This window comes from Microtus oregoni, unplaced genomic scaffold, assembly GCF_018167655.1.
Source record: "Microtus oregoni isolate MIOR12 unplaced genomic scaffold, Mior012 000005F_ref0000423, whole genome shotgun sequence".
Taxonomy (NCBI): Eukaryota; Metazoa; Chordata; class Mammalia; order Rodentia; family Cricetidae; genus Microtus; species Microtus oregoni.
This window is the reverse complement of record NW_024543064.1, coordinates 41279197-41343004: the sequence shown is the minus strand read 5'-3', so window position 1 is coordinate 41343004 and position 63808 is coordinate 41279197. Positions and strand designations below refer to the sequence as shown.

The 63808-nt window shown below is 48.1% G+C and overlaps 2 protein-coding genes across 2 annotated transcripts; both read right to left on the bottom strand.

Annotated features, from left to right (window-relative positions):
• Positions 1–10709: 10709 nt before the first annotated feature.
• On the bottom strand, positions 10710–19286 carry Dmrtb1 (DMRT like family B with proline rich C-terminal 1). The gene is made up of 4 exons (XM_041653039.1): positions 18716–19286; positions 15042–15247; positions 13773–13980; positions 10710–11514 (listed from the first exon to the last, which is right to left on the bottom strand). Exons 1-4 carry the CDS (start codon positions 19278–19280, stop codon positions 11444–11446), a joined length of 1050 nt encoding a protein of 349 aa, XP_041508973.1. The 5' UTR covers positions 19281–19286; the 3' UTR covers positions 10710–11443.
• A 7821-nt stretch (positions 19287–27107) lies between these two features.
• On the bottom strand, positions 27108–27417 carry LOC121448721 (60S ribosomal protein L38). The gene has a single exon (XM_041652899.1). The coding sequence runs from the start codon at positions 27357–27359 to the stop codon at positions 27147–27149; it is 213 nt and encodes a 70-aa protein (XP_041508833.1). The 5' UTR covers positions 27360–27417; the 3' UTR covers positions 27108–27146.
• Positions 27418–63808: the final 36391 nt, after the last annotated feature.

Below are 63808 nucleotides of genomic sequence, written 5' to 3'. Positions count from 1 at the left end.
GCACGGATCTCTGAGGCTCTGGAGCCCAGCCTGGGCTCTTCTGCCTTGAAAAACTACCCAGCTGGCCACTTGGCGGTGCCACAGACTAATATCTGTCTAGAGAACCTAAACGGCCGTGTGACCCAGGTGGCTGGCTCGATGAGTTCCTGTTGCTTACCTACCCCATGACCATGTCCAGGGACTCCTTAGGCCCCGGTTGCCAGGGAGGCTCAGCATGCAGAGCCATTGCTAGAGACTGGAGGTGGCGGGGACAGCATCTCTTCCTCCAACCTCCTTCCTGCAAAGTCGCTGCCGCGTAGCTACCTCTGTATAACCAGCCTGCTGGGGCTCTGGACACTGTGCTCTTCCTGTGAGTTTTCTCCTCCCTGCTAGGTCTTTTTATTAGTTCTTTGACTAACCTCCATGCAAGTGGCTTAATTTGACTGTATTCCACAGCTCCTGCTGGGACCTAGCAGGACGTAAACAGAGGACCAAAGTGGTTCCCAGTACATGGCCCCAGTGTGCTCCTCCCCTAGAGCCTTGAGTCCCAGGGTAATGGAACACCCACTTCAATAATTTTGTCAGACTGTCATGGCAGGCGAGAGAGAGATCATCTGGATGGCTGGCTTTGAAGACACAGCTGCTGTGAGGAGGCCACCAGGCAAGGACCAGACAGTAGCCTCTAGGAGCTGGGAAAGACTCCCAGCTGGCTGCCAGCAGGAAATCAACTGGGACTTCCTGCTAGGCTATGAGGATTAGCCATCAACAATGGATTTGGAAAAGGATGCCCATCCTTACTGAGACAGATGCTTAGCTGACATCTTGGTTTTGGCTAAGTTAAGACCCAGGACAATGAATCGAGGCCGACTTTCACCCAGTTTCTGATAATAAAAAGAGACTGAGCTAATACAGCATTGGTTTAAGTCACCATGCTGGTAGTAATTTGTTAAGCAGCAACAGTGGTAATACACTGGGTTTAATCTGCTCCTCCAAATCTCAGCATCCACCCTGCCAACTGCTGTCGGTACCCTATCTACTACCAAGTCAGTGGACGCCATCTCCTGCATTTAAAATGAGACCAAAAGGCACAGGCCAACTGTGAGGCTGCTCAGCCTGGACTCCCCTGGAGCTGCTTTCCGATCTCTTCCAAGGAGTTTCCTTCAGCCAGTTAACAGAAGAAAATCCACTGGAAGACTGGCTACTGTGGATCTGGATGCAATGCCAGAACTTGCCAAGAGGGCTCCCCTCAGGGCCTCAGGGTCAGAAAGAGGAAGAAGAGTGCAGCTCCTTCCATGAGCAGAGCTTCAGCTGAAGGTCCACTTCATGGTACTTGGGAAAGATGAGATTGGAAAGCTGGCGGCAGATGGTAGGCTATGGGTTGACCTTCCCACGGGGCACAGTTCAAGAGGATCCTCAGGTCTCAAGTCCCCTTTTAGAGGAAACTATTGGAAACTAATTGGCAATTAAGAACAACAATTCTGCTGGATGTCAGTCAACCCCTCCCTGCTAGTCCTCTCCACTTCTGGACTCAAGGGTACACTTGACAGCAAGTGAGGGGGCTCCTTCTTCATAGGTTGCTGTAACAAAATGCTACACATTGGATGACGTAACGTGTCAGCCTCATTCAAAAGTTCCTTGGTGGCCTCTGTCTTACTGTGGATTCTCATGACATCTTTGTTTTTGTTTTTTATTTTTTGAGACAGGGTCTCACTATGTAGTCCTGACTGGCCTGGAACTCACTATGTAGCTCAGGATGGCCTTGAACTCAGAGATCCACCTGCCTGTTTCCTAAGTGCTGGGATTTAAGGTGCGTTCCACCATGCCTGGTTCTCATGACCCCTTTGTGCATGACGGAGGGGGACACAAAGAAAGGGGCCACAGGGAGAGGAAATGAGGAAGAATAGTGGAAGGAGAAAGGTCCCTTCTAGTGTCTTGTTTTATAAAGGCATTGATTCTGCTAGATTCGGGCCTGCTGTTATGACCTCGAATAGCTTTAGGCACTTACTTAGCTTCTACCTGACCCCATCTCTGAGTATATCCACTGAGAACCAGAGCTTTCGCACACAATCTTAGGGGACACCAGCATTTGGTCTGAATTTCCAAGACCGAGACTTCCCACAGGCTCAATGACATTGACTTGCTCTCGCCAACAGCTGATTTGCCTACTGCTGCCGATGCCCTTGTACCAATCACACAGGCCAATGCTGCTGAGGGCTCTCAGGAAACCATAGTGACAGCCAGTTGATTACACCACGAGCTTCCCATCACAAGGGGGCAGCAATTAGCTCTCTTGGACTCTGGACAGAGATTCCCCTGGGCCTGAGAGTTCTGCCAATGTGGCCATCTGGAGCCCTGCAGGATACCTTGTCTATCATTCAACTGTAAGGCCTCCAACCCAGAACTCAATTAATAGTGAGCAAAGTGGGGCTGCACCTGGCGATGAGCCAAGGAGGATGGCGGCATGCTGTTGAAAGTGACTCTAGCCACTAGCTGGGGGACAGCTCCTGTGCCATAGGGGACTTCCTGGTAAGACAGGCAGGTGATCAGAACAGAAGTCCAGTACCGTGTGGCCCACACTATTTTCTCACAACCCCAGGCACTAACTCACCTCGTATATATAATCCCTACGTAATCCCGTGCTCTTGGTGCGGTCACACAGTTGGGTAGCCGTCACCACAGCCCAGCCTTTCTTTTTCTAGTAATCTACGTACGGATTCCGTTTCCCCATTCTGCGGCATGGCAGGTTTCGCTGGAACCCGGCCCAGATATCCCAGTGCCGTCTTTGGAGCGCGCCTGCATTTTGTGTTTTTGCTTCCCACAGTCCTATCTGAACACGCTTCAGATAGCGCCCCTTGGACTTCCAGAGCCTGCCGGGCCGTGGGCTCAGCAGGTGCAGAATTTCCTCTGTTCACTCAGGCAGAGACCAAGACCTCCTGACTTCTTGCCCTTCCCTGCTCCTGCCACAACCATATCCTCAACATATCACTTGTACATGAGACCTCACCTCGGGGTTGCTTTTGAGGACCAACCTAAGGCAATAATAACCTTGGGTTCAGTAGGTGTGGGTTGAAAGAAAATGGTCCCCACAGAGGGTGGCACTATTAGAAGGTGTGGCCTTGCTGGAGGCGGTGTGTGTCACCGTAGGGATGGGCTTTTAGGTCTCCTGTGCTCAAGCTATGCCCACTGTCAGTTTCTTCTGCTGCCTGTGGTTCAAGATGCAGCACTCTCAGCTCCTTCTCCAGCACCATGTCTGCCTGCATGCCACCATGATGAAAATGGACTGAACCTCTGAACTGTAAGCCAGGTCTAAGGAAGTGTTTCCCTTTATAAGACTCGCCGTGGCCAGGATATCTCTTCACAGCAATAGAAACTCTCACTGGGTGAGCAGTAGGTTTGGAGGGCTTAGTCCTAAAAGGCTTGCATGGAAGAACAGCTGCGGTTCCACTGAATCAGGACTGAAGGCTACATTCCACCTGTGCTCAGCTCCTCAGGCTACTTACTGATGGGCAAGGAGCAGCCCCGGGGGCTAGGTGAATGACCCTGGTCACTAGGGAAGGAAGAACTCTTCATGAAGCTGGGCTCTGTGAGGTCAGGGAGCGGGGTTCTCACACCAGATAATAGTACCCAATGAAGACCGTAGCGAGCAGCAAAGATGGGGTGCTCTCGGGCCTGGCACCTGTGAGCACAGAACTACCCCAGCTGAGGGGCTCGGAGACTTCCAGAAGACGAAAGTAATGGTAACTAACTCCTTCCTACGTGGTGACCATATGTAGCCAATATACCTGCTCCCAGGTGAATCCATCTCTCTCCAACCCCTGCCATCTGATCAGGCTCTAGATTAGGCTCCAAGCAGGGAAAAAAATCACAGAAGGGATATCGCCCTAAAATGACACCATGCATATGGGCTTTGTGGCCCGATATCTGAACATTTGGGAGATGCCTGGATGTCTTTCAGGCATGCAGTTAGAGAGGCCGAACTGACGAAAGCAACACAGGGTACAGTCCAGGCTCGTTCTCCTGTGCTAGGTGCGGACGGGTCTGGTTTCCTTTCTACTGCTGTGTTGATGCACTCTGGCCAAAAGCAGCCCTGGGAGGAAAGGGCCTGTCTAGCTTAACATTTCCAGGTCAGAACCCACTGCTGAGGGAAGTCAGGACCGGAACTTAGGCAAGAACTGAAGCAGACACCATGGAGGATACAGCTCACTGGCTCGCTCACAGCTCATACTCAGCTTTCTTAAACAACCCAGACCCACCAGTATTGTCCACAGTACCGGGAAAATACCCTACAGACAGATATGCCCAAAGGCCCTCCTGATAGAGGCAGTTCTTCAACTGAGGTTCCCCCTCTTCCTGCTGACCCTAGATTGTGTTGACTGACAGCTGACACTGTCTTATCATTGCTGTGATGAAACAACACGATCAAAAGCAAGCTGGGGAGGAAAGGGTTTGTTTGACTTACACTTCCACATCATAGCCCATCACTGAAGGAAGTCAGGCCGGGAACTCAAAGCAGGGCTGGAACCTGGAGGCAGGAGCGACGCGGAGGCCATGGAGGAGAGCAGCTTACTGACTTGCTCAGCCTGCTTTCTTTTAGAACCCTGGATCACCTGCTCAGGGACGGCACCACCCACCACGGGCTGGGCCCAGCCCTCCCTCATCAATCACTCATTAAGAAAATGCCCTACAGCTAGATCTTGGAAAGGCATTTTCCCAACTGAGATGCCCTCTGTTCAGGTGCCTCTAGCTTATATCAAGTTGACATAAAACTAGCCAGGACACTAAGACAAGAAATAAAGACATGGATCTGAATGAGCTGCCCAGAGAATGAACATCAGCTACAAGGAGGAGTCTAGAATCCAATGTGATGCCCACACCCAAGGGAAGGCAGAGCAGGCCCAAGGGAGAAATCACTGAGAACTGTGTCAGCTGGAGGCCTAGATCAGTGCTTCTCGATCTTCCTAATGCTGCAACCCTTTCATACAGTTCCTCACGTGGTGACCCCCAAACATGAAATTATTTCTGTTGCTACTTCATAGCTGTAGTCTTGCTACTGTTATGAATCATAACATAAATATCTATATTTTCCGATAGTCTTAGGTGACCCCTGTGAAAGAGTCATTCGACCTTCCCCCCAAAACGGGGTTGCGATCCACAGACTAAGAACCGCTGGCCTAGATAAATGTGTACAAACGAGAAAACACAAGACGCAGAACGAGTTGTCGGTAACCATAAAGTGCACAGGGGAGGTGTAACCTTTACCTGCCCGGAGCCCAAGGCGAGGCACAAACATGTCTTGGGGAGAGACATTCAAGGTAGCCTGACAGCAGGAGAGAGAGGCTGGGTCCTGAGAAGAGGCAGAGGGGAGGGCCATGGGTCTATGAGCTAGGCCTGGGGGCATCTCAGGAAGTGCTAGTACCACACAGGCCAAGTGGCAGAGGACACCTGGAGCGGTCAGCTAGACAGGCTAAGAGGCTTTGCAGGCAGCATGGGAGTAGAGAAAGGGAAAATGTTTTATGCGGGGCGGGGGGGGGAGGGGATAGCTCAGTCCTAGGTAACAGGAAGCTGGCGTGGGTGAGAAGCATCCATCTTGTCTTGAGAGTCCAGCACAAGGCCTGACACATTGTAGACGCCCAATAAATGTACTGACGTTGTAGATGGAACAGAGGCCCTGTCTGATGTTGCAGATGGTGGCTGACTTCACTCCATGACTGATGTGAATATGCCACGGTAGTAAAAACTTCACTCCGAATTGGTGCGGGAAAAAAAAATGTCTAAGAGCCAGATGTAGAAAAACACTGACTTAATTAGTGGCTGGCAACTGGAGTAGCAAGTTCCGAAGCCAGGTACACTTCACACATCAGAACGAGGTGCCATGATCTCTCTTTTCCTTGAGGGCAGCGGTGGCAGGAAGTGCTGGACAGCACTGGAAGACAAGTCAGCACTTGCCGGGTGACCAGACTGTACCTGAACATGATGGTCAGTGAGTGTGGGGAAAACAGCCGGGTCCACACTGAGTGTCCCATCGATGGATCTGCTACCAAGACGAAATAAAGAGAGAGAGAAGACAGAAAGAGATTGAAGTGGAGGCTAAATGAATGGAGGGGTGGAGAAGGAGGAGAGAAAGGAGGGAGGAAAAGAGAGAGAGAAGCAGCAAACGGATTTTCTGATTCTCATTTTTAAAGGAAAAAGATGAAGAAAACGCATCACCCAGCAGTTAATTGTTCGCAGGCCGTGCCTGCGCTAGCTCAAATGCAAAAGCTGACATGATAAAATGTTCGCATCCTGTGATCTGCTGTTAATAAAGTGTAGCACAAAGGCGCAGAGGAGTTTGCCATCTGCTAGCAGGATGCTGCACAGCTTGGGGAAGCCGCTGCAGGCCACCTACCCCACGGCTGGCTCCACAGTGCAGCCCTGGAACCCAGGGCTGGGCCCGGTCAGGCTGTGGGAAGGGCGTGGGAGGTCCCAAGAAGGAAAGCTGGGCCTGGGGCTTGCCAGAATCCCTCTGTGGACCAGACTGGCTGGCTACCCAGCACGGGCCAGGGGTTACTGGAGGCAAAGGGGTCAGCACAGTGGCCCTTCCAGGAGAAAACTTTAGGAGATTAAGTTATCAGCAAAACCGAAAGATTAGAAACAAGTAGACTGGTTGTATACACTAAGAAACTTCCGTTCTATAAAACACTACACAGATGATAAGAATGAGGAAACTATGCAGTTCCCTGTGCTCTGATACAGACGGTAAGGGCTGGGATCCAGGAGAGAAGCTTGTCTTGGCTGCCGCCAACTTCTACCCGCAATCTGCTGCTTCCCTCAATGATGCAAGGAGGTCATAAGTGCAAGATGAATCAAGTGTGACCTGGTCACGGACAGAAGTCATAGACGGTCTCAGATTACCTTACACTGCTGCAAGTATCGGAAGAGACCAGTTGCAGTCAAATACTTTTAAGCTATTGACAGCGAGCCACGGCTAAATCTTGCTACTTCGTATGTAATTCAGAAGTACATGTAGGCATGTCTCTATTGTGACCAGTGATTGAATATCATTGGTTTCCTCTGTAACTTCATGGGTGACTTTTTCCCCACAAGGGCTGCTGCGAGAGGGGCTTTGTCGATGGCTTCACCAACTGACAGAGGTCCATGACACAGAAACACAGCAGCAGGCAAGATCAGTGTCAATCATTCACTGCCATGCACGATTAAGAAGCAGGTCCCAGCTGGGCGTGGTGCTAGACACTTGCAACCCCAGAACTATGGAGATGGAGGCGGGGGGGGGACCAGGAATCCAAGGTCATCTTTGGTTAGAGACTTTGAGGTCTCAAAAGTGAGCGAGAAAGAGAGGAGAGTGGAGTTAGAGGGCTATTACGGATAAATATGCCTGGGACAGAACACAGAACCCCAGACAGGCTCTCTGAAATATACCGCAAAGGTGTGAAATGCCATGGAAGAAACTAATTAGACATCCATACACCCCGAACTGAACCTTTCGCTTCAGCTAAATGAGCTGGAACATGAAGTGTGAAGCTGCCCGTGAGCACACTGGCCCATGCACACCAGTGTCGGTGTGGTATTGCTCCACGATACTGTGGGTGGGAAGCTGATCGGCTTAAGGGAGGAAGACAACCACGGTGCATTCTGGGTCTCTATGTAGTTCCCTGTAAGGGAGGTCTAAATCTCTAGTCCATCAAAACAGTATTTAGGAGTGCAGGAAGCTATGTCTCCTGCTCAGGACTGCTCCATCCTAGCCACAAGAACACGGACAGTCAGACAACAGGAGATGCTGACACCTTCTGACTAGTGGGCATTCACCTGGAACCCCGAGGTTTCTTCCTGCATTGCTTTCCCCAGGATGCTTACTTTAGGATACCTATTCTAGGATTCTCTCAGGCCCTCTGTCGTGGTGAGTGGTGTGGGCAGTGAACCATGGAGGCAGATGTTCTTAGGTCACTCTGTTAGAGGGGACAGGGTGCAAGCATGTGTTCTGTGCCCAACGTTTTCAAGGCAACAAACAGGACAACACGGGCATTCAACTCTACAGCTGGTACCTGGAGATGTGTGCTCCAACTTCTGCTTGGGGCTCTGCCTCTAACAAACCGTGACGTGGGTAAATGGCTCTCTCTTCGCTTACCTTTCCACAGTAGGGATAACGCCACGGCTGTGGTGAGGGTGCAGCGTGGGAAGGAGTGCAATTTCTTGACTCGGTGTGGAGTTTTAAGGAGAACGGACTCTCCTCCTCTGACCCCTGAGAGGCTCCAGCAGAGCAAAAATGTAGGACAGCGGACGACCAAAGCAGGGTGATTCACCTCCTCTCCACCCCGGAGTCCACAGGAAGCCCTGGAATTCACTCACTCATTCACAACAGGCCCACAACTGCTGGCCTAACCAGTGCCGCACAGGGACTAATGAGGTCTCGTCCCGGCTGGCGAGGGAAGTCACTGGTCCTCCAGAGCCCCCTAATGGGGCTCAGAGGTTCTAGGCCCGGGCTGCAGGCCCTGTCTTCGAGAATACCAATAGAGGATGGCTGGGTGACTCGCATGCGCAAAAGCGTAGAAGACGCGGAACACCGCGGGAACACGAAGGGAGGTATTTGAAGACAAAGGATGAATGGCTGGGAGGCTAGAGATCGCATAGATCACAGGGGCTCATAGCTTGATTTTTCAGTGAAATCGCTTATCTCCGAGGGCTGCTTCAGCAGTCGCGCCCCAGGATATCCCAATTCTTTGGGCTACCACAGTGAAACCGCTGTGAGCTGCACCACCATGTCAGAGGCGGTCGCTAGGCAACAAGCCCTCCTCAATTTCGACCCGTCTCGCCCTCTCGTGGCAGCATCCCGCCGCTGCATCCGACGCCCGGGAAGTCGGGTGGGCGGGCATATATTCTTGTAGTTTAGAGTTAAAACTAGAGTTAAAACTGGTTGGCAGTCCTGCCGCCAGACCCAGCTCTCTTTCCACTCTTCTCTGGTTAAGTCTGGCCTGTTCTACTCATTCCAGCACCCGTGCTGGCTGGGTAGGAAGGAGGGGAAAGCTAGCCAGGTGGGCAGCAGGTCCGAGTGAGACATCAGTTCTTACTCAGAGTGGTTGGGAGCCAGGCTAGCTCTTGAGGAAGACAGCTACACGGACTGTAGAGGGACATACATTGTACCGCCCAGAAGGCTGCAGGGTGCATGCATCCCCCACTTCAAGAGAGCCATGACCGTGACAGGCCTCACAGAACAATAGAGGGCAGTTTCAGACTGACAACTTGGGGCCGTCACACGGGAGGAAGGCAAGTCTCCTATCTGAAACCAGTGAGGGGGTAGCATCGCAACAGGTTGCCCACCTCACTTGGTACCCCCAAACCAAAAGATGTTGAGCCCTCTCTGGATCATAGAGTAACAGACCCAGTTAACTGAGAAACCCTCCCAAATTCCTGGGCCCCTGTGGGCTGGAATCCCTCCAGAAGGGGCTTTCGAAGAAAGCTAATCCCTTCCCCCACAAACTCCACCATCTAAGCCAGTGTCTTGTCCTCGCAGTAATCTGAATGTGGGTCCAGGTGCAGTTCAGGTGTTCTGTCTCGTACATTTGTGCTGGCCAGTCATGAGAAACAATGTAATAAAAGGGGCACCGACTGAAGTCCATGTTGCTGTACTGACAGCCGGAGGTCCTGTGGAGGCAGGGTAAATAGGGCTAAGGGGAGAAGCAGGTCTTCTCTGTAGCCCCAGGTCCTGTAACGCTGTGGCCTGGGAGAGTAGGGCCAGCACAGGGTAGGGAACCTGACAGTTTGGTTCATGGGCCAGCCTGGTACAGACTCATTGCAGCACTGGGTCAGGCTGAAGTCAGTCCTGAGGCCTCAGACTGCTTTTACACTGTCTGCTTTGCCCCAGAGAACACTTTGTAAAGCAGTAACTGAATGACTCATCAAAAAGTGCCTGCTCTAGAACCTTCGACCAAGACAGACCCTGGCTCTCAGCTCTCACCATTGTACTTGTTGGAAGAACTGGGCATCATTTCTCATGGACCCTGCTGTTCCTGACCTTGGTCCTGGAAAATGTTTGGACTCTTGTGGATTTTTGGATGCAGATAAAACAGTATGTGGTTTGTGAATGTGGGTAGGTAGATCACAGCCTCGTGGTGATGCATAGACTAATAGAAATGGGCTAATTTAAGATGTAAGAGCTAGCTGGAAATATGCCTGAGTCATCGGCCAAACAGTGTTGTAATTAATGTAGTTTCTGTGTGATTATTTGGGTCTGGGCGGCCGGGAAGCCTCCATCTACAACCAAGTTTTATCTTCAGTCTGCAACAGGGTTGCTTTGTGATGAAGGAACAAGAGTCGAGCGAGGAAGACGGCTCAGGATCCTTAAGCAGCAGAATAGGATCAAGTTCTGTTTTTAAAAACCGTGTTCCTCTGCAGAGACCGTAAAAGGAGGTAGAGTTGGGGAAGACACCATGACATTTCAAAAGCATTTACGTCTACTCCTTAAGCTCTCCCTGCTTAAAATCATGACAGCAGTGGGGAGCCCGAGGCTGGAGGATCCCAGGTTTGAGGCTGTGCTGGGGCACGTAGTGAGACTAGAGAAAGGTAGCCTGCCTCAGACCATCTCGCTTGACTCCTAAGGTCAAGGGCAAGAAAGCCAGGCCAGGGAGATTTGCCTCAGCACTAGCAAACCCGGAACCCAGGTATCCCAAGCTCCCCAGCCAGGCTCATGCCGACAAGCCTTCTGTGAGAATTAAACAGAGAAGCCTTCCACAAGATTTGTAATGCTCACTTTATTCAATGCTCAACTGTCCTCAGAGAACGAGCTACAAATTTATGCTCTGAGAACCGCTTAAGTGCCTATGAGTTCCCTACCATGAAAACATCCAACGCTAAAACCTAAATTTTTCAGTGAGAAAGAATGCCTATTGTTGCTTAAGCTTCACAGAGACGTGAAGTGGCCCAGTTGTCAGGATGTTCACTAGCTGGATAAAGACAAGGGGCGCTGGCTGAGCAAAGGTCCGGGATGCTGCAGAACCTGCTGTCAACATCCCAGTCCCTGACACCCGCCGTGCATGTCTGTGGTACCCAGCCCCGGGGATCAGGCAAAGTGGGCAGAAGGCTGAAATGGATGGTGCCTTCTGCCCTGCGTGAGGCCTGGGGAAATCAGAGGCCACCTGTAGAGGTGAATTTCATAAGTGGCATGGCCCAGGATGGTTAAATTCATTCCTAAACTTGTGTTTCACCAGCCCCCACTCTTCAAAGGTCCTGCTCCACCCGGACACTCTCTCCCCTCGTACACCACTTCAACATCCACACAGGAGCCAGAGAACCTTGGAAACCGCACGCATCCTCCCACCTTGGAATCAGAATTAGCTGCTGCCATTTTACACCTATCCATACCCTTCCTCGCTATATAACACGAACGCAAGTGAAAAAAAAATAATCGCTGCCATACATGCCCCTCCCCGCCCAAGTGGCCCTTGAGGTGGCCTGTGGTTTAGCTGGACTGCTCCTAGGAAGAGTGCTCCTGGGAGGAGTGCTGGCTGGACTGGCTGGGCACGTCTGCCTCTGCGTCCTGGTTATCTGGAAAGGACAAGGAAAGCGGGGAGTTTAGAATGAAGCTGAGTCACCAGTTGCCAGATGCAGATTTTCTACAAGGCCCCTGAGGACAGTGGCTCTATCCTTTGCTGTCTGTCGTATAGACTGACTGCTAGCCTTGGCCACACGAACAGCCTTGAGTCCTCCATCCAGCCTGGCTCCTCATTGCTGCTGAATCCCAGCTACGAACCTCCACTTGCCCTTCTATGACGAGACAATGGGCAAGCAGCAGGGGGGCGACGAGTTTCATGAGCGCCTCGCTGCCTGCCTTCTGCCTGTGGTTTACCCTCATAAGAGTCTCACGAGGCAGAGGCCACTACCTGTCCTCTTTGGCAGGTGCTGGACCTGAAGAGCCACAGAAGAGTTTGTCTAAGGTCCCATAAACAGTACACGCCAGAACAAAGTGGATGCTCAGGCCACCAGCCAGCGAGCTTCGAGCCATCCTATACCAGCCACAAGGCAAGTGTGCCATGGGCCTCAGCTTCCTTTTCAGTAAAACTGCATAGCACCAGGCTCACCCAGCTCATTGGACAGTTTTGATATTTATATTAAAGAGCTCTTTGAATCTGGCAACTTTTTTCCCAAAGCACAGGAGGCCTCATTCCTCCTGTGTGAGGAATAGGATCCCAAAACCCAACAAAAGATTCAGAGACCACCCCTGCATCCTTTCATTTCAGAAAGGAACGAAGCCTTAGAGAGTTTGAAGCTGGGCTGGAGAGGTGGCTCAGGGGTTAAGAGCGTTTGCTGCTCTCGGGGAGGATCTGAGTTCAGTGCCCAGCATGCGACTCCAGCTCCAGGGGACCTGACGCCCTCTGCTGGCCACTACAGGCATCTGCACACATGCCGCAAACACATTCATACACACAAATTTAAAAAAATCTAAAAAGAAAATAAAAAGAAGCATTAAAGCCAACCCCCCCCCCCCAACAAAAACAAAGCCAGAAACAAAATAAAGTGCGTTGGTGAGAGGACTCAGGAGCAGGGGCTCGGAGTTGTCCCCGGACCTTCATGTCCACCTGCAGTCACAAATTCACAAGAAATAAGCTTTTAAAGCTGAATTTTTAAATGGAAGAAAAACTATGCAGGGCTGGGGAGATGGCTCAGTCGCTGAAGTGCCTGCCTCCCAGCAAGAGAACTCGAGCCTGCTCCCTGGAAGCCCTGAGAAGCACATGGCCAGGAATCTCCCAGCTCCCTGCAGCCGCTCTAACCTCATTGCTGAGCTCCAGGACAGTGACAATGAGACACCCCGTCTCAAAGGAGATGGACTGTTCCTGAAGGTAGTGGCCAAGGTTCTTTTCTGCTCATGTATGTGGATGCTCACCCCCCCCCCATATACAAACATACAGGTTCATGTGCAAAAAAAAAATATCAATTTTCTAAAAAAAAATTAAAAAGAAATTAAAAAGTACTCCTAAATCCCGAAGGCCTGCTGACCCTGAGGGTGGGCAGTGCTATGGGGGGTTCTGTGCCTGAGGTTCTGTGCTCAGGTCTCCCAGGCAGCAATGGCAGACTCTCTAGCTCCCATTGTCCCACTGGGGGATGACAGCAGTGGTGTCTCCAGAGTGGCTCCTGCTATGGCTGTCAGTCCCTCCTTGATCAAAAGTCTGGAGGCCTCTGATCTACTGAGCACATCGGGAGCACACTTCTTCCACACCTCACCTCACTGTTGAGGGGAAAGAGTTAGTCCTACCTGATGTGGGATTCCCCTCTGTGTGCTGTGATTACCACTGATTAATAAAGAACTTCTTTGAGCCTATTACCATAGGGCAGAACAGAACTAGGCGGGGAAAGCTAGGCTGTGTGCTGTGAGAAAGAAGGCAGAGTCAGAGAGAAGTCATGGAGCCTCTGCCAGAAACAGACATGCCAAAACTTTGCCAGTAAGCCATAGCCATATGGCAATACACAGATTGATGGAGATGGGTTAGTTTAGGATATAAGAGGTAGCCAGAAATACACTTAAGCTACTGACCAAACAGTATTGCAAATAATATCATTTCTGTGTGGTTATTTCGGGTCTGAGCAGCCAGGAACAAACAAGCCACCTCCATACAACACCTACACATGAGGTCAGACGGAAGCCCCTTCTAATCACTCAAACCTCCCTGTGTGCATGCTTGCAGACTACCAGAGGGCTATGGGAAAGAGCTCAGCTCAAGACCTCTGTTCTCTACCCCCACTTCAGGCGACCTCTTCTCCACAATGTCTTCCCAGCTCATCTGGAGGCAGGAATATTGGTCTCTTACTGGTATTCTCCTTGTCTGTGTCATACAGGATGGTCAGTGAGAAGGACGGTGGAGAAGGCGGCGGCGGTGGCGGCGGCAGGAAGTGGAGAGCAGAGAGGTAGTTACGTGGGAGGATCAGGGGCTGCTCTGGCTGCGATGGTGCAGGTGGGAGCGGCGGTGGCGGCGGTGAGCAGTAGGTTGGCTGGAGGTCTCGGGCTGGTTCCGACACCTGCATGGACACACAGGAGGGGCAGAGAGGGAGGCAGTGAGCCAGGCCGGCTGGGCAGCACATCTTTTGTTTCTCTAATGCAGGCAAGCAGGAATGCGGCCACATCTTAGCTGTGCCTGGGGGCTTTCCCTAAGGGATTTTGGAGAGCATAACTCCCCAGGGTGCAGGACTTGCTCCCTAGGCTTGTCCAACTCCAGTGGCTAGGATCACTTGGGAAGAGGGGGCATGGCTGCAGTGTGCAGGCAAGGGCAAAGGAATGTCCCTGGGATGTGTCAAGGGTGACAGCACATGAGTGGAAATAACCTACTGGTTCTTAGGTTTGACCCAGACGTGACAAGGGTGGGAAGAGAATTGTCAGCACTCTAATTCCAATCTCTCTGCCAAGCCTCCCTTTGGAACACAGCTTCTGCCTGGGGCCAGTGGAACAGCTCAGCCCCAAATACAGACTGGAATAGCACACTTAACAAAAGTGTCCAGTCAGAACCCTGCCCTGGATGCCAAGTTGAGGCTTCCTTGTGAGCAGACGGTGTTCTCTAGGCTCCCCTTGGTCACTCGCAGCCTCTCTTTGTCTGTAAGCTGGTGGGCACCTGCTCTCCTGGATTGTAACAGGGGGCAAAGGGAGCACCCACACCTTTCAGGCTGGGCAGTAAATGTGCCATCAGAGTCAAGAGCCAGGTTTTTCTCTACCTCTGGGACACACTTGGGATAGTAGAAAATACCTGGGCTTGAAGCTGGGCATCTCTGAGGCCATACCGACCAGCTAAGGGTCCTGAATCCCCAAGTCTCATTCACAAGATCTGTGGCACTGATGCTCAGCAGAACAAAGGTCTTTCTAGCAGCTGGACCGCGTGAGCTAAAGTTCATGGTTACCCCTGGGATCCCAGTGCCTTTTGGCCTCCAGCTCTGAGAAGCAGACACCACAGCCCCCAGCCTCGTGGTGCAGGTCCACCTGTGTGAGCCCTCCCTTATGACAACTGGCTCTCTGGAACTGAGGACCAGTGAAAGTGGCGAGGGCACCTGGGATAAGGGTGAACTTGGAAAGGATTTGGGCTCCGATTTACCAAGCTGCCTCCGTGGTAGGGGCTACAGGAGACATGACGGAAGCTTCTATGCTGCGGGATCCCCACAGCTGAGGATGCATCCTGGCCATCCAGCGGGAAGGGCTGGTAGGATGGCATGGGGACACAGGCAGGGCACTGGTTGAAAGGCTCTCTCTCAGGATACCCGGTTCCCACCACGTGATCAGGGCTGAATCTCAGAGGATGCCCTAAGAAGACAAAGAGAGACATGTTAACACAAATCCGAGGAACCAAGCAGTGCATTGCTGTCTCCAGGGTAATCGCAAGATGGGCGTCACCAACTAAAGGCATCTCGCGTTACCCACCACACTGGCCTTCATTATACCTTTATACATGTGTATATGACGTATTTGGGTCATGCTCATCCCCACGTCCTCTCATTCCCTGTCATTCTCATGGATCCTTTTGCCATCTGTCCCCTTTCTACTTCAATGTCTCTTTACTGCGTGCAAACCAGTAAGATTAACTAGGGTGACTTACAGGAGCATGGGAGGCCACACCACTGAATTAAAAAGTGTCTCTCCCTTGCTGAGCAATGAGCACTTGCCCAGAGATCCTCAGAAGAGCAGGGTGAGAGGTTCGCATGAACCTCATCTTGTAAAGTAGGCTGCCTTACATTAGTGAGAACTAAGCCAAGTGATGCCCTCCGTGCCCACCTCTTCCCCAGGCTCGCGGTTCCAGCTCCTCTTCACGATATCCCCTGGGATCTGGTGGAGGTGACAGAGGGGTCCCATCTAGAACTGAGCCCTCAGCCGTCACCTGTGCTCGGCACGTTGAGTCTACAGTATCTGCCACCCAGCACTAACAGTGACACTCATCTTCCAGAGGAGATCCGGACACCTGTGCTGGGAGGAGCAGTGGAATCCTCCATTCTCTCCTTGGTTTGACATTGTGGGGGGGGAGGGGCATCTGGCTTTGGTCTGGCTTTGGCAGTGGTCCCGGTGTCCCACAGTGCTACTGCACCACTGGGCCGGCCCGAGTCATTGTGTGGTGGTTCCCACTCATCACTGGACTCTGCTTCAATTTCTGCTCCTGTAGTACGGGTGTGAACAGCACACCCCAGGAGCTCCCACCGCGGACACTGCCTCTCTCCTATTCGTTTTTTTCCCAAAAGATTTATTTATTCAGTATATAGTGCTCTGTCTGCATTTATGCCTGCACGCCAGAAGAGGGCACCAGATCTCAGTAGGCCTGCACGCCAGAAGAGGGCACCAGATCTCAGTAGGCCTGCATGCCAGAAGAGGGCACCAGATCTCAGTATGCCTGCATGCCAGAAGAGGGCACCAGATCTCAGTAGGCCTGCATGCCAGAAGAGGGCACCAGATTTCAGTATGCCTGTACACCAGAAGAGGGCACCAGATCTCAGTATGCCTGCACGCCAGAAGAGGGCACCAGATCTCAGTAGGCCTGCATGCCAGAAGAGGGCACCAGATTTCAGTATGCCTGTACACCAGAAGAGGGCACCAGATCTCAGTATGCCTGTACACCAGAAGAGGGCACCAGATCTCATTACAGACGGTTGAGCCACCATGTGGTTGCTGGGAATTGAATTCAGGACCTCAGGAAGAGCAGCCAGTGCTCTTAACCTCTGAGCCATCTCTCCAGCCCTCTCCTATTCCTTTTTAACCCCACTGTCCTTGACTACTCTTCCACACTCCTATCACCCATCTACAGACCTTGGTTGGATCCAGCTGACCCACCAGCTACTAGAGCTCCCTACACTGACCAATAGGATCCTTCAGAGAGCATTATCCTTTCCCCAGGACAGGATTTCAGGAGGCAAGGAAGGGGTCCTAGTCAGCATGCCAGATACCCAGGGCAGTTTAAAGAAGGGGTGGCTGGTTTCGACTCACAGTCCGGGGCTGTTGGCACCACCATCTGTGACTCCCCATGAGGCAGGACATCCTGGTACGAGGCTGTGGTGAAGCCACTGCTGCCCAGCTCACTTCACCCAGGAAGCATCAAGAAGGAGAAGGACCGCTAACATTCTTTCTCTTGACCATCTCTCACCCTATCAGAGACCTAGGCTATGAGATGCTGGCACCCACATTCAGGACCCACCTCTGCCACTTGGTAAAGCCTCTCTGGAAATGCCTCCCAGATGCACCCAGAGGTGCTCCTCCCCCATCCCCGGGGCCAGCAAGAGGGCTCAGCAGGTAAAGTCACCTGCCACCAACCCTGACAACCTGAGCTCCATCCCAGTTCATCAAAGCTGCCTCTGACTTCTCCACACGTGCTGGGATTAGCCACAAGGGCCTGCCTTCTCCCCACCTCTTCGGACCGCTTGTGTTCAGCACACTTTAAATTTCCGTTTGTTGAGAGGCGGAACAAAGGTATGCTCTTGTAGGATTGCTGCTTTGGGCCTCTCCTTCCTCATCAAACAGCTAGTTCCCGGGGAGACAGATTTCTTACAAAGTCCCAGAAAGAGGAAATGATAGCAGAACATTGGTGTCCATTTCTGAGAATCTGGCACTGAAGGAAGAACGGTGTCCACGGGTTACACCCGAGCAACCGGTTGACTCGCACTTTGAGCCCTTTCTACTGTCATACAGGAAGTGCCAAAACCACACCTGCATCCTAAAGGACCATTTCCCAAGCGCTTCAAAAGCTCCATTACTTGAAACTTTAGGAGCTGGAGAGACTACAGCTCAGCCGTTAAGAGCATTGGCTGCTCTTCCAGAGGACCAGGGCTCGATTCCCGGGCAGCTTACAACTATTTGTAATTCTAGGGGATCCGACACCCTCACACAGGCATACATGCGGGCAAAACACCAATGCATTACAAATAAATTATTTTTAAAAAGAAGAAAAAAATCGTACTTTAACTGTGAAAGCAACATGGCAAAGAAAGGTGAGGAAAAAAAGCCGCAACCTCTTTTCTTTTTTTTTCTTTCTTTTTTTTTTTTTTTTGGATTTTCGAGACAGGGTTTCTCCGTAGCTTTTGGTTCCTGTCCTGGAACTAGCTCTTGTAGACCAGGCTGGCCTCGAATTCACAGAGATCTGCCTGCCTCTACCTCCCGAGTGCTGGGATTAAAGGCGTGCGCCACCACCGTCCGGCTAAGCCACAACCTCTTAAGGTCCAACCTTTCCCTCTTGCCATTTGCAAAAAATGCTTAATGCTCAAGCATATCTGGTGAAACAGAAAAAGTGGGTGCAGGTGCATTAGGTTAGGAGAAACTTTGAGGCTCCGCCAGGCGAGAGGAGGGGCGCAAGCGCAGTCCAGAAACAAGTACAAAAAGAGTCTACAGTAGGAGAAAATGGCAGGCGGGCGGGGGTGGGGGGGGGACACGCACGCAGGTGCAAGAGGGCTAGGCTTGGGAGGGGGAGGGGATGACATGCAAGCGCGGGAGGCCCTGTCTTCCCCAGAGGGGACAGAGAAAGGCGCCACAGCCTACGCTGCCCAGCTGCCATCTTTACTTGTAAAAGCACAAAGGGCAGAAAACTGCATCTCGACATAACCACCGTCTACTCTTTCCCACCAGCCTTTCCCCGTTGCCATCAGAAGCCACCCACCCAGATCCTTGTCCTCAAAGCGGGCTTACCTGGGGAAGGCGCCCTCCCCACCCCGGCATCAGTCTGGGACGCCAGCTTAGACCCAGAGGCTGCAGACCTGAAGCAGGCCCGAGGAACCGTCGGCTGCACGAGGCCAGGCTTACCGTAGTCGGTGAACGGCAGTCGGGGCACGGGCCGCAGTGGCAGGCGCTGCTCGGGGCCATAGGGCTCGGGCCTGGGCACCTGCGGGCTGCCCTGGGGCAGACACGCCGAGGGACGATCGTGCGGTCCCCCGGGAACCCCCAGGCCAGACTGGAAGGTGCTGGGGCCCGGGCGGCCGCCTGGGACCCGCTGGAAGGCGCTCAGACCCGGGCTGCGGACCGGCGGAGGCCTCTCAAGGAAGCAGGTGACCACGGGGCCTGGCCGGGAGCCTCCCGGAGCCACCCTGGGCAGTGGGCAAATGCTCGAGCTCGAGGAGGCGGCCGCCGTGGCCGCCGCCACCGGAGCCCCGGGAGGCAGCTGGGCCCCCTGGGTGCCCGTGGTCACCTCCTGCTCCTCGGCAGCTTGGGTCTTGAGCACCTTGTGGGCAGCCATGATCTTCTGGCGCTCGGTGATCAGGTAGCACTTATCGCAGATGCACTGCTTCCAGCGACACTTGCCCGCATGGCCCTTGACTGGCACCAGATAGCCATGGTTCCGGCACCGTGAGCACTTGGGGGTACGAAACATCTTGTCGTCCAGCCTGGCGAACTCAGCTTCCAAACACGGCCACCACCTCCGAAAGCTGCAGAGCGAGTGAAGCGGCAGTGAGCAGTGTCCCACAAGTCCCTGGTGCTGGGGACATTGGATACACTTGTAACAAAACAGCTCGCAGAGTGTCCCCGGAACTGCAATAGGACTCTTGCATTTTCCCCTCTTTTGGAGGGGTGCAAAAGTCCAATATTTCTGTGTATTTATGTATTTATCGGGTAGTGGGGTACTGAATAAATTAAAAATGGAATACTTACTGCATGTATGTCGTGTGCGTTATTTGAAGTCTTTGGCGCTTGAATTTTCAAACTTTCTGTTCCCGCCAAAATGTAACTGGACAATAGTTTGATTTTTTTTTTTTGAAAAAAGGCGGACTACTCAACGGTCCAGGCTTTTAAAACTCGCGAGAAACAGAGCTGTTATAGTGAACCCATTCCACATGAAATTCCAGGGGACGCTAGGTTTCTCTCCCTGAAGTGTCTGCTTCGGCTCTCGTCTCCTCTGCAGAAAAAGGAGCAGTCATGCTTTCAGAATATTCTTTTGAACTTAGTGCAGTGTGGTGGTTGCTTACAGGCATGGCCTTACAGAAATTCTGATGTTTTGAGTCCTGTTCATATGAAGCACCCGTATCTGAAATATGTGCGAAATAATGTTCTAGAATAGCGGGGCGTGGTGACGCAGCCTCACGACTTTAATTCCAGCACCCTGGAGGCAGAGGCAGGCAGATCTCTTTGAGTTCCTGGATAGCCATGGCTGTTACACAGAGAAATGCTGTCTTTGAAAAAAAAAAAGCAAAAAAAGGTCTAAAGTAAAAGAAACAAGATATTCTGGCGCTAGTTTGAATTTAGTGTGTGCCTGTGTACACGTATGTGTTTCCTGTTTCACATGGTACATACTTCTTTCGGAAAAAAATAAATAAACATCTTCAAGAACCTTCCTGAGATATCTGCTGATCTAGGGTGGTGCACACAGCAAGGTGTGCTCAGACCTAGCGAGGGGTGACTGGCACCTCCCAGATGGCATCTACACCCAGAAAATACAGATATTATGAGGAGCCGCAGATTGACAGTTTGCTGGGCTTGTGACAAAGAATGGACTCCAGTCCATTCAGTCTCAGCAAAGGGAAGTGCCAAACTTTTCAGAATAATCCCACCCAAAAGACAAAAACAGCAGCGTGCGCATGCATACACGCACGCGCACGCACACATATACACACACAATATTTCCATTTTAAAATCTTTAATAACCCAAACCCACACAAGCTGTCATTTAAAAAACAAAACAAACAAAAAGAACTTAGGGGTTTTTGTTTGTTTGCTTGAGAAAGCGTCTCGCTATATAGCTCTGGCTGTCCAGGAACTCACTATGTAGACCAGGTTGGTCTTGAACTCACATAGATCTGAAGACTCCGTCGACAGGACGCTGGGATTAAAGGCACCTGCCGTTACACCCTGGCTTTGGCTTTATTTATATTTTTTTAAAGAAATATCTATGGTGTCTTTCAAAAGGTTTTCAAAACCTAAAGACAGGCAGTGCTTTAAATGGTAATCAGGCCAACTCAGAGAGTCAGAAGCAGACTGACTGTGTTGACAAGATCAAAGATAAATGACCAAAACGTGGGAATATATGTCACTACACAGTGCAGATTTCCTAGAGCTTCCCCAAAGCCTTAAATTTTTTGAGCCATAATTTTTACTCCGTGTCCGAAGCATTGACTATAGGAAGTATCCCAACTGCGGTCCCGCAGTGGCCATCCTGACTCCGGCTGCTGTAGTCTGGAACCTCTGCACAAATCCCTCTGGGACTTGGGCAGCCTCTGCCCACTTGCCCTCTGGAGAACGCACCGCTGTGACCCTATGAACAAAAGCTCAGGCTCCTGGCAGAGGTCCCTTGGCCGTGGGATCGGTGGTTAGACAACTTGCCAGCGAGGGCGACTTCAATTTACTGCCGGTCTGCACACTTCCAGTGTTCCCCCCTCCCCCCAGTTACAGCGCGCTCAGCGTCGCCCACGTTCTGGAAGGTGCAAATACCAAAGCTGCAAGATAACTGTCTTTTTTTTACAACCACCACTTCAAAGACCTGTTGGCTTTAGAATATCTACCCCAGAGACCACCCACTGGTGTAGAAACTTAGCACGTCTCAGAAAAGGATGACTTTATCCAATGTGGTGGCCACGGCTGAGCCAGAGAATCTAACTAGACCCTGACCCAGGTAGAGAAAGACCTGGCACAAAGTGGCCAGAGCCTCCCGATGTGAAGTCTGGGCTGTTTTTACTTTAGGTTTGTTCATTTGGGTTTTTTGTTTGTTTGTTTGTTTTTTCCGAGACAGGGTTTCTCTGTATAGTCCTGATTCTTCTGGAACTTGCTCTGTAAACCAGGCTGGCCTCAAACTCATAGAGATCCGCCTGCTCTGCCTCCGAAGTGCTGGGACTAAAGGTGTGCGCCACCACCGCCGGGCGAGTCTGGACTGTTTTAACGCTCATGAATTCAGCTATCTCTGTAAAGCAATTCAGATCTTGGAAAGGCTGGCACAAACGCGAGAAATGGAAGCAGGGCTCCTGCACGCCTGGCAAAATTTCCAGCTATAGTCCCGTCTTTTCCTTTTCCTTTTTCTTCCTGTTTTCCCTGGCTCCCTCCTTCCTTCCTTCTTTCCTCGGGTAAACTCTAGAGAAATCACTCAGGCTGCCCTGGAGCTGGCTCAGTAGCCCAGCTAGGCCCTGAACTCCAATCCAGCTGACTTAAGCTCCACTGTAGTTTTGATTACAGCCAGGTCCAGCTACAAGCATCCATCAGAGACGCTAAATTATTCATAATTTGTTTTGGTAAAAATCTTGGGCACTCTTGCTGGGTGTCGTCTGGAGCTTTTGGTAGGATCATCTATCTCTATTTAAGGAGATATTTGTGCTTGCTAGTTAGCTAACTTCTATGTAATTTTCATTCCCCTGTTCTGAAATCTTTCTGGTAATGCAGACGGCCTAGATTTTCCTGAGTCTCAGATTGCAACACTATGTAGCATTTCTCCCCCCCCCCCCCCCCCCCCCCCCCCCCCCCCCCCCCCCCCCCCCCCCCGCCTGGGGGTAAAAAGTTGTTGCGGTTCTGTGCTCCTTGGACTCCAGAGAGCTGAATGGGGATTCAGAAAAATCTTTGCTCGTTCAGAAAAAAAAAAAAAAAAGCATTCTTCATCTTTGTAAGTCCACAAGAGCATGTTCCTTGGGTTATTAGTCACTCCAGGAATTTAGCAGGTAGTAGGCATCATTTAAAGAGTCTAGGTTTTAGCCGGGAGGAGGCAGCACACGCCTTTAATCCCAGCAGTTGGGAGGCAGCGGCAGGCGGATCTCTGAGTTCAAAGCCAACCTGGTCTGCAGCTTGAGTTCCAGGACAGCCAGAGCTACACAGAGAAACCCTGTCTCGAAAAGTCAAGGAAAAAAAAAAGGAGGAGTCATGGTCCAGATGCCTAGGTTTGTCTGCCCAGCCCTAACACTGTATTGATCTCAGATTTTTTTTTTTTTTTTTTTTTTTTGGAGCCTGTCCTGGAACTAACTCTTGTAGACTAGGCTGGCCTCGAACTCACAGAGATCCGCCTGCCTCTGCCTCCCAAGTGCTGGGATTAAAGGCGTGCGCCACCACCGCCCGGCTTTGATCTCAGATTTTAAACATATCCCTTAGACAAAGGGCAGCAACTCTTTCTTCCACACAATTTCAAACTGTCGAATTTTTTTTTCACTGATCTTGAGTGAAAAGGAAACCTAAAAAACCATCGCTTCAGGGACTCCGGTGTCAAGAACTGGAGAGGGCACTCTGAAGCTGGATGCCTGGGACCATGCATCCTTCACAGTGTAGAGGCACTAGTCCTGGGGGGGGGGCTCATCCTCACATACCAGACCAAAAAAAGAAAGGAAAAAAAAGCTTAGGGGAACACTCATGCTGGTGGCAGGCGTGATCCGTGGACTTCTTGTCCTAGGTTCAGTTGCTGGGGTAATTCAGATGCCTCCCACCCTAGCCAGACTATAGCAAGTTACAGCCTTCAGAGCTCTGTGTGATACTGGGCCCAGAGAGTCAGGTGGATTGTACTTTGAGGGAGATGACGTTATCTGTCTTCCTCATTCAAGTGATGGCAGCTGATGGAGGGGAGCTGCAAAGATGGGCCTCAGCTAATTCTGATTGGCGACACGGCTGAGCAGGCAGAATCCATTGAATACCAGCTGCAGGAGCTGCACAAGGCAGTTTGAGCTAGATGAGTGTTTGTTTGGACAACCCAGTGGGTGTGAATGGCGGTGACAAAGCCTGAAGCGCAGTTTTGTACTGGACTTGTGACGGTCAGCACAAAGACACAGTGGAAGCACTGTTTACAGAGCCAAACAGAGACCCAAACAAACAGAATGAGTGGGGAGATTTGGCTTTTCAGCCGATGCCCAGAGTGCTTGTCTAGGCATTGATGCTCCTGGCAAAAGGTGAGAGTAGACTTAAGAAATAGCAGGAGGAAGCTGGTCCCCACCATGGCCACTAATGCTGAATGTGCATGGCTTCTGGAAAGGGACAGGAAACAGGTTTGATTCTAATACTAGGCAATGCCTAGGGCTACTTTTTAAAAAATGTTTTTATTTATGTGTATGTGTACGTATGTACGTCTTTGTGTGTATGTGTTTGTGTGTGAATGTGTGCGTGTGTGTGGAAGACAGAGGTAGGGTAGGCATTGGGTATCTTCCTCGATCACTCACCACCTTATTTATTTTTTTTTTTTTTTGGTTTTTTGAGACAGGGTTTCTCTGTGGCTTTGGAGCCCGTCCTGAAACTAGCTCTGTAGACCAGGCTGGTCTCGAACTCACAGAGATCCGCCTGCCTCTGCCTCCCGAGTGCTGGGATTAAAGGCGTGCGCCACCATCGCCCGGCCTTCACCACCTTATTTTTTGAGACAGGGGCTTGTGCTGAACCTGGAGCTCACTAATTCAGCCAGACTCTCTGACCAACAAGCTCTGGGGGTCTTCCCATCTTTGTCTCCTGAGACTGGGATCAAGGCATGTGCCCTTGGATTTTTACATGGGTGCTGAGCATCCAAACTCAGGGCTCGTGCTTGCATGGCAAGCACTTTATTGACTGAATCACCTCCCCATCCCACCCCAGCAAGATTATCCTGATGGAGGAGATTTGGACCATTCCTTTTTGGAGTTGCTTTGGGACCTAACCTCTTTTGCTTTGTCTATTCCAAAACCTTGTTTCCCTGATGTGGGATGTCCTTCTGTATATGTGTTGCTTTATTGGCTGATGAATAAAGCTGTTTCAGCCGATAGCTTAGCAGAACAACGCCAGGCGGGAAATTGAACAGGGATATAGAGAAAAAGTAGGCGGAGTCAAGGAGATGCCATGTAGCTACCAAAGGAGAAAGATGCCCGAGGGAACCTTACCTTACCAGTAGGCCACTACCTCATGGTGATACACAGATGAATAGAAATGGGTTAGCTTAAGATATAAGAGCTAGCTAGAAAGACGCTTGAGCCATTGACCAAAGAGTGTTGTAATTAATATAGTTTCTGTGTGATTATTCAGGTCTGAGAAGCCAGGAAACAAAAGAGTGTGCCTGTCTATATTTCCTTCTACTAGAACACGGATAATATAATCTATGTGAGCATGGCAATGCCACACTGCCAGTGAACAGAACATGCAAATGAATAGCTCTCTTTCAGTTTGCCAAAAAGTGACAGGATAATTTTCTGTATAAAATAATTTGTGTGCACCAGAATAGACTGAGAAAAAAATTGTTTCTATTTATCATGTTATAGAATTATTTTTCCTGTTAAAAACATCAAACTTTTTCTTAAAGTTCTGCACCTCAAGGACTGGGATATTTTAAATAGACTTTTCAAGAGTGGAAACGCTTACTATAATAATAACCCAAAATATTTAACAGAAAATTGTTAGCTATCCTAACAAAAATAGAGATTTTAAGAGTCTTTTAAATATCATAATTTCAGTAGGGGTTTTCAAAAATTCTGGGGGAAAGGGCAGGGGTCAGTGGTACACCGGGTGCGTGTCTAGCACCTGTGAGGCTCCAGGCTCAGTTCCCACCACCAAAAAGAAAAATACATTTATGTATATGTGTGTATCGGTATATCGATAGATTTGTATTTTATTACATATATAATAATTTTATTTTATTGCATATGTATTAAAGTCCTTGTGTTGGGTGTAGTGGCAGATTATGAGGATTGCTGCAAGTTCAAGGCCAGCCTAATCTACATAGCAGTTTCCACGACAGCCCGAACTGCATGGAAAGACCTGACTCAAGCCCCACCACCACCAAAAAGAAAAAGCTGGGCATGATTGGAACATGCCTTCATTCCCAGCACTTGGAAGGCAGACCTCTGTGAGTTTGAGGACAGCCTGCTCTACAGAGTGAGTTCCAGTACAGCCAACGCTACACAGAGAAACCTTGTCATGAAAAACAAACAACAAAAATGTCTGAGCACAGGCTGCATTATTACACAGCTTAACAATACCATGGACTGCAAGGTTAAAGTCTGCATTATGAAATTTAAGTCTGACTGTCAGACGATGGTGACAATCAGGCCTAAACACCCGCGTTCACACCCGACCACCCAGGCATTCTTCGTGTTTTCATTAATAATTTAAAAGAAAATCCTATTCAAAGCAAGTTGTTTGAGTTAACATATTTTAGTCTTGTTAAATACAAAATGATTCTGTGTTCACTTCATAGACAGAAGGGCAAAATATACCCAAGGTGATAGGAATTTGCATAGTGCTTTGAAAATATCAATAAAGAACTGTATATCTTTTAAATCAGTGCTCACATGACACGATGCAGAAACCCTGGGGTTATAGAATAAACAGATCTCAGAAGTTTACTCCCACACACAAGTTTCAATTTGCGTAGGTAAATTTCAACGGTGATTTATTTATTCTCTTCTTGGAAATTCAGGCAAACTGATGGCTTTGTGTTTCTATGTTGAGAGCAGATTGGATCTCGGCCTTTTTAAAAGAGATATAGCACATTTCTTTAACTTGTTATTTAAAGAGACACCAACACGATATAAAAGAGGGAAACAGCGGGCGGTAGTGGTGGTGGTGCATGCCTTTAATCCCAGCACTCAGGAGGCAGAGGTAGGTGGATCTCTGTGAGTTCGAAGCTAGTCTGATCTACAGAGTGAGTTCTAGGATAGCCAGGGCTGTTACACAAAGAAACCCTGTCTCAAAAAACAAAAACAAAACAAACAAACAAACAAAAACAAGAAGAAGGAGGAGGAGGAGGAGGAGGAGGAGGAGGAGGAGGAGGAGGAAATGGAAATTGGCTGTCAAAAGGGATGGGTTGGGGGTTGGTAGCTACAAGGTGGGTCACTCTTCTCCCTATATTTAGACAGCATTTTTTCTTCTACTCTGATAGTTTCGTCTGTTTGTGAAAGTTTTAACTAGCATATATTCATTGTACGGAATGATGATGGTTTGTATTACAGCCTCATGCATGCACGTTGTACATGTAGTTCATTGTACGGAATGATGGGTTGTATTACAGCCTCATGCATGCACGTTGTACATGTAGCGCACATTCAGCTGCATTGCTGTCTCTTGTCTCACCCACCCCATCCCTTTGCTCCGTTCACAAACTCCTTCTCATACTTTCATACATACGTATTTTTAAGATAACTTTTGTTTTCTGAGGTTAGCATTTCTGCTCTTCCCTCCAAGTCCTTTGTATACCCCACAGCCTTGCTCTCTTTCAAATTCATGGCCTTATTTTTGTTTTGGTTTGTTTTCTTGGTTTTGTTTTTTTGTTTTTGTTTTTTTTTTTTACGATTTTTTTAGAGTTTTTAATAGTCGAACACAGAGGTCTGCTTCATTTCAGTTCCTTTACTGCCAAGCCAGGGGGCAGGGACTGTTTCAGTTTCTCGGCTTTCTCCTTGTCTGTGATGACCAGGGTGTAAAGGTACCTGCTGCAGCGAACCTTGAACTTCACATTATCCTTGTTCTTCTTGATCTTGACAGATTTGGCATCCTTCCGCCGGGCCGTCAGCAGGAAGTCCTTGATTTCCTCAATTTTCCGAGGCATGGCGACGGGCGCTCGGCGCTGGAGACCGTACAGCGGCCAGAACCGAAGGGAACGGAAAAAGAGCTGTTTTCTTGGTTTTGTTGTTGTTTTGTATTTTGCTTTTTTCGAGACGGCGTTTCTCTGCGTAGCCCTGGCTGTCCTGGAACTCACTCTGTAGACAGTGCCTCCCAAGTGCTGAGATTAAAGGTGTAAAGTGGTGACTCCTTTAATGGCCTGTCTTTAATTGTTGGTGTGTGTGTGTGTGTGTGTGTGGTGTTTACTTGGTCACTTGGTATTGGCTAACCAACTGACATTCTCCTCCCTAGGGAAGACTATTTTTCCTGTTTTCAGCATTCCTTAGTTGCCTGTAGTTCTCTGTCTAGTGTTGAGGCCTCGTGAATGTCATATATACATACATACATACATACATACATATATATATATATATTCTGAATATAAGAGAAATGTGATATTTGTCTGAATCTGTCTTATTTTGCTTAGTGACAATCTTTATCCATTTCTGTGATATGACAGTAAAAAGGGGTCTGTGCTAGTCAACATGCCCACTTAACAACTGAGAAAATGCCCAAACCAAACTGACCTGTGCAAGCCTGTGGTACATTTTCTTGGTTGCTGGTTGATGTGGAAGGGCCCGGCTCACTCTGGGTGGTACCATCCTGGAAAGGTGGTCTTGGTTGCTGACTGGTGTAAGGGAGCCCGGCTCACTGTGGGCGGTACCATCCTGGAAAGGTGCAATATGAAGGCAGAATGAACCAGCCATGAGGGCAAGCCAGGAAGCAGCTTCCTCCGTGGTCTCTGCCTCCAGGTTCCTACCGAGTTTCTGTCCTGACTTCCCTCAGCTATGGACTTATAATTTGTAAGGTGAAATAAACCCTTTCATCCCTAGTTGTTTTCGGTTTTGTTCCTGTGTGTGTGCTGGTTGCTTTTTTGTTTTTATTTTGCCACAAAGACAGCTGACCCAAGCTAATGGGAGCTCACAGACTATGGACTGACGGCTGAGGATCCTGCATGGGACCGAACTGGGTCCTCTGAATGTGGGTGACAATTATGGGGTTTGATTTGTTGGGGGGGGGGGAGGTACACCTGGCAATGGGACCAAGACTTATCCCGGGTACATGAACTGGCCTTTTGGAGCCATTCCCTGTGGTGGGATACCCTGTTCAGCCTTGATACAGCAGGGGAGGGACTTGGTCCCACCTCAACTTGGTATGCCAGACTTCATTGACTTTCATGGGAGGCTTTACCCCCTCTGAGGAGATGTGGGGAAGGTGGGAAGCAGGAGAAGGGGAGGGAGGGGGAACTGGGGTTAGTATGTAAAATAAAACAGCAAAAAAAGAAAGCCCAGGGGTGATCTGGGGAGAGGAAAGGGAGCAGGAGGAGGGGAGCGGGGGAGGGGGCAATGGGGTGAAGACAGACAAGCCCGAGTGCAATGGTATGCACACATGGACATGCCAGTGAAACCAATTGTTCTGGATGCTGACTCAACAAATTTAACTAGGAAATGGGGGAACTTCATTGTGTGCACTTGCACGCACATGTACACACGCGCGCACACACACACACACACACACACACACACACACACACACACTGAATTTTCTTTATCCACACGTCTGTTACCAGACAGCTAGGCTGGTTCCATCACCTGACTGTTATGGATAGTGTTGGAACAAACACTAACACACAGAGACCTCTGCTGAATGCTGACTTAGCTCCTGGGGGATTCTATCTGGGAGCAGCGTACCTTGATCATGTGGCTATTCTACTGTCAGCTCTGTAAAGAAACTTCCCCTCCATTCCCACAGTGACTGCACTCGGTTCCGTTCCTATCCGCAGAGTGCAGGGCTCTCCCACTCCTCGCCAACATTCTTTTTTTTTAATTAATTAAATAATTAATTTATTTATTTATTATGTATACAATATTCTGTCTGTGTGTATGCCTGTAGGTCAGAAGAGGGCACCAGACCCCATTACAGATGGTTGTGAGCCACCATGTGGTTGCCGGGAATTGAACTCAGGACCTTTGGAAGAGCAGGCAATGCTCTTAACCTCTGAGCCATCTCTCCAGCCCCTCGCCAACATTCTTTAGCCTTTTCCTTTCAAAACACTCCTTACGTTTTTGTATGCATGCGCATGCATGTGCGCACAAAAACAAACATGTGTCCACATATCGCTGCGCATATGGGCATATGGGGGGGTCAGATGACCATTTGTGGTAGTTCGTCCCTTCTATCACGTGGGCCAAATGGATAATCAGACTTTGCAGCAAATGCTTTTTCCTGCTGAGCCATCTGGGAAGCCCTGGTTTGTTTTCTGCATGAGAGCCCTTCTGACTGGGATCAAGTAAGGTCTCAATGTCTTTTTGACTTGCATTTTTCTGATAGATAAATATGTTGAACATTTTTTTTACATATTTATTATATTTTTTTGAGGACTGTCCAATTCGTTTGCCTGTTTACTGATTGGTTATTGGGGGAGGGATTGTTTTCATTCTTCTTCATATGCCGTAGCTATTCATCTTCTGCTTAGGACATTTTTGTTTAAGAAAATCTATCTTCTTGGGAAGCAGAAGCAGGCAGATCTCAGTGAGTTCGAGGTTTGCCTGGTCTACAAAGTGAGTTCCAGGACAGCTAGGACTGTTACACAGAGAAACCCTGTCTCGAAAAATCAAAGAAAAAAAAAAGCCATATCATCAGAGACAGTTATGAAATGACAGTTCCAGTTGCTGAAGCAACACCCCTAATTAAGCACAAAGGGGTTACCGAATCTGACTCCTGGCTTCAGATATGTTCCCCTTTTCTCCTAGGGTCCCTAGTTTCCTAGTGCTGCTTCTCGTGGGCTAATATGATTGCTCTTGGTACGACTTAACGCATATTCATTGTAAAGAACCTTGCATTATGAAGTACGCAGGGGCACCGTTTATAATCATTAAATGTTACATGTTCGGGAACGTCTCCTTCCAGGAAGCTTTTCACCCGTAGCATCCTTCCCCAGGTAGCCGTAACCCAGATACCGCTCTCCTCCCACTGCCAAGCTCTCTCTACTGAGCAATGGAGCTTTATTGAAGTTTTCATTGAGAAGGTGGAGGGAAGGGCTTACATCACTAGAAGATGCTTTAAAACCCTGCCTCAGCACTTCAGTGCCCTCAAAATCTCCCCTGCCAGGCCCCACTCACTGGATGTAACTGGATCTTCCTCTCCTACTCCAATTCCCAGCCTCTTCTGTTCCCTTCTTCCTTCTTGAGTGTTTTTCCTTGTCAGCCTCTTTGGGAAGGACTCTGGTTGTCTTTTCTTTATGTCCAGCAAATACTAGACACTCAGAGAATGGTTGTGAAATGCATGACTGAATCCTGCTTCCCTCTCCTACCAATGTCAAAGTTATCTGCTCCCTCGCTGGTGTACGAAATCCTGTTGGCTTCAGCAACTTTCCCCAAACATTAGCAAGTGTTCAGCAAAGTAGAAACCCCATTTTAGGAACACTCCTCTGACCAGGAGAATTTGGCATGAGATTTGGTGGGTTTTGTTTTGTCTTTAGTTGATTTCCTACCCCTAATAATTTAGTAATAGTAATGGCACTGCAAATACACACATGTACACACATATATCACACACCTGCACGCAACACACATGTTCACACACCTGCAAACACACACATGTACACACACATAGCACACACCTGCATGCACACACGTGTCTGGAGAGATGGCTCAGCAGTTAAGAGCACACACTGCTCTCGTAAGAGAGCCACATGAGTTCACTCCCAGCTGCCTGTAACTCCAGTAGCGGGACATGCAACAACATCTTCGGCCTCTGTGAACACCCGCACCTACGTATCATACCCGCACACAGACACACACATACCCATAATTTTATAAATAAGATAAATCTTGGAAAAAAGAGCTCTTCTCTCAAGACAGCGTGCCTTTGGTCCCCAGAACCCATGTAAAGGTGGGAGGAGAAAATAGCTCCACAGGGTCATTTGGCATCCACCGGTGAGCTGTGGCACAGCCCCTGCTGTCACATATACTCACACACTTGCCCAAGCTTGCACACACACAAACAAAAATAGTAACTATATAATCTTTAAAGTTTTGAATTTACCTCTCAAGCGTCCATTTCCTTTTATGTCACAGAGTTAACTCTGGATTGTCAAAGAAGACAAACAGAAAGAAATGTTAAAGACAATGGCTTGAGACGAGACCCCATCTGTCTGTGGGTGTGAACTGTGCTGCCTAGGCCAAGTCACTTCTCTGAGCTGCAGTATAGTCTTGCGTAATGTATACAAATCCTGCACTGCTCCACATTTATCCCACAGTGACATGAATGTTAATGAATGCTTGTCTCTTTGCATGGATGGTTCTGTGTATGTCATATCCTGTATCTTTATGGGAAGCGCCTCTTCTTGTCCATTTGACAATGAGCACTGGAGCAATCACTAAGACAATCCTCCCCAAGGTTTACAGGAGCAGTGTGAGTCACCTCCAAGTCTGTACTCTATCGTCCCATTTACTCATTTCATTTGCATGAACCATGAGCTGAGGTCCGTGGTTCTTACAATGCAGAGATAATGCCTTTGGAATGCCCACCATGGTATCTGGCACCTGGTGTGGGGTCAGCATTCCTTGCATGGTATCATAGAGGGGGGGTCGAGGGAAGGGAGGTGAGGAGGAAGTCATTGCTCTCACCTCCAGTCCTAGGACTGCAATGGGCCATACTGGTTTTCCAGGGGCCATCAGGATTCTGCCAAGTTGCCATCTGTGTCCCTATCCCCCCTTGGGACCTATGAGCTCTGTATAGGCTCATAGTTTAAACTGAGATGTGCTGAAAATATAAAATACATACCAGATTTCACAGACACTGTATGAAAAAAGAGAAGAATCCAGATAGCTCCAAAATTTTGCATAGAATACATATTGAAATGGTTAAGTCACCTTTTGTTGTGGCTCTTCACCGTTTTCGTGTGGCTGCCAGAGAACCTGAAATTAATGTGCCTCCTGCATCCTTCCACTGAGCAGAACTATTCCTGTGTATCTTTTCAGTCCTGTGCCCACCAAAGACCAGATTTCAACAGCAGTTCAGATCCAAGTTGTTCCAGAACCTTTATGTGGAGCACATCACTGCTACACGCCCCTCTGTCCCGTGGCTGGGTCACCCTGGTGCAGACCTCTGTCTTGGCTATTTAGGGTTTAATTTTTTTTGTCTACATGTGTATGGGTGCACCTGTATATAGAGAACAGAGGTTGACCTTGGGTGCCTATCTTTATCCGTTCTCCATATTATTTTTGAATCAGTCTCACTGAACCAGGAACCCACACATCCACTAGACTGGCTGGAGCCTGGACAGAAAGCTCCAGGGATCCTCCTGTCTCTGCTTTCCTAAAGAAACTGCAGGTACATGGGTTCTAGGATTCGAACTCAGGTCCTCATGCTTACGTGGCAGGCTCTTTCCTGACTGTGCCACCTCCCCAGCCCCCAGGCCTTTTAAATGGGATCAATACACTGTCTCATGCCCTCGAACAAGAAATATTTACCTAAAGCCGGGCGGTGGTGGCGCACGCCTTTAATCCCAGCACTTGGGAGGCAGAGGCAGGTGGATCTCTGTGAGTTAGAGACCAGCCTGGTCTACAAGAGCTAGTTCCAGGACAGGCTCCAAAACCACAGAGAAACCCTGTCTCGAAAAACCAAAAAAAAAAAAAAATATTTACCTATTAGAACATGCCCACTATGAGAATCTAATAAAACTCATTTGCATTTTGAAACCTCATACACAATGATGCTATTTTACTGGAAGAGTTTCATATTTATTTTATTAAGTATAAAAGGCCAATAAAAACTGTGTACACCAAAAAAAGATGTAAGGCTATCATTATATACCGAGTTATAGCATGCCTGTGATACACAACCCATCGGACTGGTCCAGGAGCCCCACCAGGAGGCATGAGGTCATTCTGTCCATGCTGTTTGATAAATGGAGTCTCTGGGACATTTGACACCGTTAAGAACTCTGGAAATTTAATTTCAGAATTATTTGACTAATGTGCTCTTTCTCCCTGAACCCACTGCAGGTAAACAGTGACTCCCACCAGGAACACTCAAACTTCTCTTCACAAACAATCCCTTCCACAGACGGGCGGGAAGATGTGCTAGGAACAGTTCTCTTCAGAGCACATAGCAGCTATGACCTCCCTCACCCTTTTCTCTAAACATGCCCCCAACTTAGTTGATCAGTGGAGGGGGGGGGGGTGTTGCTTTTTCCTCTTTAACTCTCTGGTTAAATCAGAAATATTTATTCTAAGACACAGTTTAAGGAACTCTGTAATTCTCAGTCTGTCTGAGCCGTTACAAATAAATCCAAGATGAATGTCTATCATTGTTTCCAACCTCGTTAAGCAAATGGGGGTAGAGATGTATACAGTTCATCAGAGTAATTAGTTGATTGGGGCTGAATAATTCCAAGAATAAACATTTGGGCCCCTGGTACCTTAGGAACCCCCTGGAGTGAGAAGGATTATAAATGAAGTGTCCAGGACAGAGAATGGCCCAGATACAGTTAACATCCTGGGGGGTATATGGGACACATTAGATAAGCCAGAGAGGCGGGCTTAGGGTTTGCTGTCTTTCCTCATGGCTTACTAACGCTGTATCACTTTGGTGTGAAGAGCAGTGTGGGATGCAGGGAAGCCGGTAAGAGGACCCGACTGGTGGCAACAGCGCCCCCTACTGCCCATGAACCACTTTCCTTCCCCAAAAAGATGGCGACAGCGCCCCCTACTGTCCATGAGCCGCCTTCCTTCACAGAACCGAAGTTCCAGGGTGCTTAGAGACACAGTACCCCAAGGAAAGTCTGCTCACTGACATCCGACATCGTGTGCACATTTTTAATCTAATAAAAATGAAGTTCGTTATGAATTCACGGAAGAATACAATGTGTTTTCACAGATGAAGAAAACCAGGTTTAAGAGAGTTAGATAATCTTTTCCGATGCTAGAAGGGAAACCACCCATGGTTCAGACCTAGGAATGGGCTTCTTCGGCCTTACTCTCTCCCAACTGAGCTATCCTGGCAGCTGCAATGGGAGCAGGGATGGCATTTACTGAAGCAAACTGCCAGTAGTCAGAAACCCAGGGCAAAGACCCCCAAAAATATGATGTCCAACTGTCCCGATCTGCCTGGACCTAGAGGGTTTGGGGGACCCTGGGCACCTTTGGAGTAAACTGGGGAGCGGATAACTGTTGCTGGACCCCAGCTGAACAAAGCATCGGGGTGGAAGGTTCTCGTTGAGGAATAAGAGGATGCTCCGCTGTCTGCCCTGTCCTCTGTTTCCAGGCAGCCGTCACGAGGAAGCCATCACTGCCCCCCTTGTCTTATGCCTTGAGACATCCTGGGGCCTTGTCAAAGAAGTTGACACCTCCACCAGTATGAATTCCTCAGTTCCTGCCCCAGACTGTCAGTCACTAGGAATTTAGCTAACCGGACTTCCCACTCAAGTGGAAGAGCTGAGCCTGGAGCATCACGGGAACGCAGGCTTTCTCCGGTAGGCGGGTGAGGAAGAGGCAGCAGAAGCAGCTAAGCCAAAGCTCGCAGAGTGCTTGCTGACGCACGGGGCGGGGCGTCTCGCACGCCTGCACACATTCCCTCCTTGTAACAGCTCTAAAAGGTAGCGATTGTGAACACAAATTATAGGTCTAAAGAAGAAAAAAGATAAACAAACCCAGAAAGATGCTAAACAACATGTCTACGGCCACACAGAAAAACAAAAATGTGGGACTCAATTTCTGTCCGAAGCCGTGTGACTTTTTCCATTATATCATAGTGTCTGACTGCGACATTCTGAAGTGATACACATCTGACCACCTTCCTGGCTCCTGGAACAGGGTCTCTAAAGCCCCCCGCTTTTTAAAGATTTCCTTAATTTTCGTTGCATATACGTGTGTGGCTATAGACTTGTGAGTGCAGATGCCCACGGGGAGGCAGCAGATTCCCCCTATAGCTGGAACTATAAGATGGCTCTAAGCCACCTGGCATGGGTGCCAGAAACCAAACTCAGGTTCTCTGCAAGAGCAGAATGTACTATTAACCATGGAGACATCTCCCCAGCCCAGAACACTTTTTTTGAGGGATATGATGATAGGAGCATCTTTCACTATATTTGGCCTTAATCCCAAGTGAGAAGGGGGTGGTAAAAAGCCCTGACATAATCAGTAGGCCAGAAGTATTAAGAGGCCTGGCCCTAGTGGCTGGTAGCTGAAATGAGTACAGTCTTAGGAAACTTAGGAAAAAAGCCTTTAACCTATAAGGTCTAATACTGACCCCAAGTAACTAGTGTCAAATAGGATTAACACATTGAGTGTCTCGAGGCTGGAGAGGCAGCTCACCTGTTCGGAACTAGTCAGAGGACGCAGGTTTGGGCATCCACAGGCATATCTGTGGCTCACATATATGCATGCAGGAAAAACATGTATATACATAAAGATAAATCTTAAACAGTATTTTAAAACATTGGATGTGGCCAGGCAGTGGTGGCGCACGCCTTTAATCCCAGCACCCGGGAGGCAGAGGCAGGCAGATCTCCGTGAGTTCGAGACCAGCCTGGTCTACAAGAGCTAGTTCTAGTACAGGAACCAAAAGCTACGGAGAAACCCTGTCTCGAAAAATCCAAAAAAAAAAAAAAAAAAAAAAAAAAAACCATTGGATGTGATGTTGTGGTAAGAGTTTTTAGACCCGTTCCTAGCATCATCATTGCCCATTAAACTGGTCTTGAAATCACCAGTTATGGAAGTTTCTTTGAGTTTCCACAGAGGATTAATTGACGGAGGACTCCCTGAATGTAGGTGACATATCCCTTGGTTTGTGGTCTCAGGATGAATTTTAAAAGGGGGTAAAATGAAGTCACTGCAAATACAACATTGATGGAGCATGCATGCTTCTTTCAGGAAAGAAGGCAGCAATAATAAACATCTGCAAGAGTCTTCCTGAAGTCAGCAGCACTTGGAACGCTGAGGCAGATCTCTGTGAGTGTGCGGCCAGCCTGGACTCCAGAGTGAGTTCTAGCACAGCCATGGCTACACAGAGAAGCCCTGTCTTGGAAAACCAAAAACCCAACCCCCTCCAAAAAAAGATTCTTCCCTCCTGAGATATCTGCTGATCCAGGGTGGGGCACGCAGCAAAGTGTGTGCAGACCTAGCATGGGGTGGCTGGCACCTCCCAGATGGCATCTACACCCAGAAGCTACAGATATTATGAGGAGCCACAGTTTGACAGTTTGCTGGGCTTGTGACAAAGAATGGATTGAAGTTCATTCATTCTCAGAGAAGGGAAGCACCAAACTTTGCAGCATAATCCCACCCAAAAGATAAAAACAGCAACACACACACACAAATCTTCATTTAAAAAAATCTAGTAACCCAGCTAGGCAGTGGTGGCCCCAAGTGTTTATTCCCAGTGCTCCAGAGGCAGAGGCAGGCAGATCTCTGAGTTCGGGGACAGCCTGGTCTACAGAGCGAGTTCCAGGACAGTCAGAGGTACACACAGAGCAGCCCTGTCTGGGAAAAAAAAAATGAAGTCACTGTGTTAGTTTAGTTTCTGTTACAGTGATAAAAACACTCCACTATTTGGCTTACAATTCCAAGCTGCAGTGTGTCGTTACAGAGAACTTAAGATAGCAGGAACCTGAAGCAGGCTGGTTAAATCCAGTCCGAAGTAGGAAGAATGAAAGCTTGTGAGCTTGCTGCCCCGCTCCCCTTTTCCACTTTTGTACAGTGCAGGACTCAAATGCAGGGAATGGCGCTGCCCATAGTGGGTGAGTCTTCCCGCATCAATTAATGTGATCAAGACACCCCCAACATACCTAGAGGCCACCCTGATCTAGACTATAAAGATAACGGAAGTAAACATCATGTGACTGGAAGGTTCAGCAGTCAAGAGCACTGACTGCTCTGCTGGAGGACCTGATAGCTTCAGTTCCGGAGGATTTCTGCCCTCTTCTGGCCACAGAGGATACTGCATGCATGCAGTGCACAGACATACACTCAGGCAAAACACCCTTTCTTACACGTAAACTACTGTCAAATCTAAAATAACTGTAGCCAGCAGCCTCCATTTCTCTCTGCTTCCTGACTATAGATGCAATGTGACTGGTTACCTCACGCTCCTGCCACCTTGCCTCCTGCCATGCCGGACAGCATCCTTCTCAAACCGTGAGTCCAAAAATATCCCCTTTCCCCTAAGTTGTTTCTATCAGATATTTTTGTTCAGAAAATGAGAAAAGCAACTAATACATTGGTGTTGGAACAAAGCCTGCAGGATTCTTAGTCTTAAACGGTACACATTTGCTCCCAGAAAGATGGTTCAGCGAGTAGATGTGTTTGCTGCCAAGAGTTGATGACCTGATTTGATCCCTGAGACCTACACACTACTCCTATGCACCATGGCCCTGTTCCCGGGCACCTCTCTCTTCGTCTCCCTCTCTCTCCCCTCTCATGTATGAGTGTGTGCCTGTACATACATGTGCATAAAAAATAAGAGAATTTAACAAAAACACGTATGAAAAGGAAGTAAAAATAGACCCCAGTACCAATGTACAGAGTTCCCTCCTCAGTAAGTTCCTAAGAGCTTAAATTCATTAAGTTCAATGTCTTTTGTGTGTTTCCATATTAAAAAAAAGTTTTATCTTAATTTCGGTAACATAGGCCATCACAGTGGAGAATTAAATTGCCACTTAAGTTCATTGCATTAATGAAAACTTACTGAGTAAACGAACAAATACATTCCCCTCTCTTCCCTTCACGTGAAAGTCCGGCTTAGCCGGGCATGGTGGAGCACACCTTTAGTCTCAGAACTCGGGAGGCAGAGGCAGGAAGATCTACACAGTTCAAGGCCAGCCTGGTCTACAATAGGGTGAGCTCCAGGCTACACAGAGAAACCCTGTCTCGATAAACCAAGGGGGGTGGGGGAGAAAGACAGTCTAGCTTTGTTGGGAGACGAGGCCTGCTTAACTGGTCACCTAGTGTCTGTAAGAGCAGAGGACAGTGAGAGTTAAGGTTGTGATTGCAGGGTGGGGTCGTGCTATGTGCCAAACGATGTGCAAGTAAATCCGCCCCCTCCCCAAAAGCTGCTTTTGTTCTTTGTTCCCTGTCTTCTGCTGTGGGGACACAGGAAGCAGGACCTTGTCAGATGGAAGAACCAGGCTCATGGGCGTTCAGAAACCTGGTCAAATGAACTTCCATTCACTATAACTACCCCACCTCCGTAACAGCCGGAAACAGACAGGAACATAGCATGTGAATGGTTCAGAGGGAACATCATGTGAACGAGACAACAAAACGCACTCCTGCCTACAGATTTGTCACTTGTCAACACTGGTGCCGAGCACACTCACAAACCACTCTGCTTTTCATATTTACGCCGCTCAGTAAAACCTTAGCTGAACAGTGAGTTCCTCCTCCCAGAGCCTTCAAAGACTCCTTCATCTCCTTGCCGCCCCAACACAGACCTCAGTTTTCGAACTCTGACGTTTAATGACGGATCCACCGCAAAGGGCACTGAAATCTCAGATCTGCCGTCCAGAAATTCTCAGTCAGAGGTGTGCCCTGGGATTTTGTATTTTTTATTTAATTCTTATTTTTCAGCTTTTTGAAACAGGGTCTCACTGTGTAGTCCTGGCTAGCCTGGAACTCATGATGTAGACCAGGCTCATCTCAAACACAAGAGATCCGCCTGCCTCTGCCTCCTGAGTGCCGGGATTAAAGGTGTGCGCCACCCGACATGGCTGTGACCTGGGATTTTTAATAAACTTTCCAGGTGATTCTGAAGTAGATAGGTGTGTTCACCAATAGGAGAAAAATGTCCAAGTCCTGAAGAAGGCATTAAAGTCCCTCCTGAATTCGACGCCACTTTATTTTTTCCAGACTCAATTCTTTCCCGTTTGCAGCTCATGGAATGACTCGCCAGCAATCAGCAGGCGGTGCACGTACATTTTCCTTCACCTAGAGTTACTTTTCCTTCTTCCTCATGTGACCGACGCCTCCAACTCCAGGGCCACATTGTCACCTCTTCGGAAGTGTGTTGACGTCATCAGACGGAGCTAGTTACCTCCTGTTGTTCATCTAGAACACTAATCAGATTGCTACATCACTATAATATTAACACTTGCAGGGGGACCATCCTTATTTATGGCTGAGGATACAGCTCAGCTGAAGGAGTCTTGCCTAACACTGGGAAGGCCCTGGGTTCAATGCCCAGGATCATAGCCAGTCAATCTTGTTAGGAGGTAAGCAGGAATGTGCCTGGTTCTTTGTGCAGGGCCTGGCAGAGCGAACAAAGGAATGAATGGTTCATGCTATGGTCTCCCGAGTCCCTGAGCTCTTATGGTCTAGGCCGGTGAGATTGGAAGCTCCCGAAAAAGGACGGCTTTCCTACATCTATGTGACAGGGACACCAGTCAGTGAACATATCCAGTGGGTGACACCAGCTAGCAGTCCCACCCATCCCAACTGAGGGAGAACACCCTCCTGAACACCTTCCCTGCAGATAAGAAGGGACCTAGAAGCACAGCCCTGGGCTGCCAAGGCCTCGTTCCCAGCTCTCTGACCCTTCTGTTGATAGAACACTGTTGCTATAGAGATGACATTACTCTATGGGGCAGAGTTGGTCTAAGCTTCCGAAACGACCCCTCAGGAAGGCTGTATATGGAGTCGCTTCACCCAGTCATCCACTTCCTCCTCTATCTGCTCGCCTACTTCTGCGTCTACTCATGTTTGTATTTGTTGGTTTGTGTTATTACCATCTTCATAGAAGATTAGGCAGCCAGCTGGACAAAAGCCTCTTTGGGTACAGAAAGCCCTACTGATTGCCCATGGTGAGATCTAAGACCCAACTAATACTGGCCAAGGAAGGATAAAGAGGGCTTGTGAAGGAACGGAGGCAGGCCTGGCTGGAAAGAGGCCGTCCTGAGGGGAAGAGCAGGATGATGTTGGCCAGTGTAAACCTGATAGACTCACTGCAAAACCCCACCCCACCCCGCTGTGGCAGGCCCCTGAGGGCTGGTAGTTCAGGGCTTCGTCAGGAAGGCATTGTGTGCCCTAACAGAGTGACCAAGCCCAGGGGCAGGGACAGGCCTGGTCAGATGGTTGCTGCGGGTTGTCTACAGGTGGACAATGTCTCTAGACTTCGAGTTTGGCTTTTGCAGGGTCTTCAGAACATGCTTTGCACCGACAAGGGCAGGACTGGCCTAGGCCAGGCTGCCTCCACCCGTGCCTGGCCTCCGTGCCCTGTACCTGGTCACTTCTGGCTGGCGGGCCCGTGGAGAGACCTTCATCCTCTGGAATGGCACCCCAAGAGCCCTGCAGTGACCCATCTACTCAGTCATTGTGTATATATTTCAAGCTGCCTCGCTCTGAAGTTGCTCAAGTGCCCAGGTTTCTGAAGAAGCAAAAGTAGGGGTGGATGTGTGGACTCCTGCTGCCTGCCACGCCATTCTGGATTTCCGTTAAGTGGGGGATTGTCTGCCAATGCCTCCAATAGTAATGTGTTTGTAGGCAGTTGTGAGTACTCTTGGGAGAGAGTATGGGGGACGCAGGAGGAGAAAGAGCCAGGAGAGAGGGAGTGGAAATTATATACATACAGTATTCATGTATGAAATTCTCCAAAAAATGTAAAAATAGTAATAATGATGAAGAAATAAATACAGGCTTCTTTTTGGCTGTCCAAGAGGTACAAGTGTTTCATTTTGGGGGCTGAGTCGAATTTTGGGAGGGGAATAAACCTTTAACCTGCTCATAAAAGGGAGGGGTGGGGAACCTTAAGAGGAAAGCAAGGTTAGGAAACCTAGCGTCTGTGCCGTCGTTTCTGTAGCTTACCCAGGGGTCAGTCACAAACGACGTGTGGAGGTCAGCTCTAGTGCCGGGGACGGGAACAAAGTGGAGTCCCGGTACCGCGTCCTCTCAGAAGCTGTACCTGTGGAGCAGATGAAGGGCGCGCTCACTGTTTCTTGTTCGCGTCTGCCTAGGGAAAGATTACGGATGATCGGCTGGAGTGTCTTTGTCCGCTAGGCTTGCGGGTTGCACTCGCTGCTCCGGGGGCACCAGGGGCTCTGCGTTTTCTCATTTCGCTTTGTTCCGACTCTTCCTGATGGTGCTGATTAGAACCCAGCACCCTCCAGGAAGCTCCCAAATTGGATCAATCTGGAAAGCACAAAGGAGATGAGGGGCGAGCTCTGGGAATAACTATGTAGAGCAAAGCCTCCGCTCTCCAGGGACTCCTCTGTGGGCCACAGCTTTCAACAGTCGGGCGTCCAAAGGCGGCAGGCATACCACCGACATCTTAAATAAAAATGTCAACAATTTTTTTTTGTTAAATATTGAAGAATGGTTCGGGTGACTTGGAAGGAAGCCATTATTTTGAATGTAGTACTATTAATTTGATAGAGGTCTTGGAGATCTCATGGTCGATATTTATTAGATGTATTGAAGTTACCAGACACTTCCGGTTCTTTGTAAGCTTCACGGCTCTGGAAGAGAAAATTGTAAAATCAACAAGTGTTGAATTAGAGATGTTTGGACATGTGAATAAGGAATAAATGCCAACCTGATATTTTATTCTACTTACCACAATGTTACATGGTTGTTGTGAGCTTGTATTAGCATATAGACTCTGACTGTGTTAATGTTTTAACTTTACAATAGTAAATTCATGGTTGAAAGAAGTTAGCCGTGTAATCTGGGTTTGTAGCTCGGTTGACAGAGTGTGTCCCAGCATGCCTAGGGTCACCATGCCGGAATCACACCCAAAAAGGCATCTCAATTTGTCTGGGCTGTTTGGACAGCACAGAACCTGGGAGGAAAAGTGGGCAACACAGACGGTTTTTGTGAGTTAGAGCTTCTGTTGTACGTGCTAAGGAGGCCCCCAGTCTGTTGGTAGGGCACGGTAGCGTTTCCTAGGGGGCTAGTGGACAAGTCGGTAACGAACCATACATGTAGTGAAGATTAATCACACACACTCAACTTTGCAATGTACACAGTGTCCAGTGTTGTCTAATAAAGTGTTTGCATGAAGCTTATTTGGTCAATATTTATTATTAAAGGATGTCTCTACCAGTAATATGATTTGAGAGATAGCTCTAAAATGTATGGTTTGCAACACTTGTGAGTTGTGGGGTTCCGTGACTGTTCTTTAGGTAGCGGAGGGGGGTGCTCATTGCTGTTCCGTGCATGGTGTATGTCTGCAGGCACATCATCTAAGAAGGCATGTATGGTGTGGTTCTAGCTGTTCTGAAGGTGGCCAACAGGCCGGCTTTCTGGTTTGGGTCAGGGGTTTTCATACTGAGCTCATGACATTCTGGTTGTGGTTTTAGTTGGTGCTTTGCAATGCCTGTTGAGAGAGGGCCTGGACAGCTGGCAATGAAGAACAGAGTCGTGTAAAGACAACAGGAGCTCAGATTGGGAAGATGTGTTCCTCGGGAACAATTTAAGTTTCCCATCAATGTTTTACCTGTGTGGCAAACGAGAATATGACATCCCAAAATATGAAGGATTGTTGCACTAAACGTAACCAAGCAGAAAATCTAGGCATGGTCCCCGCCTCCTCTGTCTGTGAAAGGCAAAGTATATATTAACTGAGACAAAAGACCTTGCTTCTCCTTCCGCTGGAGGGAGGCGTTACCAAGAGAGGCATTTACACTTGCCGACCTAGAGATGGTGACAGATGTACCTGTAGCCGTTCTCTACTGGGGTGTCTCCTAAAAGATTCAGATTCCTAAATGTTCTCTAAAAATCTGTAATTCTTTGTTGAAGATGTAAGGGAAGCCTTGGCGTCTGGGCTTTTCTCATCCCCTGTGCATATGTGAAATATGTTTGTTTTTACAAATGATATTTATTTTTATTTTATATGCATTGGTGTTCTGCCTGCATGCATGTCTGTGTGGGAGCAACAGCTCCCTTGGAATTGCATCAGTTCCCCTGGACCTGGAGTTACAGACAGTTGTGTGCTGCCATGCAGGTGCTGGGAATTGAACCTGGGTCCTCTGGAAGAGCAGCCAGGGCTCTTAGCAGCTGAACCATCTCTCCAGCTCCTGGAATGTATGTGTTAATAATTACTCTTTCCCCAGTACTGGGGACCGACTCAGTGTCCTACTGTCGAGCTATCTCCAGCTCCTGGAATGTATGTGTTAATAATTACTCTTTCCCCAGCACTGGGGACTGACTCAGTGTCCTACCGTCGAGCTATCTCCAGCTCTTTGTGTACTTTTCATCTTGAGGCGAGATCTTTCTTAGGTGCCCAGGCTGACTTGGCGCTCACCCTGTAGCCAGGAAGGCCTTGAGTTTGCAAGCTTTCTGCTTCAGCCTCCTGTGTAGCTGGGATTACAGGGCTGTGTTACCAGACCCAGCTTATTTTAATCTGCTTTTCCTATGATAGATAACCATCGCAACTAAAAACCTAGGGAATTGTTCTTCTATTCCAGTAACTGCACTTTCTGAGAACTTGTGTATTACTGGATTATAGCAGCCATAGTATACATATGGTTTTGGTACCGGTTGATATTTATTTCCTCGTGTGGACACAACTACTCTCACAGTGGTCCTTGCACACACACACACTCGCACACAACTAAGACTAGGTAGCTTTTGGTGGCACAGTCTAAGTGAAAGTCCACATTTTCTTCAATACTCTAATGCAACACATTATTATAACCAATGGCATACTTTACACAATTTATTTTTATCGTAACCAAAATTATTTACTTGTGCATGTGTATATGTTTCTATGCAAACACATGTTTGTGCAAGTGCTTGTGTGTTGGGTGTCTTCCTCTACTACTTTCAACCTCATTTTTGTGTTGTTTTGTTTTTCAAGACAGGGTTTCACTGTGTAGCCCTGGCTGACCCGAAAGTCACTCTGTAGACCAGGCTGGCCTTGAACTCAGATGCACCTGCCTCTGCCTCCCAAGTGCTGGGATTAAAGGCTTGCACCACTGCCCGGATTTCAACCTCTATTTTTTAGAGATAAAGCTGTCAATGAACCTGTTGCTATTTTGAGATTTTTTTTAAAGATTTATTTATTTATTATGTATACAACATTCTGCCTCGATGTATGCCCGCACACCAGAGCAGGGCGTCAGATCTCAGTACAGATGGCTGTGAGCCACCATGTGGTTGCTGGGAATTGAACTCAGGACCTCTGGAAGAGCAGCCAGTGCTCTTAACCTCTGAGCCATCTCTCCAGCCCCATCCTGTTGCTATTTTGGTTAGACTGGCTGGTCAGCATACCCCAGCAATCTTCCTGTTTCTACTTCACCAACACGGGGTTTCTAAGCACATGTCAACACATCTGACTTTTTACACAGGTACATGGGATCTAAACCTGGTTCTTCATACATACATGGCGAGCGCATCACCCACTGAGCCCTCTCCTCAGTTTCCGCTGCCCACTTGGCATGGTTGAGAATCCCTGGAGAAGAGAGTCACAGTGAGGGATAGCCTAGTGATGTGGGATTTCCCTCTGTATGCTGTGATTACCATTAACGAATAAAAAAAACTGCTTTGGACCTATAACAGGGCAGAACTTAGCTAGGCAGGGAAAACTAAGATGAATGCTGGGAGAAAGAAGGATGGAGTCAGAGAGAAGCCATGGAGCAGCTGGAGACAGACGCTGGGAACTTTACCTGGTAAGCCACAGCCACATAGAGATATACAGATTAATAGAAATGACTTAAATTAATATAAGGGTTAGCCAATAAGAAGCTAAAACTAATGGACCAAGATGTGATTTAATTAATACAGTTTCTGTGTGATGATTTCAGGTCTAAGCTAGCTGGGCAGCAGGGAACCAATGAGCAGCCCTTCTCCAACAGCCTAGCTTGAGGATGACTATAGGGATCATCTTGATCATGTCAATCACTGTGGGGAACCCAGCCTAAAAGCGAACAGCATCATCCCCTGGGTTGGGGTCCTGGGCTATAGAAGAAGAAGGAGGAGGAGGAGGAGGAGGAGGAGGAGGAGGAGAGGAGGAGGAGGAGGAGGAGGAGGAGGAGGAGGAGAAGGAGAAGAAGAAGAAGAAGAAGAAGAAGAAGAAGAAGAAGAAGAAGAAGAAGAGAACAAACTGAACACAGAGATAACCCCATTCTCCCTGCGTCTGAATGTTTATCACAACCCCACATGAAAATAAGATGCCAGTCTCAAAATGATTTCTATTTGTGTACAGTGTGGAACTTCCCTCATCTTGCACCAACTGAAAGATCTCCAAGTTTGGAAAGCCTACGGAGAAATGACATGGAAGTGGTCGCACTGACGAACCGCACTGCTTAGGAGGCGGAGGCAAGAAGACTGCAAATGTGAACGCTGCGTAGGCTCCAGAGTGAATTTCAAGCCAGCCTGGGCGATGTAATGAAATCCTTCCAGAAAATAGAAAGAGGGCGAGGGAGGAGGCTTAGGGGTAGAGTGCTTGCCTAGCGCACTCAAGTGTGTGCGTGTGCGTGCACACACATACACCACACACATTCACACACACGTAATCAAACTGCAAGCTACTTAATGTAATTTTTATTTTCATGCCTGTTTGGTACCTGAATCCTAACTTTGAAGGGACTGATAATAAACACAGTACTTTTAGTGCCTGTGTGCGTGTGTGTGTGCATGTGTGTGTGTGCATGCACAGTTTCACAAGAGGCTTTATTCTGTCACATCATCTTTTTTTCCTCTGCTAGGCTTTGGTTCTTACATCTAGGGAAGCTGGCTTTGGCTATTTATCTCTCCCCCAGGTGGTGATTAAAGTCTCTTTCTCAAGTGTACAAAATTAATTTCATGATAGAAAGCTGTAATCTCACCCCCTGATCTATCCTTTGAGAAGTACATAAAAGGAGGAGGCAAAATCTCAAAAACAAAGGCCATATTTATATTCTAATACCACATGGTAAAAATTGGGATGGATCAAAGTGTTCGTGGTGTGGGGATCTTTCCTTTGCACAAGAGGCTCTTCAGAAAGCATTTCTTTGGAGTTTTTTCAAAGCCAAGAATAATCACCGCAGTCAAGACCATGTTTTGCACGCCGCTGTTAGATTACAACTTGCTTGGGTTTTTTTTTTTTTTTTTTGTGGCCTTAAAGATCAGTTCCTTTTTACATTATAGGCAAAGAACTGTGTGATGGAGATTCGAACTGTAATAGCATTTTAGAAGACTCACTTTTCCTGACTCCCGTGATATGGGTGGTGGGTGGGTACGTAGGGAGGTTGGTAACAATGTGAGTATAGGTTTGTGTGTGTGTGTGCGCATGTGCATGTGTGTGTGCGTGTGTGTGTGTGCGTGTGTGTTTATGACTGCTTTGGTTACCGTATCTCAAGAACTATTACAGCCTTAAATTTTTAGGATCCTTTTGGTAGTTATGCCCATATCCTATCTACAACACCACTGACCAATATCTATATGCCAAGCATTGGCTAGGTTAAAGGGCCTTTTGTGAGGCACATAATACATGACCTTGCTCTTATAGAATATGGGGAAAACATTGCAATGTGCACGCTGTGCTGCAAAGAAATAAAGTGTTGTAAGATTGTAAGTCCCGTTGATGCTTACAATGAGACAGAGGAGGACAGGCATGCCACTGTCAGGGATGATGTGACAGTGGCCGCAGCTGGAATACCTGCCCTAAAGGGAGAAAAAACAACCCAAGAATCCCAAGGAACCAGGGTGGTTCACTGTGGCTGAGCCGATCCACCACAGAGAGGATGATGGGAAATTGATGGGAAATGTACCCAGGAGGAGTCCCAGGCTTGGTGTTTTGGTTTTTTTTTTTCTAAGACTTCTCAGAATACTCTTAGAACTAAGGGAGGAAAAATAGCTAAAGAGTGAGAGATCTGAGGGGGTGGGGAGCAGACCAGCTCTCCTAGTAGCCTGACAAAAAGCTAAGCCTTAGTTTGAGTTCACTAGAATGGAACAGAGCAGAGAAAGCAGGTCTCAGGAAAACCACAGCTTATGGGTGACCATCAGCAAGCACCCCCACAAGCCCTTCTGCTGGCTCAGCAGGCCCCCAAAGCTCTTCTACTGGCTCAGAAGATGCCCCCCAAAGCCCCTCTGCTAGCTCAGTAGAAGTCCCCAGACTTCCACAAGCTAAAAATAGCTTCCCCTACCCTGCCACAGGAAAGTACCTAACCACTAGGCCACCCACTAGTTAGTTCTCACCCATCAGCTCACAGACTAATCTTTCCTCCACCAGTCAACCCCAGATTCCTCCTCTCTGGAATCTCCCTAATTCCTCTTAAAAGGAGCTTATGGCCTTCTGTGGGGGTTGCCAACTGCCATCCAGTGTTGGAATTAGTAAAACACTCTTGTTATTGCATACGTGGCTGATGGTCTTCTTTGGGGGCTTCTCTCGGACCCTGACCAGGGCTGTAAATATACAGAAGCTTACAGACATTCAGGTTACTGTGAGACTGTGAGAAGACACTAGCATGGTGGCACATGCCTGTCAGTCCAGCACTCGAGAGGCTGAGGAAGGACGACTGTGCTATTAGACTAGCCCAGGCACACAGTGTGTTTCGGACCAGAGTGGGCTGCAGAGCAAGGCCTTGTTCAAAAGCAAAACAACAGATGAAAAGGTGGCTGTGAACCAGGCAGTGGTGACCCACACCTCTAATCCCAGCACTCGGGAGGAGAGGCAGGCGGATCTCTGTGAGTTTGAGGCCAGCCTGGTCTTCAGAGAGAGTTCCAGGACAGCCAGGACTACACAGAGAAACCCTGTCTTGAAAAACCAAAAGGGGGAAAAAAAAAGACAAAGTCGCAGTGAGGAAAACAAAAGTGGAATAGACGTCGTTTAAAAGAAGTCGTTTGCCGTTACTACAGTCCAGGTGACGGCCATACTGGAGGAGATGGCGACAGGGATGGTAAAATGTTTCAAGGACAGCCGGGCGGTGGTGGTACACACCTTTAATCCCAGCACTCGGGAGGCAGAGGCAGGCAGATCTCTGTGAGTTCGAGGCCAGCCTGGTCTACAAGAGCTAGTGCCAGGACAGGCTCCAAAGCTACAGAGAAACCCTGTCTCGAAAATCAAAAAAAAAAAAAAAAGAGTTTCAAGGAAACAAAACACAGAACCAAGCTGCCTGTCCGTCAACATGCAAACTAAGCGTGAAGTAGATGTTCAGCCAGATGTTCAGGTATAAAAGGGAACCATGTACTGAAACCATGACGTGGATGAACCTAAGAAACATCCTGTAGAAAAGAGAAGCCAGATGCTAACGGTCAAAGAGGTCACGCCCCGCCCCCTTGCCAATCTGGGAACTAGGCCTTGGTGTTCGATCATGGAGCCACGTCCCCAGCCCGCTGTCTACTTTCTATTTTGAGATAGTCAGTACTAAGTTGTCCTGGAAGGTCTTGAACTTGTGACCTTCCTGCCCTAGCCTCCCACATAGCTTGGATTATAGGTCTGCATCACCAGGCCCAGCTTATACATTGTATAACTATTTCTACGAGATGAATAAAGAAATCGGCAAACCCAGAGAGGCAACAGGGATTGGGGGCACCAAGATAGATTGTTTAATGGATGTGGGATATTATTCCAGAGATTTTATTTATTTATGTGACAGGATCTCACTATGTAGCCCTGGCTGTCCTGGACTCACTATATAGACCAGACTGACTAAGAAATCAGATATCTGTCTGCCTCTGCCCCCTGAGCACTTGGATTGAAGGAATATGCCACCATAGCCAAGGTGATTTTTTTTTACCTTTGAAAGTTGTGGTGGTTTGGCTAGGAATGCCCGCCCCCATAGGCTCATCTACTTGGTCATTAGGGAGTGGTACTTGACAGGAGTAGGAGGTGTGGCCTTGTTGGAGTGGGTGTGGCCTTGTTGGAGTGGGTGTGGCCTTGTTGGAGGAAGTGTGTTACTGGGGGTGGGCTCTGGGGCTTCAAAAGTTTAAGCCAGGCTCAGTGTCTCTCTTCCTGCTGCCTGTTGAGCTGAATATAGAACTCTCAGCTACCTCTCCAGTACCATGTCTGCCTGCATGCCACCATGTTTCCTGCCATGACGACAGTGGACTAAGCCTCTGAAGTATAAGACAGCCCCAATTAAATATTTTCCTTTGTAAGATTTGCCATGGTGTCCCTTCACAGCAACAGAACAGTGACTGAGACAAACATAGAAGACAGTACTTTGAAGGACATTGTGAATACAGTGTCCTTACTTGTCCGCTTCAATATGACCATCTTAAGGTACCACAAGACACTTTGCTCACAGTATCCCCAAAGAACACCTACACATCTACCAACTAATCCATTAAACAGTGGAGTGTTGAAGAAACAAAACATTATCTTCTTAAATATAAATAAATAAAACACCTACCAGTCCATGGGTGGACCTGAAAATCATTATGCTAAGTAAGGCATAATGAGTGTTGCTTGATTCCTTTTAAGGCAAATGTCCTGACTAGGGAAAGCCATGGAGATGGAAAATACATGGCTCGGGAAGCAGGCGTGAGGGGTAGGAGTGGGAGGGAGGGAGGGAAGGAGGGAGGGACGGAGGGTGACAGCCAGTAGGCACAGGGTTTCTTGGGGTGGGAGGATGAGAGTGTTCTGGAATTGATGATGCAAACTGTTGTGGGTGTAGCGAAATCTCCTGCAACTCTCACCTCTGTTCCTCAATCAAGTTAAGCCCACAGCTGCACAAAGCTAACTGCTGACTGCGACGGAGTGGCACTAAATGCCACGCAATCAGCTTTAAAATGCACATGCTGTAAGGGTGGGAATTGTCTCTCGGGAAGGAAGGGTGTCATGTCTCTACTCTGCAGAGATCGTCATTTTGGAGGATCACTTCACAGTGGGAATTTAAGCTACCACTAATTTCTCCCTTTTTTGTAAAAGAGAAAAGCGAAGCAGATGAATTTGAAACAAAGCAGGGGTGCGGATAGAATACAGTAAAATATGAGTTAACCCAAGTGTTAAGAGTTGGTGGTGTGTTCAGTTGACTACAAGGTAGCCAGAAGTTCTCCTTGTTTGTTATCACAGTGCTTGGTTCGTTTGTATCGCTTCTTTTTAAATAATAGATGTGCTAACTATGGCTCTTAACTCAGACATAGGTAAGGCCCAAGGCTATCACAAGAGCCAGTGCTCAGCATATAGACCTGTAGCCATGGAGATGCAAGGCTTTCCTGCAGCAGGATGTGCTAACCCTAACCCTAATCTGGCTGCCCCTCGACGTGAGTGGACATAGACATTGAGTGTGCTCGTGCGCTTAGCACTCAGAGTGGTTTGTCACTGGCCTCATCACTAAAGTGAAGACAAAAGTCTGGTTTACATTAAGATGATTTGTTGAGAATCTGCTGTGGAAGTGTAAATAAGGAATGTCTCCCATATACTCAAGCATTTGAATATCTAATCCCCATTTGGTGGCATGTTTGGGGGATTACAAAATTCAGGAGATGCAGTCTTGCGGAAGGAAGTATGTCACTCGGGGTGGGCTTTGGGGGTTACAGCCTCGTCCCACTTCTAGTTCCCCTTCTGTTCAATGTTTGTGGTCTCAGCTTCCTGCCCTGGCCACTGCATGCCCTGCCACTATGGACTCTCCCTCTGGAACCCTTTTCCCATGGGTTGCTGTTGGCCATGGTGTTTCATCACAGCTGCAGAGACCGGCTGATATACTGACTCTCATATGGCATTGTCCCTGCTGTGCAAAGCTCATGATACCTTACAGTGTTCTGCTTTGTGTCTGAGCGGACTCAGAGTTTTGATGGGCGCACGCCTTTAATCCCGGCACTCGGGAAGCAGAGGCAGGTGGATTTCTGTGAGTTCGAGGCCAGCCTGGTCTACAGAAGGAGTTACACAGAGAAACCCTTCCTCGAAAACAAAACATCATATGTATCATATGTTTCATATGTATCCAGAGTCTTGTTAAATTATCAGTGTAGTCCGCAACGGTAGGCTATGTCTAAGTAAATTACATTCTTTCCTTCCCCTTTACCCCACTCGGTTACTGAGGATTGAATTCAGAGCCTCTCACAAGCTAAGCATGTATTTTAACACTGAGTTATGCCCCCATTCTTAGACTTTTCCTTCTTTATGCATGTGCATACCTGTGTGTGTGAGAGAGAGAGCGCACGTGTGTGTGTGTGTGTGTGTGTGTGTATACACATGAATTACAGAGGTCAACCGTGGGTGCCATTTCTTAGGTACTTTGATTTTGAAATCGGATCTCTTGCCGGGACCTGGGGCTTGTAGTCTATGTAGCCAGTGAGCCCCACAGATTCTGTCTCTGATGCCCCGCACTGGGTTTCCACATTCATGCCACCACACCTGGCCTTTTACGTGGTACTGCAGGCAGGATCCAGGCCCCCATGCTTACACAGCAAGCACTCTGAGATGTTTCCCCACCTCCTTTGTGTTTTGAGACAAGTTCTCACTCTGTACCCCGGGCTGCTCTGAAACTTACTGTGTAGCCGGGGTTGACTTCAAACTCACAGCAATCCTTCTGCCTCAGTTTCCTGGGTTCTGGGATTGTTGGCATGAGCTACCAAGCACAACTCTGTTCCTATATTCTTAATTTCTGGGTGGCAGACTCTGACCTCAGCAGGCTGATAGTACACGCAGGTGATTGGCAAGCTATAAATCTGGGTGGTTGTGTGAAGGGTAAGAGGGTGGAGGTTGTTGGTGGGTGGGAGACTGTTGGTGGTGGTCGTGTGAAGGGTGAGAGGTGGGGGGAAGCTGTTGGTGGTGGTTGTGTGATTGGCGAGAGTGTGGGTGTAAACATGGCAGAGCACTATAGGCTTTTCGTCTTTGGCACCTTGTGTCCTGGCTGCAGTTCCACGTCTTCCCACAAAGGAGGATATGTCTCTGCAGTAACAGTCTCTGCGACAGTGTCTTCCCCCTCCACTAAGAACAGAAAGCTTTCGTGTCATTAAGACTAGGTCCCATTAGTCTAGTTAAAACTAGGTCCTATGTTTCGTTTTGAAATTTCCTTTTAAATCATTGCCTATGTCTGATGAATGTCGTTACGGATATTTATTGCAGCTATTTGCTATGCTAGACATTTTTTTGATCAGTTCTTTAGCATAGTTTAACCATCATCACGTGAGGTTGGTGTCCATCTAAATTAGGACTGGATTTTTTTTTTTACTTCGAACAATAAGAAACCATTGTCACATGACTTCCTGTAGCGTCACCACCACCAGTAGGAGTCAGTTTCTAGCTCAGTGTGACACCCATCTGCCAACCTGAACAAAACTAGGATTCTGTTTATCATCGTTCTTAACAGGAGCGAGAGAGAAATGGTCACTGGGCAGGCAACCGGAGTCAGCTGTGCCGTTACCTTACTTGACAGATGAGGGAACTGAGGTCACGAGATTAACTAAGGTCACGTTGTAATGTCACGCTCAAGCTTCTCCTGACGGGACAGCTTCAGAAGCCCTTCAGTCCGCTACCTTGTCCAGGCTGGAATTTGCCAACAGGCTGCGCTGTTCCAGAGTGCATCGGATGGAACTTTAATGCCGAAGGCATCAGGAAGATAGATCTCTAACCGCAGCTAGTGCATTGGAAGATCTCGGCACCAGCAGCCCTCCGACAGTGCTGACCTGATTAAACATGGATACGATGGAAGGAATACTTTAGTTTTATGCCTGAAAATGGAGACTGAGAGAGAAAAGCACAAGAGCAAGGGACATCTTTAAAAAAGCAAAAGTTTATAATCCTGTTTTATCCAAGCATCCATGGCCTTTTCATTCTAGGAAAGGCTAATTTCTTTCAAATGCTGTGTACTGGAAAAGTCCAAAGCACTCATCAGACAAGCCAGTTTAAAGGGCTACTGCTGACACTGTCCCTTACGAAGAGCACAGAGCGTCTGACTTGCTACCGATAAGGCCTCCGTAAGGAGCATTTTAATGAAGCACGCACAGACCACGCTATGTTTCCAAGTACACAGCTGGGCTGGCACGGAGCACATGCACACGGGGCAGAAGACCTCCATCGCATCTCAATGGCCAGGTGTGGCCTCTGTGCAGTCACCAATCCTGGCCCCTTGACACTGTTGTCAGCATCATAAGTCACTGGTCCATTTACCCCAGTGTGTCCCTGCATTAACTTAGGAGCCACCCTCACTGAGCCTTAGGGTCTGGGAATTATAATTTCAGGCTCTGGTCAGGAAAAAAAAACCTGCTGGGAAAGCAAAGCGGCACCCTTCTCCCAGCATGGAGCCCCACTTCAGACTGGTAGAACCAGCTAAAGTGCGGCTGGGGAGCAATGGTTGACAGCGGAGATAAGTGTGGCCACAAGGGCCTGAGCACTCAGACCGGACCTCCAAACCTGGCTATACTACTCCTGACGTGTATGGTTTTGGCAAGGTACCTTATTTCACAATGCCTCAGTCTCCCCCTATGTAAAACAGGATACTACAGCAGCTGTCCTGAAGGCAGACTTTATTTAAAATATAATATATAATAAAATCTCAATGTATTGTGGTGCTTAGAGCTACCAGTAAGCAATGGTCAGGCTGCTGGCAGGAACAATTCCCCTGCATTGTTACTGTAAGGGAGGTTTGTGGAAATACACGGGATATTTTTGCCTTGATTTCTAACGCCTCATAAAGTGCATAACCCTTTGTGGTGATTCAGACTAGAAGAGAATGAAAAGCAAGCTACCTGGAGTTGCTGAGCACAGAAGTCAATGATGGCAACCCCATCTCCCTCTGGCTTCCTGTAAACCGTTTCTTTTACAAATGTGGTTTTGGTATGCAAATCACCGTATGCAGATTTCTGTGTGCAAAATACAGCATAGAAAAAATGGCCTCCTTGCCAAAGAAGATAGGGGATGTTGGCTACCATCGAGTGAAATGGTAGCAAATTCCGGATGCCTTTCCCTACTGCTCTTTCTAACAATGTATGGGGTGAGCAGGTTTTTGGCAAGCTAAACTGAACTATTTTGGCTTTAGGTTGTGTGTTCTTGTGATAAAAGTGTGCTTATTGAAGCCTGTAACTACTTTTTGAAGCCATAATAATGTGTCGTGGTATTTAATTTAGCATTTCACAACAACGTGCCACCTCCAGCTAGCAAAACCGCTTGTTCTGAAATCACAGATGGCTTCACATCTGAGGGTAGGGGCTGCTTGACTCGTGTGCTTCCCACTTCCTGCAAAGAATTGTGCTTACTCAGAGACTTAATTTTGCATTTCGGAAAATGTTTCCTAATTAATGTAGTCCTTACTTCGTGAAAGGAATACACGTCATATTAGAATAGTGCAGGTGGAGCTAGCTCTGAATTCTCAAGGCAATATTTTATCATCCAGGCAGAATAATAGTATGTCTCTTTCCTGCTGTTCCTTACCAATTCCAAAGCCTTTCCCCATTGGCTTCTCTCACGAGAGGAGGTGAAATAAAAATGTATTCCAAGGTCATTTGTGACAGGGCCCCTGGTCTCTCAGGCTTGGAATTATTTTTGTCCACAATTATACTCAAGAGACCAGCCGCTGCAAGCCCCAGACCACATGCCTTTTCCTATTCTTTCCTTTCCCTTACTCTCAAATATTTTTTTTGCTCATTTGGGGTGTTTCAAACTTGCCACCTTGCCAAATGAGATGCTCATTAATTTTTCCAAAAACGAAGCTTCCTTTAAAAGCATTCTCAGGACAGCGCGCACAATCTGAAAGCCAGGATAACGAGTATAAAGCTGCCATGCCCTCGGTGGCTGGAAAAGAGGAAACGAGTGTCTTCACAAGGACATTTGTTCACGTACTCATTCATGCGTGCTTTCGTTGGTCCGTGCATGCATTCATCTATGCATTTATTCATGCGTGCATTCATTCACTTGACTTCCAGCTTGCTGTGTGTTGGGGATTGCCTTCGGCGCAGGAACACAAAGATGAAAATATTCTCAGTTATCGAGGAGTTCAGTGTCTACCAGAAGGGGCAGATGCACACAGCCTGGCGCTGCTGCTGCTGTAGTGGAAGGTGCGCACAGGTGTGGCCGGGCAGTCTACCACACTGGCAGCCCTGGAGAGATGCTTGGATGCTCACAAAGATTTGGAAACTGAGCAGATGTAATCCTGATAGGTGGGTAGGTGTGCGGAAAGGAGCCCTGGAGACGGAGGAGACAATGAGCAAGAAGGACTGGGGGCCCGAGCAGCCAAGGCTGAGAAGTTCTTCCAGTTGAGAAATTTCTTTGGCCTAAAAATAGAGGGCAGGGAGTTTCTTTTAAGATTTCTCATCCAAGCAGGGCGTAGTGTTGCACACCTTTAATCCCAGCACTCAGGAGGCAGAGGCAAGAGAATCTCATGAGTTCAAGGCCAGCCTGGTTTTCAAAGCAAGTTCTAGGAGAAACCCTGTGTCAAAACAAAACAACAACAACAAAAAAATGTCTATTCTATGACTCATGTTCAGTCACCTATGGCTTGACCAGATAACTGTCGTAACTTGTGACCAGCCAACTTGCTTCCAGCTTCTTCCTCCACTGATCCAGAGTACCTCAAGCCTCTACAGTGTCCACCCCCAACCACATGGGAACCACTCAGACAAAACCAAGTGCCTTAACCCTAGAACATGAGCCCTGCTCTGGGCCCTCCTGACCAATGGCTTTGGTCACTTCCCACTCTCTTCCCACACCTCACACTGTCCCTTAGGTCCCAGGTCCCTAGTCCAGCCTGCTGCTACCACCCCTCCTCCAGGTGTGAATAGAGCCAGTTCACATGAAAGTTGGCTTGTATTTGCTAGGGAGTACACAGTTTAAAACATAACATAACTGAGCCAACAAGAAGATGTGTTTTGGGTTACAGGATGTCATTCAGTAAGCCTGAATGAAGTGACTCCAGGTCCATGCCAAAGGACAGACATTCGGCCACACGCTGCGGAGTCGTGCAGGAAGCCAGCCATGGCGAAGGTAGCTGTCAAAATCATTTATAATCTGGCACAAGGTTGAAAAGGCCTCGTGGGGGCAACCATAAACATTAGGTTGATTAGGAAGCCAGGGACACGACTCATGACTGTAATCTGTCTGAGGCCAGGGATCGGAATTCCTTTTCTTTCTTTCGCACTCTGAAGAGAAGAGAGATCAGGAATCCGGTGGAGCCTCTTGCTGCTCCTACCCTCTCTGAAGATAAACACTTGAAAGTCTGCCCAGATTTTGTAATCTTATTAATCTAACAAAGGGGCTTGGTAACTTCCTCAACCGGGGGGATCAGTGTTTACCATGTAATTTGCAACAAGCTAATAAACACATCCCGCTACAAGGCAAGCGCTTGGCAGAAAATGGTGGCGCGGATTAAGTCTGAAGTTTCTGGGTAAATGTTTGTTCACCTTCCCCGCCCCTTGCCTCACTGCCCCTGCCATCCCCCGGTTCAAAGCTACCTTGTACATGGCTTCTTCAGGTCTTACCCTCCAGGAATATGCCCCATGGCCCCTTTTAGGGAATCTTGCTGGGCAGCTCTGAGGTTCTCCTCTGTCTTGTGGCAGACCTGAGTGTTTCCCCTCTCTTTGGTCTGTCAGGACAACGGAGTTTGACACGAGCATCAAAGCCTCGTTCTGTGCGGATCAGCTCTCACCCAGCAGTGAGGCTTTGGTTAATGTAGGAAGAACGGAATTAACAGGGTGAGTGGGATTCAAGGAGGAGACGCAATGAGTTATGGGAAGTCACCACAGGGACAGTCTGGAGGCCCCACGCCCGAGCTCCGCTCATCCTGGTGAGGTAGGCCGGCAGCTTTGGAGTCAGCTCTAGAGGTGAGCTCAGCTCAGGTCTTATTCCCCGGGTTTAAATCACAAGCCTCCTTTCTGCTTTGTCTCCCACTGGGACCGACAAAGGTGGATGAGATTTGAGCTAGAAAGTACCCACTGTGCCGCAAGACAGGACCCCAACACCGAGTGCCGTGCCAGGCGCTTCAGTGAGTCAACTCAAGTCCTCTCAGCAAGCCTGGAAGCCCCTCATCTCATGGCTTGACTTATCACAGCAAGGCTATACATCAGAAACCGAGCCACAAAGAAACTGAGCAGCAAAGCTGAGGTCACACAGCTAGGAAGAGTCAAGCTTCACTAGAGAGGCTCACACAGGAGCGAGGCCGGTGCCTGCAGAGAGCTGGGCACTGCGTGGAGATCTCACCTCCCGTCAACAGTTCTCACCTCCAGTCGTTGCATCTGTGCTCCTACCTGGAACCTCTTCCCTTGTCAGGCGCCTACTTGGGTTTGATTCCGGAGCCATTGGCCTTGCCCCAAGCGTGTTCCTGGCAGTTCCTATCCCTGTCAAGTCCTCTCGTTCTGTTTCTGCAGGCCCTCCCTGATTTTACCCTGTCTTCCAAAGTAGGCGGCTCACATGGAAACACACAGACAATATCCTAGTAGTTTGGTTTCGGTTGCCAGGATAAAACACTGATGAAAGCCTATTGGGGAGGAAAATGGTTGGTTTAATCTTACAGCTGACTGTCCATCATCCAGGGACACTAAGGCAAACCCAGAGGCAAGGACAGAAGCAGAGGCCGCGGGTGAGCGCTGCTCACTGGCTTGCCCAGCTTGCTTTCTCACATAGCCCTGGACCACCGGCCCAGGGGTCACACTGCCCACAGAGAATGCCCCTCCCACATCAGTCATTCACCAAGAACATGTACATGAATAGTTCCCTACCTATATGTTAAGTGCTGTCTTTGTCATGGTCCCTGGTTTAGAGCACTTACTACTCTTGCAGAGGGTCTGGGTTCGAGTCCCAGCAGCCACAAGGTAGCTCACAACCGTCTGTGAATCCAGTGCCTTCTCCTGACCTATGTGAGCATGAGGTATGAACATGGTGGACATATATACATACAGGAAGAACAGTCATATACATAAAAGAAATATTTAAAAATTAAAGAAAGATAGGGTGGGACACTGGGGAGTTGGCTCAGGGGGTAAAGGTGTCTCCACTGTGAGGACTTGAGATCCCTGGGACCCACATGGTAGGAGGAAAAACCCAACCTTCCCAGGTTTCTCTGTAACTGACACATACGATAAATAAATGTACTAACAATTTTAAGATGAAGACAGGTATGTCTGGAACTTAATACATGGGAACATAATCAATACTTGCCAAACTAAAGAGTAGGATCCAGAAAGGGCCCTTCTCCCCGGCAAGGGCAGCGTTGTTTATGTGAACATAGTATAACGAAACCTAAATTGAGGTCCCTTTTAAAACCGTTCGCTCTTCTCCCCACCTCCTTTGGAATTCCTGGGTACACGTTTCTATTTACCCTGTTGCAAAGTGATTTTTTTTCCTTTCAAATTAGTTTTAGTGATGTGCATACAGGCACACACGCATGCATGTGCGCGCGCGCACACACACACACACACACACATGCACGCACAGCATGAGCAAATTCTTCCTGTCCCACCCACCTCTGAAATCTAAGTAAGCCAATTTAGATTGGGACTCTCCGAAGCAGGAGGGAACCAAGTGTGCCAGTCGTCTTCTGCTTAGCTCAGACCCCATGGAAACTTCTCAGCATGCCATGATAATTATCCATAATTGTAGCAGGCATAGCTGTGAATTGAACTCATCCTTCTAAAGACACAATGCCCGGTATGGGGCGTGCTACCTCTCCAGCAGACTAAAGTCTCCCAGGCAGTACCTGGCAAACCCTCAAAACTCAACTCTGAATGAGAACCACAACAGCCATGGGCGATGTTTTGAAAATAAACCTGTTTTGAATGAGAAGTCTTAAGATTTCAGGAGTGATGTAAAAAGGAACAGAAAACCTCAAAACACCTTTTCCTAAGTCAGAGCGACTGAATCCAAACCTTAAAACACCTTTTCTTAAGTCAGAGTGACTGAATCCGTCCCCAGCAGCTTGGTCCTTTCCTGCAGCCTGCCTGCCAGGGCACATGCATCACATGCCAACATCTCCTGCCACAGAAAGCGACTGGCATTTCCTCCCGACCTGCGTCCTGCTGCCCCTCAGCCAAAGCACCTGCCAGGCTGCATTAGGAGAGAGGCGAAACCACTGACACAGATGGCCAAGAATGCCCGCTGCACAGGCTGGTGGGCAGAGGGGAGGCAACCCTACTGTGAAGTCTGCCTTTCTTCCCAGACATGGGGGCTCCCTCCACCAGTACTCCCGGGAGAGAGATGCTGCCCAAAGCTGGGCTCCTATTGGGACTGTTTCTTCACTGCGGGAAGGGAGGAAGAGTCTATCAGCAGCTAAAAAGCTGGACCTATGCTGTTTTGGGGGCACACCTTTCTAGGGTCTACACCCCATGAGTTCAGTTCTCTGAAAACCTCTTAGTTCCTGCCTGAGAAGCAGGGTGCATCTCAGACAGCAAGTCCTTTCAGGGTAGGTAAGTTCAATCCCAAGAACACCTAACATGCTTTATGGCAGGGCCTAATGCTGCAACTAGTGTATCCACTGAACTTCCACGCCCCTCAATAGTAGCAGCAGGGGTAGTTTTGTGTTTGGCTGGGGTTTTTGAAGGATCCAGGGCTGCCTGCTTGGCGCCATGGATCCAGGGCCAGACTGTTTCAGATTCAGATTTCAGGCCAGCCTTCAGGGAAGGCTTTCCCATTCCTCCAGGCTTCTGTCCCCCTGGTAGGGTGGGATGATGACATTCACTTTTTAAAAAAGGTTAAAATCTACTTCATTTTAAGATTAAGTATACATGTGTGGATGTGTGCCTATGAGTGAATGTAATGTTAATTCCAAAGATTTGAGGGGAGAGGAACCACCCACCCAAATCATCATAGCCAAATTAGTTAAAGCAAGCTTTTGTATTTGTGTACATGGACTGCCTCCCCCTAAGGTGGGGTTCAAGAGATCAGCACTGGACTTGAGAAAGACAGGATTTTCGTGACTCAGGGGTAGAGGATTTCCGAATGGGAGGGATACATGGGGCTGCAGGAACAAAACATAAGCAGAATAAGTTGGTCCCAATGACCTCCTTAAACAAAGACATGATTACAAGGTGGTCATAATGTAGTCATAACAACCTTTGAAACAAAGGAAGAGTTGAAAGGTGGTTATGAACAACTTTTCAGAATTTTCCAACACTATTTTTATTTTACTTGCATTGGTGTTTTGCCTGTGCACATGGCATGTACACCTGTGTGAGGGTGTTGGACCCTTTGGAACTGGAGTTACAGACAGTTGTGAGCTGCCACCGGGTGCGGAGAATTGAACCCGGATCCTCTGGAAGAGCAGCCAGTACCCTTAACCACTGAGCCATCTCTCCAGCCCTCTAAACAACTCTTAGAAACAAAGACATGATTGCCGTTCCTGGAACAGGCAGCGCAGCATCATTTGTAGTTATGGTTACAGGTGGGGCATAGCCCAGGCCTTGAGAAACAGAGATTCAATTATGAGCAGGAATGAGCCTAGTTTGTCTTTACTGTAAGATGACTTTTAAGCATAAGATGGAGGCAGGCTGGTTCTTCAATACCCAGAGACGTTGATCTCCTGGAGCTGGAGTTACAGAGGGTGGTGTGCCACCCAGCATGGGTACTGTGAACTGAACTCAGGTCCTCTGCAAGATGCTGATGAGCCATCTCTCCAGCACTAAAATATTTTTAAATTACATTTTACTTATTTTTGTTTTGTTTTGTTTTGAGACAGGGTTTCTCTGTGTAGCTTTGGTGCCTGTCCTAGAACTAGCTTTTGTAGACCAGGCTGGCCTCGAACTCACAGAGATCCTCCTGCCTCTCTCTCCCGAGTGCTGGGATTAAAGGTGTACACCGCCAACGCCTGGCTACATTTTACTTATTTATCATGTGTGTGAGAGCACGCCACAGCACACACGCAGAGGTCAGCAGATAACTGTGGGAGTCCGTTCTCTCCTTCCACCGCATGGTTCCTGGAGATGATCATCAGGTTTCCTGCCTTTACTCATGGAGCCATCTGGCCAGCTCCACAGTGCTTACTTTAAATGCAGGAATGGCTCACACCTGTTGCGGGAGGTCCTCCCACTCCTCCAGCCTATCACCGCTGAGGTACCAGCCCACTGGGGCGTGGTTTCTCTCCCTTTAAAAAAGCGGCCACTTCCCTCTTCTCTCTCTCTTCACTTCCTGCTCCGCCTGCAACTAGACTCCTTTCCTGGTTGTGAAGAGGGCTGTTGCCTGGGACAGTGATCTGTAAGTTTTTTCCCCTTTAAATAAATACCACCCTAATAATCATAACCCCGAATTGGTGTGGCATTGTTTGTGACTTACGCCTTCATTTTGGCGCCCAACGTTTGGTTTTAGAACCTCTCCTTTCCCCACTCGCAGCCGCGAGTTCGGCTTGGCGGCCCCAAGTTCGGCTTGGCAGCTGCGGGCTTGGCGGGCGCAAGTTCAGCTTGGCGGCGCGGGCTTGGCGGGCTCTAGTTCGGCTTGGCGGGAGCCCCTCCTTCCTCAGCCGCCAGAGGCCTTGGACTCCCCACGTGGATTTAAACTCCACAGGCCCGCGTAGTCTCTGGCCGCCTGGTTTGCTCTTTTCTGAGTCATTTTTAAATCTCCCTTGCAAGTACAGCTCTTAAGTGGCACGAACCAGAGCACGTGGTTGCTGAAAGCTGCAACCCCTCAGGGTGACTTGTTCCGTCTCAGGAATTGATTTAATTAGATTTATTTTGTTGAGAAACTTGCATTTTCCAGTTTTTAACATCTACTAAGGCACTGAAACAGGACCATGTTTTCACCTCGACTCTGCAACAGCGCCACCTGCTGGATAATAGGTAATATTGCAGTTTTTGTTTCTAACGCAAATTTTACTGCTTTGTTTTCACTAATACAATGGATTAGTAAATTTATATTTACTAATACAATGAATTACATCATACAAGGTTTATATGATTATGGGGATACCTTAATTTGCTTGTTACTAGCCTTCAGTTTTCTTTTCCATATTCTATCATTAAGGAAGAATATGGCACTCCTAAGAACGATTGAATCTTTTCGTACTAATAATGAGCAGAAGAATATGGCACTCCTAAGAATGATAGAATCTTTACGAACTAATAATGAACAACTAATTGACAGGATTAAAATTATTGAAAATCAGAGGTTATCTGAACAAGTGGATACTATGACAGACAAAATTGATTCCATATCCAAGGGTATTAGAAAGTTACCTGAAAGGGTTCAGGCTGTTGAATTTGACGTTCAGACTTTATCACAAAGTTTTGATAAGGTAACAGACAGAATGTACCTCCAAGATGGGAATCTACATGATATACAAGAAAAGTTTAAGGAGGACATGTTATCTTTGAAGGAAAAAATTAAAGCTTTGGAATCACAGGTGCAGAATGGGGACCAAAAAATTGATACCTCAGTGAAATCACTGGAAATATATACAGGTCAGGAGATTCAGGATTTAAGAGAGACAATGATAAAAAGATTTGAAAAGATTGGGGAAATTATTACAGCTGGTGAACAGAGTAAGGAGACACAAGGACAGGATATAAGGCCTCCACCAGCTATTAGAACTGGCTTACCCAGGGTTCTAGCGACATACCCTATACTTAATTCTGAAAAAGCATCAACTTCTAAAGGCTCAAAGGGAGTCAGAGAAGCTAGATGGACACCAATAGCAATGAATGATCTGAAAGAAATTAAGCAAGCTGTTGTTAATTTTGGCTTGCACAATGCATATGTAAAGGAAATGATAAGGACTTGGGCTTCTAATGCTAGAGCTACTCCCCATGATTTCCATCAGTTAGTGTCTGCAGTTTTAGATAATGGACCTTCCTTGATGTTTGGAATTTATTTCAGAGAAGAATCCAAACATATGGAACAGCAAGGAAGAGCAAAAGGTATTGAGGTTTCCCAAGATCAAATTCTTGGTGCAGGAGAATATGCTGATCCACAGGTCCAAGCTCTTTATGATGATGAAGTACTGTGTCTATGTCACCAAGCAGCTTTAAATGCTTGGAATAGGATACAAGATCCAGCAAAAAGGGTTGAATCATATACCAGAATTAGGCAGGGACAGAGAGAACCCTTTATTGACTTTTTGCAAAGATTAATTAAGGCTCTGGACATAGGGGTAACAGACCCAGAAGCTAGACGAATACTTCTTGAATCTCTAGCTTTTGAGAATGCAAACATAGAATGCAAAAAGATAATTGGGCCTTTAAAGTCTAGATCAGCACCTATGGATGAATGGATTCAGCATACGATGAATGTTGAGACGTTTAGCTATAATGATGAATCTTGGGTAGGAGAAGCGATTTCCAAAGCAATGAGGAGACATCAAACTGCCAGGTGTTTTAATTGTGGTAAATTAGGACATTTGCAAAGGAATTGCAGGCAAAGAATTTCTAGGAATAATATCTCTTCTGGGAATGACCAAAATAGGAGACCTCGGCCTTCAGGTATATGTAGGAGATGCGGTAAAGGCAGGCATTGGTCCAACGAATGTAGGTCAACAACAGACAGACGGGGCAATCCGATATCATCGGGAAACTCCTTGGGGGGCCTCTCGCAGGCCCCCAAGCCAACAGTGGCCCAGTCATTCCCAGTCACAGTGGAGAACGTGCCTCACCAAGAAAATTAAAAGCTCCAATTTCTGCTGTA

Coding starts and splice junctions, on each gene's coding strand:
- LOC121448721 (XM_041652899.1), bottom strand. CDS start 27,359: ATGCCTCGGAAAATTGAGGAAATCAAGGACTTCCTGCTGACGGCCCGG.
- Dmrtb1 (XM_041653039.1), bottom strand. CDS start 19,280: ATGTTTCGTACCCCCAAGTGCTCACGGTGCCGGAACCATGGCTATCTG. Junction 15,248..18,715: donor ACTGCCGTTCACCGACTACG/GTAAGCCTGGCC, acceptor TTGTCTTCTTAG/GGCATCCTCTGAGATTCAGC. Junction 13,981..15,041: donor CCTACCACGGAGGCAGCTTG/GTAAATCGGAGC, acceptor GTGTCCATGCAG/GTGTCGGAACCAGCCCGAGA.